The sequence below is a fragment of the Beta vulgaris genome, chromosome 6 (assembly GCF_026745355.1).
Source record: "Beta vulgaris subsp. vulgaris cultivar EL10 chromosome 6, EL10.2, whole genome shotgun sequence".
NCBI lineage: Eukaryota > Viridiplantae > Streptophyta > Magnoliopsida > Caryophyllales > Amaranthaceae > Beta > Beta vulgaris.
In genome coordinates, this window is record NC_079207.1 from 59,834,800 (window position 1) to 59,906,888 (window position 72,089).

The 72,089-nt window shown below is 37.5% G+C and overlaps 3 protein-coding genes across 6 annotated transcripts; 2 read left to right on the forward strand and 1 right to left on the reverse strand.

Moving 5' to 3' along the window:
- Positions 1 to 30,221: 30,221 nt before the first annotated feature.
- LOC125498520 (uncharacterized) lies at positions 30,222 to 32,606 on the forward strand. Its single transcript, XM_048646745.1, has 5 exons — positions 30,222 to 30,457; positions 30,982 to 31,174; positions 31,228 to 31,357; positions 31,444 to 32,243; positions 32,565 to 32,606. Exons 1-5 carry the CDS (start codon positions 30,222 to 30,224, stop codon positions 32,604 to 32,606), a joined length of 1,401 nt encoding a protein of 466 aa, XP_048502702.1.
- A 13,367-nt stretch (positions 32,607 to 45,973) lies between these two features.
- Positions 45,974 to 49,968, forward strand: LOC104884873 (uncharacterized). 3 transcript variants are annotated; one of them, XR_007275778.1, is made up of 3 exons: positions 45,974 to 46,502; positions 48,839 to 49,533; positions 49,646 to 49,968. XR_007275778.1 is itself a non-coding variant. In XM_048647588.1 (3 exons), the coding sequence occupies exons 1-3, from the start codon at positions 46,269 to 46,271 to the stop codon at positions 49,724 to 49,726; spliced, it is 495 nt and encodes a 164-aa protein (XP_048503545.1). In that variant the 5' UTR covers positions 45,974 to 46,268; the 3' UTR covers positions 49,727 to 49,968. The 3 variants fall into 3 exon arrangements, 1 of the variants encoding a protein (XP_048503545.1); XR_007275779.1 differs by having other exon boundaries at positions 48,949 to 49,533; XM_048647588.1 differs by having other exon boundaries at positions 48,839 to 49,018.
- Positions 49,969 to 69,225: 19,257 nt separating this feature from the next.
- LOC104897297 (uncharacterized) lies at positions 69,226 to 71,883 on the reverse strand. Of its 2 annotated transcripts, none has more exons than XM_010684158.4 (2): positions 71,336 to 71,883; positions 69,226 to 70,769 (listed from the first exon to the last, which is right to left on the reverse strand). In XM_010684158.4, the coding sequence occupies exons 1-2, from the start codon at positions 71,453 to 71,455 to the stop codon at positions 69,678 to 69,680; spliced, it is 1,212 nt and encodes a 403-aa protein (XP_010682460.1). In that variant the 5' UTR covers positions 71,456 to 71,883; the 3' UTR covers positions 69,226 to 69,677. The 2 variants fall into 2 exon arrangements, with proteins under 2 accessions (XP_010682460.1, XP_010682459.1); XM_010684157.4 differs by having other exon boundaries at positions 69,226 to 70,772.
- Between the last annotated feature and the right edge of the window lie 206 nt (positions 71,884 to 72,089).

The following is a 72,089-nucleotide window of genomic DNA, read 5'->3' on the forward strand; positions in this document are numbered from 1 at the left end:
CTGACTATTTTACCCCCCTTCCCTTTCTAAATTATAAAAGGAATGTCAATACCAAAATGGGGGTCAAACAAAGCCACCGGAAATTAATTTCAACAATCACTCAGAAATCACTTATATGAGGAAACATTACAAATCACTCATAGAAATTGAGAAAATCACGTTGTAAAAATAACACAAATCACTCAAATGATCACGAACATTTACAAAAAACTAAAAATTAACTTACAAACTAAAAGTAATATACTAGGACGTCAATACATACAAAAACATTCACAAAATTCACTTACAAATCATTATTCTCAATAACCATTCATAATTACATACTCCCAAAAATTACCTATAAACACAAATCTGAGAAAAACATAAGATTTTGACAGTGATATCACACATTTGTCCATCAGTGATTTGCGAACTTTCAAACAGGTACATAATTCTTTCAATCTTCAAAGTTATTTCACATTAGTCGACTGTTATGTAGTTGAAAAAATGGAGATAATAGAAATTAGTTGAAAATGGATTTTATATAATTAGACTTAAATTTGATTCATTTTCATATAAAATCTGAAAACAAGATGTGTATGAAATTTGATTCATTTATGACACTGATGAAAAAGTTACAAATTTAGTTCTTTTTTTAAAATTCCAATATAAATTTTTGCCCAAAACTTTTGCAAAATATCCATGTTTAGAAATAAATTTTGAAAAACAAAACAATATCAAACCTTTTTGCGAACAACTTTTGCAAAAATCCATTTTCAGAAAAAAAAAATTACATTAATTTGCGAAATAAGATTGTGTATGAAAATTTTAAAATATCATTTCACCTATAATTAAAACCCAAAGTGTTAAAATTTAGAAAAGGAAAAAAAATAAAAATGACCATTTTATGCGAAATCAGATTGTGTATGAAAAACTTAAAATTTCATTTCAAATATAATTGAAACTCAAAGTGTTAAAATTTAGAAAAGGAGAAAAATTAAAATGACCATTTCATGCAAAATCAGATTGTGTATGAAAATTTTAAAATTTCATTTCAAATATAATTGAAACTCCTTGTGAACATTTAGAATAATGAAAACTTTTAAATATCTATTTGTGAAATCAGAATTTAGAAGTTAGACAAGGAAAAAAAAATTGAAATTGTCTTATACTTTTCGGTTACAATTTTGGGTTCATAGAGAAACTACTGAAATCCATATCAAAAACTATTATAAATTACAAAAATGAATAAAACCAAAAAAAAGAACATGACGATATTTAGTAAAGAACATCATACTGATTATAAAAGAACATGCGCATATAAGACTTGAGAAACAAAAAACTATTCAAAATCACAAAAAATTAATAACAACATAAAAAGAACATGAAAGAATCTTATTCACAAAATGGAGGTGAACTTAAATACTAACTTGCAGTTTCAATTTGCTTACTACTTAGTATTAGGCCTAAAAATATCATTGCACACATTGCGTGCACAAAAGGCTAGTGTCTTATAACTGATGAATGTACAATTGCTCGTATTTTTTCTACTTTCCGTAGCATCTGAAGATTATAATTGTGGAATAATGTATTTTCAATTGATATGAGAGCTTTGCACAAGAGATTTTAGGGAGGAAAAATTGGAAAGAGGGATAGCAGAGGAATTGCCTTTGAATCAAAGATTAGATTTTTTATTTTTGGAAACTGAAAATTTTGGACGTTGTAGATCTAAGAAGATGTGTAGCATAAATTTCTTTTTCAGTTTCATAGTTTCTTCTCCCTGGGGGCTGCCGCATCGTGATCCATTCTTTCTTTTTTTAATAAAAGGCCGAAAATTTTTAAAAATCATGGGCCCTGGCAGGGGCCCCGCCTGCCCTGCCCCAGGGCCGGGCCTGGTTGACAAGGTGGTTTTCCCTTCTTTCTCCTAACTAGCTAGTTTTGGCCAAATATATAGAAAAATGTTTATTTGTGTCGCATCAATTGCGTCGTACAACAAAATAATTGACGCAAAAGGATTGGGGTCTATCATTTGCGTCAAATGCGGGATGAACGCGACGTAAATCATGGTTCATGTGCGTCAGACTTGAGGATCATCCGACGCAAATACTTAAAGCAAATAGGTTGGAGAATCAGGTGCGTCAGATGTTGTTATATGTTTGACGCACATGAAGAGGGCCCAAAGCTTTTTAAAACTCATGATCTGCGTCGGACTCAATCCCATAATTGACGAAAATGGTTCATTTTTCCCTTGGTATAAAAGTTCCCCAAAGGCTAAAACTCCTCCAAACCCTAAAAAATAAGGGCCCCTTCTACTGGTTCTTCTCTATACCAACCCTATTCCTCACCTCCTTTCCTCGACTACTTAATTCAATATCATGATCCAATAACAACAAATTCACTACTTAATTCATCAAACTTTCGAACTTGTCTTCGATTTTGCATGAAATCAGATTTTCGGTGCCCTTAAACCAGAAAAGAAGCAACACGCAATAGCTGCACTGGCGAGCAGAATAGCAGCGTTGGAGGGGCTCCACCGGCGGAGTAAGTCAACAAGACGAAGGGAGAGAGAAAGCTTGCTTATGAGAGTCGTTTTGGCCAAAAGAAGCTTCGTCGTTGGCGGTGGTGATACAGCGTCGTTGGTGTAATTTCATTTTTCGAGACATCTAGAAGTGCTCTTTAGTTTTAGAGACTTATTTTGTATATTATTTCAGATTATTTCAGTTTGTTGGACTTGCTTGAAGATGACAGATATCAAACAGGATCCTTTCCATGGGAACAAGACATCATGGCAGCCTAAAGTTAGAGCATCAACCAACAAATTTATAACACAAATAGAAAAAGAGGATTGTACTACCAAAACAATTCAAGAGTCCTCTTTTTCCATCCACTTACAATGATTATTCTTCTTCTAATATGTACTGCAGTTCTTCTTTCTTCTAATATGGATAGTTGCATAAAAAAGGAGCATAGTAGTTATCATTCGCAATTGCAAATTATTGAATTGAACTTTTTATTTACTGTCAATAAAAAATAGTGTATTCTTTCTTGCTAATATATTTATAATTTGAACTTTGAAGATAGACGAGATGCCAGTATATGCCTGTTGCTAAAGCTTATTGTATTTCAGCAAGATACAATGGTCGAGAGTGACAAAAGAATCTGCAAATTTGGCTTTTATTAGTCAAAATTATTTTATTAAATGAAAAATATGTGATCTGCGTCGTTGGGGGGATTATATCTGACGCAAATCCCCATCATATGCATCAGATATTGTTATGAGTCTGACGCAAATACCCTTCATTTGCATCATATGTTGTTCTGAGTCCGACGTTGATAGCTAACTTCCTAATATTTTTATACTAGTATGTGCGTCGCACAATGCTAAAAGTCCGACACAAATAGTTAAGAATTGCAGCATGTCCTCATCCGACGTAGATATTGTATAGCACATTTGCGTCGAGGCCTGTAGCGTCGGACCCATGTTCGACATAAATGATGGCCTAGCATCCGACGCAAATTGTGGATTTTCTCCTCTCTACTTATAGACACATAATCGTGTCTCCCCATTTGAGGGCCTAATGATGAAACATGTCGCGGTCTTAATTTGTCCAAGCCAAGGGAAGTGTCATCCCAAAATTGTTTTAAAGCGTATTTAATGATCTAAATTCTATTTTAAATTCCAATTAATTAATCGTGATAATTAATTGTATTTTTAGCCCAAAAATAATATTTTCAGCCCAATCCTTTGAAAAAGATAGAATTAATGATAATTTATTGTTTTAAATAAATATTTTCAAAGTTAAAATCAGATTTATACCATAAAATCAGATTTATACCGTAAAATCATATTTACGGATTTAATTAATAAAACAAAATCATTTAAAACTCGTTTAATAAAAATATTGTCAAACCGTGTCAGACACAAGGCGGTGCACCCGGGCACCGCGTGATTTGGGAATTGAAGGGTCATGGTACACTTGAGAGCGGGGGCTCTCTGTTGCAACTCCTATTTGGGAAAGGCTTGATAGATTTGTGTTCAATATGGAATGATCGAACCTCTTTCCTATCCATGGTGTGGAGAACCTCCTCAGATACAAATCAGATCACTCTCCTATTGTAACCCGGGCTAATCCTAGTACTAACAACCGGAGAAAAGGGCGTGGGTTTCATTTTGAAACCTGTTGGTTACTTGATGCCAGGTGTGAAGTAGAAGTTAAGGTGGCGTGGAGGGTTCTATTGGTGATGAGATCGCTCGACGATGCCTCTCTTTGGTTGGTCACAAGCTAGCAACATGGAGTTCTACACATTATAGCAAACTATGAGACCAAATTAGAAAAATGGAGAAGGCGCTTGCTTTGGCGCAACAACAGGAAGTCACGGAGGTTAGTTGTAGGGAGTGTGCTAACTTGAGAAACAACTTGATGACTTATGAAAAACATGAAGCCTACTGGTACTTGAGATCTAGAGTGGCGGAGGTCAATGATGGGGATAAAAATACTCAATATTTTCATCATAAAGCTTCCTAAAGAAAGAAGCAGAACTATGTCAAAGGCCTTCAAAATGATGACGGTGTTTGGTGTTCGGAAGAAGAGGAGATTAAAAGCATCTTTGCTAATTATTTTAGTAATATTTTTAAATCTTGTAACCCTTTTGATATTAATTTACAACATGTTTTGCAGTATATTTTTCCTGTTATTTTTGATGACTGTAATCGAGCTTTGTTAAGACCCTACAACAAAGATGATATTTATGCATCTCTTTCTCAGATGCATCCGTGTAAGGCTCCTGGACCTGACGGAATGCATGCGATTTTTTTCCAGCGGTTCTGGCATATTATTGGTGACGATGTTTCTGAGTTTGTCTGTAACATCCTTCATGGGTAACACTTCCCTGTTGAGCTGAATTGTACTAACATAGCTCTCATACCGAAGGTGAAGGAACCAAAAGTTGCTGCTAAATTCAGACGTATTGTTCTCTGTATTGTGTTATACAACTTGGTTTCCAAGGCCATTGTCCTGAGGTTAAAAGAGTATCTCCCGGCTATTTTTACTGAAAATCAGAGTGCTTTTGTGTCGGGTAGCCTGATTACAGATAATGCGCTTATTGCTATGGAAATTTTCATTCACTAAAGCACAAAAATCGAAGTAGAAGGGGCACTGTTAGAATGAAGTTGGATATAAGCAAAGCCTACAACAGAGTTGAGTGGGGTTTTTCGAGGAAGATGCTACTCACTATGGGGTTTGATGGTAGGTGGGTGAACTTGTTCATGTGTTGTGTTTCTTCGGTCTCTTATTCCTTCATCATAAATGGAGGTGTCTATGGTTCTGTTGTCCCTAATAGAGGTCTCCGATAAGGTGAGCCCCTTTCTCCTTATCTCTTTATTCTGGTTGCTAATTTTTTTTTTTTCTAAGATGATTCAGAGGAAAACTTAGGAGAAACCGAGCCATTGTGTTAAGGCTAGCCGTAGTGGGCCGAAAATTTCTCATGTTCTTTTTCCAGACGATAGTTTACTTTTTACAAGAGCCACCCGTCAATAATGCTCAGAACTAGTTGATATTCTCAGCAGATATGAATTGGCATCAGGACAAAAAATTAATTATGAAAAATCAGAGGTCCCTTTCAGTAAAGGGGTAAGTGTTGAGCAAAAAGATGTTCTTATGGGAAATCTGAAGATGCGGCAGGTTGATAAGCATGATAAATACCTTGGTATCCCTTATAGTACAGGAAGATCAAAGAAAATGATTTTTGATTCTCTCCTTGATAGAGTTTGGAAGAAACTCCAAGGTTGGAAGGAGACATTACTATGGAGAGCTGGAAAGGAGGTTTTATAGAAAGCAGTCATTCAAGCGATCCTTACCTATGTTATGGGAGTTTATAAATTCCTTGCTATGATCATCCAGAAAATTCAAGTTGCTATGGCGCAATTTTGGTGGGGGAGTTCAGATACAAAAAGGAAGATTCACTAGAAAAATTTGGAGGCGATGTGCACTCTGAAATGCCTTGGAGGCATGGGTTTCAAAGATCTCGCGGTCTTTAACGATGCCCTTCTCGGCCGTCAACCTTGGCACCTTACATGCTCCTCATTCTCTTTTTGGCCGTATTATGATGGCTAAATATACTTTCCATCTTGCGAGTTCATTGATGCCTTGGTTGGCTATTCTTGCAGTTACTCTTGGAGAAGCATATGGAGTGCAAAAGCCTTGGTGAAAGAGGGTTTGGTTAGGAGGGTGCGAAATGGTTTAGACATTAATATTTGGGAGGCTCCATGGGTTATTGATGAAAACAGTAAGTATATTAGCTCCCCTCGAAGAGATGATATTACTTTGGTGTATCAACTCATTTATCCACATAACATGGAGTGGCACTTTGATGTAGTTGATGAGGTTTGTAATGATCGTGATAAGAAGTGTATTCTCTATTCTCGCAATTTCTTTAAGCCCTTCATCTCCTAATCATATGTTGATGTGGGCCTTAACAAAAGATGGCCATTATTCTGTCAAAACTGCTTATATTCTCGGTAAAGGTAGCAACTTGGATAATTTCCACAATGCTTGGGTCGAATTATGGAGTCTTGAGGTTAGTCCCAAAGTCCGTCATTTTCTATGGAAATTATGCACTCATACATTGACTACTCGCGCGGTTTTGTTCTGTCACCATCTCATTGAAGTTGCGGATTGCCCTTGGGGCTGTGGTGAGAATGAAACTGCCCAACATGCCATATTTCACTGCCCACGATTTGATGAAGTTTTAATGGAGAGTGGCTGCTCAAGGATGCGTGACAACAGTGGTTGTGAAACAATGTGTGATTTAGTCGAGAAATGGAAGCAGCTTGACCCAAAGATGAGGGTAAAAGGTGCTTTTCTAATGTGGTGCATTTGGGGAGAGAGAAACAATAAAATCTTCAACGATACAACCACTCCAAACCATGTGTTGTCAAAATGAGCTGAGAGGTTGGCCGAAAAGTATGGCAAGTAGTCGAAGGGTATTTACCATCGACACGTGCTACTGCACCTAGCTCTCGTATTTGGAGCCCTCCACCGCCATCCAGTTTGAAGATCAATGTGGATACATCACTCTAGGTTGAAGGATGGGTTAGGACTTGGTCTTATGGCTCGTAACCACTTAGGTGGAGTTCGTTTTGCAATATCGCGTCGAGTTCGAGCTTATTGGACGCCAAAAATTGCGAGAGCCAAAGCTATTAAGATGGGTTTGCGTTTAGGGAGAAGGTTTGGACTGGAGAATGTGGTTGTTGAATCTGATTGCCAGACTATTATTAATATACTCCAAAAGAATTCTTTAATTTCCACCTCTTGGATTTAGATAATGTTTTGTCTAAAATGTTCTCCTCTAGCTTTCATTTTAATTCTTTAGTATGGTCTCATGTAAAAAGAGATGGTAACTTTGTTGCTCATCACTTAGCTATGCTAGTTCCTTTTGGTGTAGAATGAACAAATTTGGGAGAACCACTCTCCTCAAGAGGTGGCTCCCTATATTCTCATGGACAATTTGTCCCTTGATTAATCTAGCTTGAACTTTTCCCCTCAAAAAAAAAAAAAGTATATCACATACTTGAGATGTTATTTATTTTAGGGTGTTCAATTTTTTTTGTTCGTCTAATGAAGGAGGAAGATCTAACAATATCTATTCTATATAAGAATCTAGAAGACCGCATAAGTTTTTCACCCAAACGACTATTTATCAGTGGAAATTAAGCCGAATTAGAGCGAACACACAGATTGTATTGCTTCAGATGAAGTTTTTTTTATTGAGGCTATTTTTAATCAGATCTGCGATGTATCTAGTTCTAAGGTGTTATATACTTGCTTGGAATTTTTAATTTTTCAGAAATTGATTGTAAGTGCCATTCAACTATCCTTCATAAATAAAATCCTTCTTTTTTCCTGTAAAAATAAATAAATAAAGGCTTTACGTATGAAATTTAGCCACACATCTAATTTCAAATTTTTAATTCTGTGTATACCTAAAAAGACTATAATTTATATATGAAAAAAATCAGGCACATATTGCTTGCATGATTTGCTAACGTGGTAATATTACGGGTCATGTACCCATCTATTCAAAAACGGAAAACTTATTTACACCATTCGGTTTCTTGGATACGAGTTAGTGGATCGAGCAATGCCGGATGGGTTATATTTAAGCGCTACGTATAGTCGTGTCAAAAACAGGTTCTCAAACAGGTTATGGGTATACCCGCGGCGAACCAGGTCAGACCCGAACAGGTCAGGATTCTGACAGCCAGTGCACCAGGTCGTGATTGGTCAGGTTTTGTTCAACTGGGTCGATCACATTTGAATCCTGGGATTGTCGGGTGCAGGACAGGTCTGACCGCTACCTTTTCAAGTCGATCCATTCCCGAGTATGATCGCTCATTGACATTTTTTAACAAGGTTTACGCAGGCTGTATTTGGGCTTCATGTATGCTTGGGTAGAGTTAAGTGTACTCGGGTTGAATTACTAATGACCTTAGTTCGATCATTGTGAAGCATTGGGTCAATTCGCTATTGAGCGTCAATCCAACTTCGGCTAAGTCTTGGTCGGGTAATTTTTATTTTTTTATGGATTTTGTAAACGAATCATATTATTAAAAGTGATAAGATTGACATATATATACATATGTGTCTGTGTGCGCGATAAACATATGGATGATAACGAAAAACTAATAGAAAAGGTTATATATTGTTTATCGTGATGTTTAGTGTATTATCTTAGCCAACTCTTATTTCAACTAATTAACTGCGTAAAACCACTCTAATGAGTAAAAGAGTAGAACAATCCTTCAGGTTCTAATATTATATATTATAAGCAACGATGATAATAAAGTTGCCGATCAATTCCAAAATTTATTCAACTGATTTATTATTATAAGCATTATGATTGATATATAAGTCTGTAAATAGCTATGATGATAATGAGAATAATGAAAACAATAAACATAAAGCGGTGATGTTAATAATAATAATAATAATAATAATAATAATAATAATAATAATAATAATAATAATAATAATAATAATAATAATAATAATAATAATAATAATAATAATAATAATAATAATAATAATAATAATAATAATAATAATAATAATAATAATAATAATAATAATAATAATAATAATAATAACAACAACAACAACAATAACAGTAATAGTAATAAAGCTAGCAATAGCGATAGTAATAGAAATAAGAACAGGATTATAAACAATAAACATATGAATACTAATAGCTATATAGTAGCAACAATGTTGATAATAGCAATAGCAATAACAATAACAAACATAACGCGGTATATATGCATTATGTTCTAACTATATATGATAAAGTATAAACACACAATTTTATCAATGTGTTTAATCATTTTAGTATAAAATTATTCGTGTTGAATTAAAGTAACCGAAAAACCAATATAATACTCTATTGATTATAACTTAGTATAACGACTCTTGATATGTTATAATACCATAACAAATAACAATCACATGTTTATAACTATGATTTATATGAGGCCTAAATGTTTATAACGAGGGTTCATATGTTCTACCATAATAATAAACATAACAACCATTTATAAAAACGAGTAAAGTTACTAAACTAAGACTTAGATTATTGGCTAATGACTTATTGCATTTATGTGTTACTCCAACAGAGTATATAATTGAACAATATACGTAAAGTCACTAATGATCAATTATGACACGATTAAGTCAAATCAATTTGTGTGAACATTCGGTTACACGTTTATCTTACTAAAATCCCAACCTTTTTTGATTCTTTCTAAAATCCTAACTTCTCTAAAATCAAAATCAGAAGTTAATTATTGTTAACAACCTTAATCTACCATAAGCCGATAAGTTAAAAAGTACTTACTATATAATAACCCGTTAACAACCATATAGTAATTTAGAACTTAGTCAGTTGCTCACTTAGATCGATTAACTTAGTAATTCACTAACTTGTTAATTGTTACTAAGTATAAAAATACTAATTAATTCATAATTGATAAAGTGATAACATATTAGTGATATTACTATGTTAACACAATAACAAGTATCACAATAAGACATAAGTCAAATTGTAAATGTAATCCTAAATCATAATATCGAGCCATCAGCAATAATCTACTAACTGTTACTATGTTACGTCTTACATGTTAGCATTAAATTGATCTCAAATCACCGCATGTAACATGTTCACATATTTTAATTTATAAATTTAGAATAATAATTTTTTGAAAATCAATAATGCTAATTTAATTTCGAAAGTTTCTAATTTCTATTAATTTTTAGTAATAATATTAATTTTTAAAGTTACTAAACTAATAATATTAGAACTAGATATTAGAACACTAAAATCATAATAATATCAAAATACAATGCTAGTTTATTAGTAGTTTAGGCTATGTATACTTTTTGAGGGAAAGACCACTAATTTTAGAAAGATGAAAATCCAACCATTGATTAAGTTAGCAATCTATGTGATTGACCACTCTCAATTCTGGTCAAAAAAAGAATATCAAAGATTATGAATTAAGACCATTGATCTAAGAAAGATCAAAATCCAACCATTGAATTAAATCCCTCTCTAACCCTAAAGACTCGCGCTTTTCTCCCAACCTCATTTCTCACTAATGGCCTCCTTCATCATCATCCTCAATCCTATTCCATCTCTCTTGTCTTCTCCACTTTCTACACCACCACCACCGTTAGTCCTCTCAGTTCTCCACCACCAGTCCTCTCACCGCCAGTCTCGTTCTCTCGCTGATCCCTCCTTGCCGACTGCCTCCATCGGAATTCAGCCACCACCATGTAGGCCCGACGTTTCTTCAATGATGCCATAATTGAATCAAAAGATGACCTTCAACAATAAAGCAATAATTTAAACAAACAGTTTCCAAAATGTTGTCAGATTTCATGAAAAACTTAAGTAGTTCATCAAATGTCTGAAAAATTATATTCAAACTCCAATTAAAGTATGTGTAAGCTATAAAATTGAAATTTATAAACGCATTGTAGTGAAATTTGTCATTCCCTAACATTGAATTTTATGGACGATTCAACTTTCTTCAAATTCTTTTCTCTGACTCTTCTTATATGCTTTTCAAAGTCAGAATTGAGAATGTGAAATTGTGTAAGGAAAAATTGGATGTGATGAATGTAGAAAGTGGTGATGACTCTTCTTTCCTGGTGTTTCATTAGCTGTTATTCAACGGTGATTCATCATCATTCTTTCTGCCTCCATGCTTATCTAGTTGGTTTTTTTGAGTAGTTGATCTAGTCTGGGTGATCAGATGAATTTCATTTTGCTAGTAGTGCGTCCTTAGCCGTCGTAATATTTGCCTCTTCCAGCTGAATGTAACTGGTTCTTTTCAATTGGTGGCTATGGAATGAATGGAAAACAAAATTATATAAAAAAAATTCAAGTGATATTTGCTGGTTTATTTAAGTAAGATTTATGGTTAATTCAAGTAATTATTTTGGTTTGATTTTAGGTTTAGTATTTGCTTGTTAATAATACAAGAGTGAAAAAAAATCACTTGCCTCTCTTTTATACTATATCAATTATATAATACTTAGTTTTTTTTATAAATGTATAAAATAGGAAAATTTCCCTAGAATAAGTCAACCTTTGGCTGGTCTTCTCTAATTAAGGATAACTTTTCAAAACTCCTAATTAAGTTTAATTTGTAACCTCATTAACTTTACTTAGGTTGCATTAAGTTTTAACCTGCAACAGTAGGTAATTGTAGGTTTTATGCTGATGTGGCATTGATCGTTGGGATTTTTTAATTAAGGCTTAAATTTTTTTTTTTTCGTTTTCTCTTCTTATCCCATATAAACCCCTATCTCTCCTCTTTCCTCTGCGAAAATTTACCCCATCTCTTTCATTTCCTCTTTCATTCATTCATCCTCCATTAAAATTCACCCCTCCCTCTTTTTTTTTAAAAAGATTAACATTGCAGCAAGATGTCAGCAAGTAAAGATAGTGCCTTTGGCTCTGGTTCCTCGTGAAGCTCAAGGAGGGGGCATCGTGAAGTTAAATGTAATTGTGGAAATGATATTGTGATTAGAACGGTGAAGAACGGCCCAAACTCAAGTTCCAAATTTTATGGGTGCCCTCTATGGCCTGTAAGTTCAATTGCATTAGGTTGTTAGATTTTTTTTAGGTTTTATGTAAAAGTTTAAGGATTTTTCTCAGCATTGGTATGTCTTGCTATTTGTTTGGTTTTTAGGATACAAAATGTGACATGTTCAAGTTGATTGATGATAATAATACAATTGAGGAACTTCAATTCAATTGTTTGAGAAGACACCACCATAGCAGAGATGGAGGTGGTTATGAAGTTTAAGATGATAAGATCAAGAAACTCAAAGAAAGAAAGGGAGTTTGGAAGAAAAATTGCGATTGAGGGATGAACAAGCCAATCTAGAGTTGACATTATGAAAGCTAAGACAGATAAATTTGCAGCTAGCCCTAATTGTTGTTTGTGTTTTGTTCATTAGTATGTACTGCTTAAGTAGACAATATATTGGGAAAAATTCCCTATGATGATGATGTATTGTATGAAATGATGATGTTATTTATTCATGTTTGGATTGATATGAGAAAATATGAATTTTGGCTTCATTTCAATTGTTGCTAAAAATACAGTACATCAACAACTCAATTTTGTGCTCAAAAGGCCTAGGGCAATCAGCCAAATACATAAGGAACCTTGCCAAGTAAATGTTTTCACGAAAAGGAACAACACCAAAACACCATCCACTCCAACAAAACTACTGTAATTACTGTTTAGTTTCACACAAAAAGACATTAATCTACTGAGTTGGATTCAGAACAGAAGAAGCTTGACTTGATTGTGGATATTGAGTTACTCTTTCACCAATGATCTGCATTTTACAGAGGGAATAACAATGAGAATTCAAACAGAAAAAAATGGATCAAAAGATGTGACATTATAAACTTACATGAGGTATGGGATTTCCATCACCACTAAATAAAACACCCACACAAACAGGAATCTGCACACAAAAAAAATTGTTATTAGTGAGTTTATTGTCTTCTAATGACTGATATTTAACCTAAAAGGCTAAAACACATGTTCATACCTGATTTCTTGCCCTCCCATACCTCTCCCTTTTCCTCTTCCAGTTCCTATTGCACCTCTGCCAGCCCCTACACCACCTAAGACACCCTTGCTAGCCACTTCACCACCTAGGACTAGGAATGGCAACGGGTCGGACTTGGACCGGATTATGCATAATCCGACTCCGACCCTACAGAAAGTCGGATTTTAAATCTAAGTCCGACTCCGAGATCCGACTTTGAAAATCCGAATCCGACCCGACCTAAAATCCGAACATCCGACTCCGAGATCCGACCCGACTTAAAATCCGGACATCCGACTTAAAATCTGAACATCCGACTCAGAACCTGATCCGACTTTTTTTTCTTCCAGTTTTTGAATCATTTTTTCAGTGAGAAAATCCTATATAATACAACTGGCTGAAAGTCGAAGTCAGATTATACATAAATAATACATTACATAAATGACAAAAAAGGATTGATTGACTCAAAGTCGGAGTCGGATTCGGATGTCGGATTATTTTATGAGATCCGACTCCGACCCTCCTCCGACTCGGAGTCGGATTTTTTAAACGGAGTCGGAGTCGGATTTCTTTTTTGTCGGAGTCAACTCGGATTTTTTCCTTCGGATCGGAGCGGACTAGGGTCGGATTCGGATTGGATTGCCATCCTTACCTAGGACACTCCTACTAACCCCTGCCAACCACTTCACCACCAGGAGCACCCTTACCTCTTTCTCTCCCAGATCCACTTGAACTTCCCCTACCAGTTGTTTCACTTCTAGATCCCCTTCCCCCTAAAATCATCCTTCCTCCCCTGCCTAGCTGTGTTGGTTGAGCTGAAACTGAGTGATGTATGGGTGTTGGTTGAGCATCATTGTTGGGTGTAGCAGTGCTGGTTGTGGTCTCTTTGCTGGGTCTGCCCCTTGCCTTCTTAGGTGCAGGTTCAGATGGTTGTATTACACCTTTTTGTGGACAACCTCTTTTATTGTGGCCTTTGGTTTTGCACAAAGTGCATGTCATTTCCATGCCATGTCTGGATAGTGTCCCTGACCTCTTTAAATCCTCAAAGGGGTCTCTTATTCTACTTTTTCTAGGCCTACCAGGCCCCACTTTGATGGGACGGGGATCTATCTTCATTTCCATTCTTGGCCAATGCCCCTCTCCTTCAATTGGAGGTATTGACCCAGCATATGATTTCAAATACACTTCAGTTTTGTAGCACTCATCTACATAAGCCTTTGCTTCATGGTTAAGGAAGAATATGCATGCCAAAGCATGGCAACAAGCAATTCCCATCATATACCACTTCTTGCATGTACACGTCTTTGCATCTAAGTCCACAATCAGTTGGTCCAAATAGTATCTTACATTAAAAATGTATTGTTGATGGGAGAACATTATCTACTTCATTGATAAACTCAATCTTCTCAGGGAATAGTTGATTCAACTGAACTTCAATCAACATTCTCGCATATTGCAATTTTTCTCGCTTAATTGTAGCCTGATCAAGCTTGATTGGCTTACCAAGAGATTTTGCAATTTTAAAAATACATTGTTCACCCCAATATTTAAAGTCCAGCTTCAATTGGATCCAAATTGGCAGTGTTCTAAGCTCATCTCTCTGAATATCAACTTCAGGATTCCAGGCTTTCAACATCACTGGTTTATGATCAAAGAAAGGAATACCTCCATTTAACACCTTGTCTCTCTTCTCTATTGAACGAAATCGAACCACAAATATTCCAGGTTTCACCATCGCAACCTTATCTACTCCCATATCTCTCCAAATTCTCCTTATATAACCTTCCATTACATGATCAGGTGGATTCGCACCAACAACATAACAGTATAATGCTGAATTCCAGTAATCTATCTCAGATTGTATGTCTTCAATTCCAATTTTAATCAATTCAGCATTCTGATTACCTACTGTTTCATCAAAGAGAATCGGAATAGGATCATTACCTCCAAATTGAATCCTGCTCCTCTGTTCTCCAGACATACTTTCTTTGGACTTATGGATTGATTCTATCCAATCTGAAAAATTCACTCTCAATTCAGATTGATTCTGTAATTCTCTCAACGAAGTTCGAGGTGAAAGTATTTCCTCTTGAATAATCTCTGTTTCATTGTCAATCTCCAATGGTGTGATTCCCATTATTGCATCCAATGTCTTCGTTTTCCTATTTGGAGTGTCAAGACTAGGACCAGATTTCCTCATACCACCAGCATTACCTCCATTCCTTCCCGCACCTCTAGTTGATCTTGCCATAGCCACCACCATACAATGTACGTGGAGAGAAAATCTAGAGAGAGAAACTACTGCGTATAAAGATTTATTCTCCTTTTAATATTATTATTATTTCTTTCTTTTCCGCTTTGAAATTCTGGGGTGTTACAACCAACAGTCTGAGTGAATCCTCATATACCTTCTACCCGAGCAGGCCCCCAGCAATCTGAGTGAATATAATCCATCGTAGCCTCAGTTATGTGCACCCCCTTTCCAAACTCAGTCCTGTGTTGCTTACCCAACACACAGTGCTCACAAAACTCAAGGTTCTTCACCTTGTGACCATCAAGAAGATTCATCTTGGATAATATTTGCATCCCATGCTCACCCATATGCCCAAGTCGTATGTGCCACAACTTAGTCATCTCTTCAAGACTCGTAGATGCAACATTAGCAGAACCAGTTAGAATAGTACCTTGTAACACATACAAAGTACTCAATTTTGTTCCCTTAAGCACCAACCTCGAACCTTTCCACACACATAGTTCCCCATCAGAGCCAGAAAAAGTAAACCCTCCATCTAAGACACCCAAAGAAATCAGATTTTTCTTTAACTGTGGAACATGTCTAACATTTACCAATGTACGAACCTCACCCCCATAGTTCTTATCTTGATGGAATCCCTCCCTACAACCTTACAAGCAACATTATTACCCGTAGTAACAGTACCACCATCACAAGACTCATAAGAAGTAAATCATTCATGATGAGGACACATATGGTAAGAACACCCCGAATCTAAAATCCAACGATTAGACGGACTAGACACATCAATAGTAGCTAGTGCTAAGTCCTCCTCGGAGTCATATTTCGTATCCTGTTGTGCAATGTTAGCATTAAAAGCTTTAGGATTCTTTGGACATTGATTCTTCCAATGGCTAGGTTCTTTACAGAAGTGACAGACATTTCTAGGATTTGTCCCTTTACCCTTAGAATTTTTCTTCTTCTTAGGACCCTTCCCCTTAGCGCCCATGAATCACCACCACTCTTAGTCGTTGCCTTCTTATGGCGCAACTCACTAGTAAAAGGTGCTGAACTTTACCTCCTCTAGGGTCATAGTCTCTCTCCCAACAACAAATGACTCACAAAGTTCTCATATGAATGTGGAAGTGAAACAAGCAAAATCATCGTAACATCTTCATCCTGAATCATAACATCTATATTACGCAAATCAAGTAATATATTATTAAGTTTATCTAGATGGTCCCTTAGAGTCGTACCTCCTTGCATACTCAAGGCAAACAGCCGTCGCTTCAAAAGCAACTTGTTGGTTAGTGACTTCGTCATGTAGAGACTCTCCAACTTTGCCTATAGACCAGCCTTAGTGGTTTCATCTGCAACCTCCGTGATCACATCGTCTGCCAGGCACAACAAAATCGTTGAGTGAGCCTTGTCCTCCGTCGCCTCCAATTCGGCCTCACTAGGCCGCCTGCCACTACACTCTTCTTACTATTAACAAGAGGTTTCCAGATGCCTTGTTGCTTCAGCAAAGCACGCATCTTTTTCTGCCATAGCCCGAAAATGTTTCTCCCCGTAAACTTGTCAATCTTTGAGCTCATTATATTCATCTTCCCAAAACCCTAACACTATTTTAATCTCAAGCTCTGGATGCTAAGTTTGTTGCAATGGAAGCGATTAAGCAAGCAATAAACACAAGAAAACAAATAAGAACACACAAGATTTAACGAGGTTCACTATCAATGCGATAGCTACGTCCTCAAGGCAGGGAAAAATATTGTTACACTATGAACGAGACGATTTCAATTACAATAGGAAAGATTCAATTGAATGAAATTGAATCTCAAAGAATCTCGCTAATCTTCTCTATTGTGTTTTGACTGATCTTTTTCTCTCTGATATTTGTGGTAAAAATCCCTAAATATGAAATAACATATTTATATGAAGTCTAGAATACAAGTCTTAAGTCGTCAAATAAATCGAGCGAAGTAAATTGCCCTCACACTTCACGAAAAATAGAGTCGAGCTCGCGACCCGCGACATCCTCGCGATCTCCCTTGCGCCTTGCGACGAGGAGTCTGCCACGAAGCAGATGTCCCCCCTTGCGATACAGGCCGCGACTCGTGACTTTCGGGCACCGCCCCCCGCGATTGCGGTCGCGACTCGTGACTATCATTCTGCCTTCCTTCGCAATTCACTCTCACAACTATCAGGGTGAGGATCTATTTAACAATTTTGGCCATTGGCTATGGGTGTGAGATCTGGAGCTTGCTAACTCAACCACCTGTTGAGACGGAATTTTGAGCGGAAAGTAAAACCAAAATGCTTGTGTTGAAGTCAAGTTCAAAAGGCTGAATTACGAACGGATCAACAACGTGAAGTTTCAGGTAGAGTTGCCCAACGTTAGAAGAGTGGAACAAGGAACAATTAAGTGTATTGTAAGTAAGGGCGATTATGAGAGGTGTCATGTAAAGCTAAGGACTAGATAAGCAGACGTTACATATTATACGAATGTATAAAAGTCAATAAAAGGCGAAAACATGTACATCAATCTTGAGAGAAATCATAAGCAATACATAAGGCTTCAACATTCTTACTCTTACACTCTTGATTTGGATAGAGATCTAGTACAAATTCTTGATTGTTTGTCTTTAATAGATGGTTAAAAAATTTGGCGCATAGCGTGAGGATTCTAGCCAAATTCTCTTTCAAAGAGTAGAAGTGGTAAATCCATTGAGAGCTTTGATAATGTCAGGTGACCATTCTTTTTCAATGCAAGACATTGATCGTCATATCACCTAGTGTCACAGAATTTTTTCTGATGTACCTCTTTTCCGCACTAAGAGGTTCCTGTGATGGCACCTAGACCCCGTCTAGACCAGTCCTTGACACTCACGTACTTTGTACATGAGAATTACGTAAATAAGAACACACACAATATTACACGAGACTACAAGAGAGAAAGAGATCTTTTATTTCTTAGAGCAATTTCAATACAAGGCTAAGTGTTACCAGAATTTTCTACCAAATGATTACAACAAGTCCTCTATTTATAATTGGATACAGCCCAGCCACATAAGCAGCTAACCAACCACTAACATAGATAACTACCCAAGTCGAGAGTAACCGTCCATGACATTGACGTAACTGCTCTTAAGCTCAGCGTAACCGCTTATGGCCTTAGACGCAACCGCTCATCGTCAGGCGAAACTACTCGCCATGTTAGCGTAACCGCTTCTGTGGAGTTGGAGTGTACCCTTACACACTCCTGATAACCGCTCCCCTTTTTAAGGAGACATGGGGCAACGTGGGTGGTTACTATAACCACCCACTACTCATGGTAACTTCCCTTAACCGCCCCTTAAAATAAGGAGTAACCGCCCCTTAAAATAAGGAGTAACCACCCTTATTTCAAGGAACTAATCACTAGCACTAGGCATACATTGGTAACTGCCGCCAAGTCACTCAACATCCTAGTTTTATAACCGCTGGGCGGTTACCCACACATGGTAACCGCCTCTAATCATCCTTTGTAGTCTTGGTAACTGTTGCCAAGTCACCAAGCGATGCTCTTTAATAACTGACGGGCGGTTACCATCGCATGATAACCACTCTCCACGATCCCACGCTAGGCGTAGCCTTGGTAACCGTCACCAAGCTACTTAGTCTACCACTGCTAGGCGATTACCAACCCATGGTAACCGTCTCCCATAATCCCAAAATGTGGATATTTGTGTGAGTGTCATGCTAAGGATCCCATGACGCTAGTTTAACGGATAAAACCATCGACGCTGTGCGTCGTGCCACCATACGAGACTTAATGGAACCATCCTCGAGTTCACTCGCACGTTTTACTACGTGCACCCATCTCAAATCTTGTTCCATCTCTTAGGGCACTCAACCTGGACACGCAAGGGTCAAGTATAACCCCCTAGTCGGTTACGACACTCGAGAGCTATATACCTTAACCGCCATGGCCTTGTCCGACGTCTAGCATTGCGCCTAGACGTAGTCAACTCTTAAACAAGTACCGACAAGAGTGACGGTTACACCTAGGCAATAAAGCTCATGAACGACAAAATAACATTATTACAACTCGAGAGCGACGCTTACGTTCACAAGTGTTGTTAGCAGTCTTAATCGCTATAAGAGGGTGTTAGGCGCGAAGGGATTTCTCTAGTATTGCCTTGGAGTTGGGGCACGGTAATATCGTTAATGAGACTCCATTCCCAAGGAGGTCAATGCCATATAGCATGTCGTGGACTCATCAAGTCAAATGTTTTCTTCACAACTCTCGCCGATGACTTTCCACACGTTAAGGGGGACGCCTATCTTCAAAAGTGTGAATTAGAGGTACATTCCACATGTATCTTCAACAGTCGGGACGAGTTTGCCAATGTGGATAAGGCCAAGTCAACCAGCCACAACGGCTCCAACATCACTCCATCAGACTCATGACTATTTAGGAGGCGTCTTCAGTCAGCCATCTATAATATCACCAAACCCATCATTAGGATTCCATTCAACTCTCAACATATGTCTACTGTGGGAATGAAAATGTTTTTTGCGCTCTCGTTTTTCCCGCGGTGTAACCTATTTTTGCACCGTTGACATGGCAGGAAGCTTGAAAGAAGAAGCAATTAAATCAATCTCACAATAAGAAGAAAGGTCCATCTAGATCAACAAAAGGTAGAAAGGTGAAACCAGTTGCGAAACTTCATGGAATTCAAGCTTTAATGAGGAATACCCCTGGATTTGAAGAACCTTGTTTGCCAAGAAGTTCAATCCAGGAATTACAACAGGAAAGGAAGGATAAGCATCAAATCTTTTGTATGGTTAATAATTATGAAGAAAACTCAAAGCAGACTTGAAGTGATTAATCATGGTAACCCTTAATCACGTAGTTTGTTGATTGATTTTGAGAAAGTTCAAACTGAAACAGTTGATGTTAATGTTGTGAATAAAATTGAAAGTAAATCCAATCTAGTCAAGATTGATATGGAGGATGTGAAAGATGAGATTACATATTGGGAAAATGTTGTAGTGTGTTATGTAATTGGGGCAAATCCTCCATTTCCAGTCATGGAAGGATTTATAAAACGAATTTGGGTGAAATTGGGGATAAAAAAGATTGTTGCGATAGGTAAAGGATTGTTCATGTTAAGGATGACAATAATGAAACATCGTGATGTGGGATAGCTGGTGGTTTTCAGTATTTTTTATAAGAAACCGGTTGTTGTTAAAGCATGGCATTTTGAAATGGATTTGCAGAAGGAAGACATTAAAACCATGCCAATTTGGATTAAGTTGCCTAAACTGGATTTAAAATATGGGGGGGGGGGGGGGGAGGGAGTGTCTTTTTAAATTAGTATCTTGGATTGGTAATCCTATGAAGCTTAATCAAGCAGGTAGGACAAAAGATCGATATTATGCTAGAATTATGGTGGAACTTAACCAAGATCAAGAGTTACCATAGAGTATTTGTTTTGAGAATGAGAGGGGGTGTTCAATGAAGCAAGAAGTGGAGTATGAGTGGAAACCTATTACGTATTAAGATTATAATGGACTTGTCAAATTCCAGATGTTTGAGCACTGGCTCGGATGAGATTGCAGATTTTAAATCTTCAAAAGCAGATTGACACCTTTCTGTCCATTCCCACACCTTTTTTCTTTAACAAATCGGTCAGCGACGATACTTTCGGTGAATAACCTTTTATGAATTTTCCGATAGTAGTTGGCTAAACCTAAAAAGGATCGCAATTATTTAGATTGTTCCCTGTCCATAATGGCCCTAACCTTAGCCTCATCCATCCGCACGCTGCCCTTACTAATTTTATCTCCAAGGAACATAATCTCAAGTTGAGCAAATTCGCATTTCTCTTTCTTTACATATAGGTCCTACTCCCTTAATTTCTCAAAGACTAGCCTAAGATGTCTAACATGATCATCCAACATTTTTGAGTACACAACAATATCATCCAAATAAACAACACAAAAACAATCGAGATACTCGTAAAGAACATCATTCATTAAATTACAGAAGGTAGCCCAAACGACATTACAAGAAATTAAAAAGAACCATTTCTAGTTACACAAGTGGTTTTTGATTCATCACCTTCAGCAATCCTAACTTGCCAACAACCATAATGCAGATCAAGTTTGGTGAAGTAAGCAGCCTTTGACAATCTGTCAAATAAATCATCCGTCCGCGGGATCGGGTATTTGTTCTTCACTATAACCTTATTCAAAGCCATATAATCCACACACATGCGTAGGGACCCATCTGCCTTTTTCTGGAATAAAACAAGTGCCCCATAAGGAGCTTTGGATGGTTAAATAAAACAAGAATCCAACAGCCCATCCAATTGCTTTCGAAGTTTTGCCAAGTCGGATGGACCCATTCGGTAGGGCGCCTTTGCAGGTGGCCTAACACCAGGCTCCAACTCAATTGCATGGTCAACAACCCTTCTTGGTGGAAGCCTCTTAGGGAGATCTTCAGGCATGATCTCCTTGTACTCCTCCAACATTGCCGTAATTTCTTCGGGCACTTCCACCACCACATGCTTCTTCATCTCCACCATTGTAGCCAAACATGTAGGCTCACCCTTTCTCATACCCTTTTTAACCTGCATAGCAGACAACACCCCATCAGAAGTTAAGGGGATGGAAGAGGACTTACCGGTGATGAAACAGGGACTCGCTTCATCGTTAATCAGGATGTCACCCAAGTACGACGCTACGAAAGCCTTTGCCATCCTGAAGAAAATATTGCCAAGAACCAATTCATAATCATCCATGACTACTGCTAACAAGTCAATTCTTCCATTCCAAGATCCCACAGAAATGTGAAGACCGACAGGTTAGAATCGGCCGAATTCACGGCCTTCATGGTATGCGTCGTGGGTCAAGCCTGTAAACCCATTTCTTATATTGTCTCCATTTTGATGAACTTATGTGTCGCGCCAGTATCCACCATAGCCATAATTTCTAGACCATTAACTCGAACTTTACAGTACATTAAACCATCAATAGGGCAATTCTCGGAGTTCATGGCATTCAACAGTTTCATAGTACCGACACGAGGAGGAGTTTGCTCCCTTCGTAACCCAACAATGCAGAAAGTTGTTGTATCTTCGGACAGTTTCTTATTACGTGTTGCCCTTTACAAATGAAGCAGCCATCACTGAAACGAGTCTTCTTACTCAAAGACCCTTCATCCTTCTTGTCAAAGTGTCCATGGTTCGATTTCTCAAATGATTTCTCATAAGTCTGCATACCCTTCTTCTTATCAAACTTTCTCTTCTTTCCCCGGTCTCGATCATCCTTACGATTGTTATTCTTTTCAGAACTTTCCCCACTGTACATCCAATCAACAAGGGCTTTAGCGGAGACAATCGCTTCCTCGAAACTAGTAACTTTTTGTCTACACAACTCTGTTTGAGCCCACGGTACAAAATTATGGAGTTTATATTCTTCGGACATCCCCGTAATGTCCAGGAGTAGGGACATAATTTCCTTCACATAATCTCTAATGTTTCTCGTGTGCCTTAATTCCTTCAATTTTCCGTGGCAACCCAAGAACTGTTGCGGGGCAAAAATTGTTTGCGTAAATCAGACTTCATTTCTTTCCAAGACTTCATAGCCGTGGCACCATCGGTACCACCAGATTAGCGGGATCACCACCATAACTTGGCATCACCGCTAAGGTTCAATGCGGCAACATCCAATTTTCGACCATCCCCTTGCTTCGTAACTTTGAAGTAATGTTCAAGATCCTTAATGAAATTTTCAAGAGCCTTAGAATCACGAATCCCATCAAAAGCCTTCGGTTCTGGAATTTTAGTCCGATCAAAGTTCCTCTCATTATTTTCGGATGTCCCGACAGCCTTCTTTAAAACGGTTTTCTCCTCCTTCAGACCCATTATTTCCTCCTTTAATTCATCAACGATAGGGAGTACATCACCACCAGTAGGAGTGAGTCTCGCAACTTTCTCAACGACCCCTGAAGCATTCTATTCATTTCCGACAACTGATCGGACAGAAGTTGAATTGAATCCCTTATCGTGTTAACGGGAAGTTCATCAGTGCCCCCAATACCCAAATATGATTCGGTACGATCAAGACAAGCCTTTGAATTTCGTCCAGACATCGTTTCGATTCTCCGAGATTATGTTCTCCGACTATTCTCTTGTTGAAACTGATGAATACGTCGGAAAAACGCTAGTCTGGTGGGACTAGGTTGTGCCGTCCATAATTTTGAGGAAAATTGCCGGAAAATGGACAGAATACCCCGTATGATCAGGATGAAAAATTTCATCGCACCTTCAAGTGTATAAATGACATTGTAGATAACTTTATCGTAAAACCGTCTTTTCTCCTTTCTATTTCTTCGAATTTCACGCAAGTATGGGGCAGTAGGCTTCAAAACTTTCTTGAACTTCGATTTTTTGCGGGGCATGGATAATCACGAGCCTAGCTCTGATACCAAATTATCACAGAGTAATTCTCGTTTTTGCCTTGAGAGCGTTAGATCACGATTTAACCAACCTAACAATATATCCGTATAATAAATCGTAACGATAGTATTCACACAAATTATATATTTAAACACAATAATTGTATTTTATAGGATGGTTGTACAATTCGTCGAACCCCTTGGACAGCCCCTAAGGGTGTATATTTATAGGCAATGATGACAGAGACGAGCCCCTCTGTCTGAGCAAACTGCCCTCGTAACTGCCAGCCATGTGGCAGCAGCATGCAATAACAAAGCCCTAAGCAGCGTGCCTAAATACGCGGCCCTTATGCCCAGTCAACAGTACTTGAAAGTAATAACCATCGCGTCGCTTCGGTCCTGATACATTGCCCTTGACACGGGCGCGTGGCATACACGCGTCCTTTATCTCCCACGCACTTCACTATTTAATGAGTTTTGAGCGCGTGCAGCCCACACACACGTGCACAACAAATGTCCAAGCTTCCAACAACCCTATGCCATGTGCCCATCACTCTAGCGCCAAGGCCTCATGCTCCTAGCGCACATGAGCCACGCCTTAGACCTTGCAACTCAATCAACCCCCATCATAGGCCATCGTCTTAGGATATTTCCAGGACCACACTCAACGTGCCCAGGCTTGACTTAGCCTACGCTATGCCTTCACGACGTTGCATCGTCGTCCACACTCCACCTTGACTTAACCAAGGTAGATCTAGGTGTGCCCTCAACCAAGGACACACCATGCCCACTCACGGGTACATAGGGGTCTTACAAACCACCCCCACTTGACGAGCTTGACGCTCTCGTCAAGTACTCCTCAACCTTGTCCTCGAACTGCCAGAGCGTGGTGTCTCTTTCCCATGAAACCTCGGACTCGGGACAATCTTTCTATCTGACAAAGTACTCAATCCTTCGATTCTTCTTACTTTGTCCCAACACCCGAAGATCCAGAATCATTTCAACTTCCTTAGTGAACTGCTTCCGGATTGTCGGTAGGTTCCTTTTTAGATGTTGGATGCAGGCCCTCCACATCTTCATGGTATGGTTTCAGATAACTTACATGAAACGTCGGATGGACTTTCAATCTCTCCGACAGCTTCAGCTTGTATGCCACTACACTAACTCAACTACATGTTATAGGTTTAGCCAGCTTGTATGCCACTACACCAAATCTTTCAATTCCTCAGGCACACGCTTGGTAAATTCTGACTCAACTGCCGAAATAGCCGCAAACACCTCTTGCGTTTTACGACTTAGAGCATCCGGCACCATGTTATGTTTACCAAGCTTTGCCAAGTGAAATGGTATTCGTCAGGAAATTCCATCCAACGGGATTGTTTTGGTGACAAGTTGTTCTGAGATTGGAAGATTGTATTGGCAACATTATCGGTGAGCACTATAAACTTTGTACCCAGCAAGTAATGCCACCAAATCCTTAGGCAATGCAAAACCGCAAGCATCTCTTTCTCATGTGTTGAGTATATCTCCTCCGCATTTTTGAGATTTCGAACCTCGAATGCTATAGGATTTCCTTCTTGGACTACAACCCCACCAATAGCACTGCCGAAGGCATCAGTGTGTACTTCAAATGGCTTGTCAAATTCCGGATGTTTGAGCACTGGCTCGGATGAGATTGCAGATTTTAAATCCTTAAAAGCAGATTGACACCTTTCTGTCCATTCCCACACCTTACTTTTCTTTAACAAATCGGTCGGCGATGATACTTTCGGCGAATAACCTTTTATGAATTTCCGATAATAGTTTGCTAAACCTAGAAAGGATCGCAATTATTTAGATTGTTCCCTGTCCATAATGGCCCTAACCTTAGCCTCATCCAGCCGCACGCTGCCCTTACTAATTTTATCTCCAAGGAACATTATCTCAAGTTGAACAAATTCGCATTTCTCTTTCTTTACATATAGCTCATACTCCCTTAATTTCTCAAAGACTAGCCTAAGATGTCTAACATGATCATCCAACATTTTTGAGTACACAACAATATCATCCAAATAAACAACACAAAAACAATCGAGATACTCGTAAAGAACATCATTCATTAAATTACAGAAGGTAGCCCAAACGACATTACAAGAAATTCAAAAGAACCATTTCTAGTTACACAAGTAGTTTTTGATTCATCACCTTCAGCAATCCTAACTTGCCAACAACCAGAACGCAGATCAAGTTTGGTGAAGTAAGCAGCCTTCGACAATCAGTCAAATAAATCATCCGTCCGCGGGATCGGGTACTTGTTCTTCACTGTAACCTTATTCAAAGCCATGTAGTCCACACACATGCGTCGGGACCCATCTGCCTTTTTCTCGAATAAAACAGTTGCCCCATAAGGAGCTTTGGATGGTTGAATAAAACCAGAATCCAAGAGCCCATCCAATTGCTTTCGAAGTTTTGCCAAGTCGGATGGACCCATTCGGTAGGGCGCCTTTGCAGGTGGCCTAACGCCTGACTCCAGACTCAATTGCATGGTCGACAACCCTTCTTGGTGGAAGCCTCTTAGGGAGATCTTCAGGCATGATATCCTTGTACTCCTCGAATATTGTCGTAATTTCTTCGGGCACTTCCACCACCACATGCTTCTTCATCTCCAGCATTGCAGCCAAACATGTAGGCTCACCCTTTCTCATACCCTTTTTAACCTGCATAGCGGACAACACCCCATCAGAAGTTAAGGGGATGGAAGAGGACTTACCGGTGACGAAACAAGGACTCGCTTCATCATTAATCAGGATGTCGCCCAGGTATGACGCTACGAAAGCCTTTGCCATCCTGAAGAAAATCTTGCAGAGAACCAAGTCATAATAATCCATGACTACTGCTAACAAGTCAATTCTTCCATTCCAAGATCCCACAGAAATGTGAAGACCGACAGAGTTAGAATTGGCCGAATTCACGGCCTTCATGGTATGCGTCGTGGGTCTAGCCTGTAAACCCATTTCTTTTATCGTCTCCATTTTTATGAACTTATGTGTCGCGCCACTATCCACCATAGCTATAATTTCTAGGCCATTAACTCGAACTTTACAGTACATTAAACCATCAATAGGGGAATTCTTGGAGTTCATGGCATTCAACAGTTTCATAGTACCGACACGAGGAGGAGTTTGCTCCCTTCGTAACCCAAGAATGCAGAAAGTTGTTGTCGCTTCGGACAGTTTCTTGTTACGTGTTGCCCTTTACAAATGAAGCAACCATCACTGAAACGAGTCTTCTTACTCAAAGACCCTTCATCCTTCTTTTCAAAGTGTCCATGGTTCGATTTCTCAAATGATTTCTCATAAGTCTGCATACCCTTCTTCGTATCAAACTTTCTCTTCTTTCCCCGATCTCGATCATCCTTACGATTGTTATTCTTTTCAGAACTTTCCCCACTGTACATCCAATCAACAAGGGCTTTAGCGGAGACAATCGCTTCCTCGAAACTAGTAACTTTCTGTCTACATAACTCTGTTTGAGCCCACGGTTTCAACCACGGTACAAAATTATGGAGTTTATATTCTTCGGACATCCCCGTAATATCCAGGAGTAGGGACATAAATTCCTTCACATAATCTCTAATGTTTCTCGTGTGCCTTAATTCCTTTAATTTTCCGTGGCAACCCAAGAACTGTTGCGGGGCAAAAATTGTTTGCGTAAATCAGACTTCATTTATTCCCAAGACTTCATAGCCGTGGCACCATCGGTACCACCAGATTAGCGGGATCTCCACCATAACTTGGCATCACCGCTTAGGTTCAATGCGGCAACATCCAGTTTTCGACCATCCCCTTGCTTCGTAACTTTGAAGTAATGTTCAAGTTCCTTAATGAAATTTTCAAGAGCCTTAGAATCGCGAATCCCATCAAAAGCCTTGGAATCTGGAATTTCAGTCCGATCAAAGTTCCTCTTATTATTTTCGGAAGTCCCGACAGCCTTCTTTAAAACGGTTTTCTCCTCCTTCAGACCCGTTATTTCCTCATTTATTTCATCAACGATAGGGAGTACATCACCACCAGTAGGAGTGAGTCTCGCAACTTTCTCAACAACCCCTAAATCATTCTATTCATTTCTTACAACTGATCGGACAGAAGTTGAATCGAATCCCTTGTCGTGTTAACGGGAAGTTCATCAGTGCCCCCAATACCCAAATATGATTCGATACGATCAAGACAAGCCTTTGAATTTTGTCCAGACATAGTTTCGGTTCTCCGAGATTATGTTGTCCGACTATTCTCTTGTTGAAACTGATGAATACGTCGGAAAAACCCTAGTCTAGTGGGACTAGGTTGTGCCGTCCATAATTTTGAGGAATTTCGCCGGAAAATGGACAGAATACCCCGTATGATCAGGACGAAAAAATTTCAACGCACCTTCAAGTGTATAAATGGCATTGTAGATAACTTTATCGTAAAACCGTCTTTTCTCCTTTCTATTTGTTCGAATATCATGCAAGTATGGGGCAGTAGGCTTCAAAACTTTCTTGAACTTCGATATTTTGCGGGGCATGGATAATCACGAGCCTTGCTCTGATACCAAATTGTCACAGAGTAATTCTCGTTTTTGCCGTGAGAGCGTTAGATCACGATTTAACCAACCTGATAATATATCCGTATAATAAATCGTAACGATAGTATTCACACAAAGCATATATTTAAACACAACACTTTTATTTTATAGGATGGTTGTACAATTCGTCTAACCCTTTGGACAGCCCCCAAGGGTCTATATTTATAGGCAATGATGATAGAGACGAGCCCCTCTGTCTCAGCAAACTGCCCTCGTAATTGCCAGCCACGTGGCAGCAACATGCAATAACTAAGCCCCAAGCAGCGTGCCTAAATACGCGGCCCTTATGCCTAGTCAACAGTAACCGCAAGTAATAACCGACGCGTTGGTTAGCTCCTGATACATTGCCCTTGAAACAGGCGCATGGCATGCACGCGTCTTTTATTTCCCACGCACAACACATGACCAAGCTTCCAGCAACCCCTATGCCATGCGCCCAACACTCTAAGGCAAGGCCTCATGCTCCCAGCGCACATGAGCCACGCCTTAGACCTTGCAACTCAGTCAGCCCCCATCATAGCCCATCCTCTTAGGATATTTCCAGGACCACACTCAACGTGGCCTAGCTTGACTTAGCCTACGCTATGCCTTCACAATGTTCCATCGTCGTCCACACTCCACCTTGACTCAACCAAGGTAGATCTAGGTGTGCCCTCAACCAAGGACACACCATGCCCGCCCACGGGCACATTGGGGTCTTACACCTAGCTATTATGATGAACAAAATAAGATATTCCCCGTATAATAGCTAGTCCATTCCCTAAGTGGAATGTCTTATACTAAACTGATTGGATCCATGTTATTTTAACTATCCACTAGAGTAAAGCCTTTAGAAAAGTACTACGTAGCTAGTGGTGCTAGAAACATATCTGACCACTGGGTCAACCTGGTTCTGACTGACTTGAACCTGGTTCAACCTATGAGGGTCAATCTTCAAACCTGATCGAAACCTGACCTGGGATTACCCAAACCTGACCGGCACCTGGCAAGATTATATGTTGAACTGACCAGACATACCTGCATTCAAACTGGAACCCGACCGTACTCAACCAGATATTACTATATCATTCTCTTATAACTACTTATAAGTTGGTATGGTTTATTATTATATTTTTCAATAACATGATATTTATAGGAAAAAATCCCTAGAATAAGTCAATCTTTGGCCGATCTTCTTTAATTAAGGCTAACTTTTCGAAACTCCTAATTAAGTTTAATTTACAACCTCATTAACTTTACTTAGGTTATTTTACTATTAACCTGTTTGACTGGTAAAAGAAAACATTAGGTTGACATATTGACTTTTTTAATGAGAAAAGAAATGAAAAAAGAAGAGGGAAATTACAATTCTCTCTCCTCATTTTCAGAAAAACTCTCTCATTTCTCTCTCTTCAACTTCTCCTCATCATCTTCTTCCCTCTACTACTATGTTCCAGTTAAATAAGGAAGAATTGAAGAAGACCAACATTCATCTTCCTTTCTTTTTCTCATCAGCAGGAAGGTTCTTCGACATTAGTGGATGCATGTACGCGTTTTTTCACCTCTTTTTTTTCATAATTTCAAAGAGACAAAGTGAAGTTGGCAAAATTGTTGTAGCTTAATTGTTGTAGCGGGAAGTTCAAAATTGTTGATTTAGAGTGCAAAGTTCAAATTTTTCATAGTTTCTTTTAGGGTTTGTGAAAGGTGAGAAAATTACGAGAGGGATGCTAGTTTTGTGTAAATTGTGTTCGCGGTTGTGATCGATATGTGTGGGTGAGTCTTATTTTTTTGTAGTTTTTGAAATTTTATTGTGAATCGCATCTGAAACTGAAATACAATTTTTAAGGGAACAATGACAAATATTCCATTTGAAAATGTGACATTGAGGTATTGGCATGGTGGGAAGTTCCAGGTTGGTAAAAATGGGGAATTGTTGTATTTAGGGGGTCAAGGCAGGACCTTTCAGGTAAAACCAAATGAAATGTGTTTTTGGGGAGTTCAAGAATCAGCTTGTAAGTCTCGTAATTGCAGTGAAGTTGATAAGGTGTACTATAAGTTTGAAGGTAAGACATTGATGGAAGGATTGAGGTGTGTTGACAATGATGCAGGGTGTTTGAAATGGGTCAATTGGCTATGAAAAATAGGAGCCTTGATGTTTATGTGAAACATGTAGGGATGCCTAGTTCTACAAAGCTAAAAGTGACATAAAATAGCCCACCACCCAATAGGACCTAGAAGAGGCCCACAAACTGAAGTACCAACTAGGTCAACCCAAGACTGAATTGTTGTATTGACCCAATAGAACCACCTGCTATTAAAAAAAACCATCTCCTCAAAAAGCTAGACTGCCACAAAGTCAAAGCAACCCTTGTTTGTGGACACCTCAGCCACATATTCAACCTTAAAAAAACACAAACCAGTTCTATAGAAACTGATATACACAAACAAGCAGCTCCAACAAACCCTAGTCACAAAGCTAAAGGAAAAAAAAAGACCAATTCCTCCTCTGCACAAAAACAACCAATTGAAGATGATTTTTTAAACAATTATGAATGGATTGATCCCAGATCAGATAGGCCTATTAGGTACAGTGACCTGATAAGTTAGTCTAGTGAGGATGAGGATGACCCTCTGTATGATGCTAAAAACAACCCAATTGGGGATAACATTGGTGCAAGTGATGATGTACTGACCGAGGAAGAGTTAGATGTTGAGTATATCGAGGTTGAAGACTTAGCTGCTGACCAGGGTTTGGTTGGGGAATCTGATAATAATGATGAGGAGTTTGCATTAGCTAGAGAAAGGGTGAAAACTTGCACAAATAACTTGTTGCACATTGCCCAAAATAATTGCAAAAGGAAGCTGCTGAGGGGAAATTAAATACACAACAACCACCAGTGAGAGATCCACCTAGAGTAGATGTAGGCACAGGGTATGAAAGTGAGTACTATGATAGTCAGGATGATTGTGAGACACCCCAAGACAGTGGTGATGAGAATGAGGGTGGCAGGCGGTCAAGAAGAGGGATGCTAGTTAGTCCAGATGCTGTTTTACTAAGTTTAAGTGGAATGTAGGTCAGAGGTTTACAAGAGATGATTTCAAGAATGTTGTGGCTAAGTATGTCATCATGCAAGGAAGAAATGTCATTATCACAATAAGCAACAAAGCTAGGAGGCAGGAGGTTGGAGTGACTTGTGACAAGAGTTGTCCATTCTACTTGTATGCATCTTGGCATTCACATAAAGCCACTTTCATTGTCAGGATAGTAGTTGTGGTGCACCACTGCCATGGAAACATGGAAAAGAAAAGGCAATTAAAGATAACTTGGGTTGCCAAGGAAATGTTAGAGGTATTCAAGGCAAGGCAACATTGGCCTGCCAAGGACATCATTGAAACTGTAGAAAGGGCATACAAGGTATTGGTTACAAAAACATTTGCATATAAAGTTAAGTATGCACCACACAAGATGTTGCATGGATCTATGCAAGACCATTACCTGAAGGTAGGAAGGTACATGGCAGCCTTGAAGTCTTCAAACCCTGGTACAGTTGTGGACTTGGTAACTGATGGATCCAAACAAGCTAACCCTCCAGTATTTCAAAAGTTGTTTTGCTGTTCTGAAGGACTTCAAAAAGGGTGGACGGAAGGTTGCAGGAAGGTGATATGTGTAGATGCTGCCTTCTTAAAGACCTTCTTGGGTGGTCAGATTATTACAAGTGTAGGGAGGGATGCTAATGAGCAAATGTTCCCAATTGCATGGGCAGCAGTTGAAGGGGAAAACAACTTGTCATGGGAGTGGTTTTTCCTCCACCTACAAACTTGTTTGCAACTGGGAGATGGCATTGGAATTGCTATCATTTCAGTTGAGCACCAGGTATTAATTTCATCTTAGAACTATCATTTCTTACTAATGTTGTTTAATAAACACTTGTTTGCATCTATTAACCTACTGTTACATAATATTAAGTTATGTTTATATATGTTTCTTCTATATTCATGTTTGCATCTATACACATATACACCTACATAATTATGTTACTTCAACATACACACACACACATATATATGCATATATACACCTACTGCTAACCAAGGTTTGGTTGGGGAACTAGGTCACGTTAACAAACACACACATGTTTATGAATATATAGATCAACTTAATTATTTATGTAACACACATATTTGCATATTTCAGGCTATCCTAAATGCAGTCGCATCTGTTTTCCCTAAGGCATAGCACAGACATTGTGCTTGTCATGTGTTTGCCCACTGGCATAAAAACTTTAGGGGAGATGAGATGAAACTCATGTTTTGGAAGATACCCAAAGCATATAGTCTAGCTGACTATAATGATGCTATGGCTGAGCTTGAGGAAGTAAATGTTGATGCTGCCCATACTTTCAAGGCCTATAATCCAAAGGTTTTTTGTCGAGCCTTCATGAACACATCTATTAAAAGTGATGCCATCACTAATAACATGGCCGAAACGTTTAATGGATATATAATCAATGCTAGGACTAAGCATTTGATTTACATGATGGAGGACATAAGAGTTGCACTCATGCAAAGATTGGTCATCAAGAGAAAGGAAATGGAGAAGCAGAATTCTGGATTATGCCCTAAAATTCAGTGTATATCAGTTACATGCTCATCATGTAATGGTCTGGGACATACTAAGGAGGAGTGTAGGAAGCCTGAGGTCAAGAAGAACCAAGTGTGGCGTGCAAAGGGGCAATTAAATGGTGTTGATAGATCTGTAAGAACTGGAATAGTGAAAGAGGTGAATCAGGTGGTAACTTAGGCGGCAAATGAATTCACAAATGTGGTCAAAAGCACAAAAGCCCAAACAGCTGTTACTAGCCAGATTCCTTTGCAGAATGGGTTTGAATCCTAGCAGAGGAAGAGGACACTATGGTGGAAGGCAGGGAGGAACAAGGAATGCAATGTGAAGAGGCGGAAGGTGGAAGTCCTTCCAATAGGGATGGATAGTATAATAAGCTGGAATGTGAAGTTCTTGAGCTCAAGGAAAGTAGGACTTGTTAGCCTCCTTGAAACAAAGGTAAAGACAAGTAACATGGGAAGTCTTTACTTAAACCTATTTCATGGATGGTGTTTCACATCCAATTCAGCTCTGCATAAGGGAGGAAGAATTGTGATTGCTTGGAAGCCTGGTAGTTTTACCTTAGACATAATAGTTATGACTACTCAGTTGGTACACTGTAGAATTCTGAATAGACAGGGGTCAAAGGAATTTTATTGTACTTTTGTGTATGCTTTTAATGATGGCAATGGAAGAAGAGAAGCTTGGAAGGACTTGGAGGACCTGGCTAAGGACATTACTGGCCCTTGGTTATTAACAGGTGACTTTAACTGTGTAATGAATGTTAATGAGAGGATTGGATCTGTGGTGAGGCACCAGGAGATTGCAGATCTTTGTAGTTGTATGAATGTGTGTGGTATGCAGGATATGGTTAGCACTGGTTGCTTATTCACTTGGAATAATAAGCAACAGGGAGAAAGTAGAGTCTATAGTAAACTAGATAGGGTTATGATCAATCAGGAATGGATAAACCAATTTCAGCACTCAGCAGCTCAATTCTTACCTGAAGGCTTATTTGATCATTGTCCAGTTGAAATAAATGTTTATCCTCAGTTGCAGATGGGAAGAAGGCCTTTTAAATATTTCCATATGTGGAGTTTTTCTGGGAAATTTGATGAAATTGTTACAGAAGCTTGGAGTAGTCATCAGGTGGGGACTCCTATGTATCAGGTGGTGAAGAAGCTCAAGAAGGTTAAGGAGGCTCTCAAACAGTTAAATAAGGCTGGCTTTGATGAGATCCAAAGTAAGGAGCTGGTTGCTCTTACTGAATACAAAACATTACAAGACCAGTTACATCAGAAGCCTGGTGATGTTGAGTTAGCTGATAAAGAAAGAATTGCTGGCCATGAGTACAGTAGAGTGCATAAACAATACATGGCTTTTTTGGCTCAAAAAGCTAAATTAGCTTGGTGCATAGGTGGAGATGAGAACAGTGCAATCTTTCATCAGTCAATTAAAGCTAGAAGGATGCAAAATACAGTTTATGCTATACATGATGAGCAAGGGGTCTGGCAAGATGATGTGAAGGGTGTAAATGAGAGTTTTCTAAGGTTCTACCAAAATCTTCTAGGTAGAGCTATGGCTGATAGAATTCTGGTGAAGAAAGAAGTAATAGAGATGGGACCAAGGTTAATAGCAGACCATATTGCTATCCTTGAAGCTGAGTATACAAGGGAAGAGGTGAAAACAGCTATATTCTCAATAGAGGGGAATAAAGCGCCAGGCCCTGATGGGTTTGGAGCTCATTTTTTCAAGGATGCATGGCACATAGTTGGTGCTGAGGTAACACATGCTATACCGAATTACCTCCAAACAGGTAAATTGTTAACAGAGGTGAATACAACTATATTAACCTTGATTCCAAAAGTAAGCTGTCCAAGTAGTGTGGCTGAATTTCGACCTATAGCTTGCTGTAATGTGTTGTATAAATGCATCACTAAGGTGCTGTGCAACAGATTGAAAGTTGTATTACCTGACATTATTGCAGAGAACCAAGGTGCATTTGTTCAGCAAAGATATATCATACATAATATTATGATATGTCAAGACCTTGTGAGATTCTATGGAAGAAAGAGTATTAAGCCTAGTTGTCTAATGAAATTAGACATGAAAAAGGCCTATGATACTATAGATTGGGATTTTTTACAAGAGATGATGATTGAGTTGGGCTTTCCTAGGATGTTTATACAGCTGGTAATGAACTGTGTTAGAACACCTAGGTTTTCTCTGATGATTAATGGAAGTGTTCATGGTTTCTTTGCATCTAAAAGGGGGCTAAGGCAGGGAGATCCTATTTCTCCTCTATTGTTTGTCATCTGCATGGAGTATTTATCAAGGATTATGATGATGCTCAGTGAATCAAGAGCATTTCAGTTTCATCCTAGATGCAAAACACTTAAACTGACTCATCTAGCATTTGCTGATGATATCATTTTGTGTTGTGGTGGTGAGTTTCAGTCTATATATAAGATGCTGCAGGCTTTTAAATTGTTCTCTCAATCTTCTGGGTTGTGTGTGAATGAGCATAAATCTGACTTCTACACAGCAAATGTTGATGAAATAGTAATTCAAAGAATTAAAGAAGTTTCAGGGTTCAATCATAGTAGGTTACCCTTCAAGTATTTGGGGGTTCCTATTTGTGCTAGAAGGGTGAATGTAGCTGAATGTGAAGTGCTGCTAGCCAAGATGTGTGCAAGGATTAAAATGTGGAGTAGCAGAAACATCTCTTATGCTGGGAGAGTACAGTTGATAAACTCAGTGCTTCTTAGTCTTCATATCTACTGGACACAAGTCTTTATGTTGCCTCAGACTGTGTTAAGGGATATTGAGAAGATTTGTCGAGCATTTTTATGGTCTGGAAATTACTTTAGCACTGTCCCAGGTAGCATTCAATGGGAGAAGGTGTGTAGACCTAAGATGTCAGGGGGGCTTGGATTCAGGAGGATCAAGGACTGGAACAAGGCAGCACTTGCAAAATATGTCTGGGCAATAACAACTAAGCAAGATAGCTTGTGGGTCAAGTGGGTGCATGCGGTGTATATCAAAGAGGACAGTTGGTGGGGTTATATCCACCAAAGAACTGCTCTTGGTATTGGAAGCAAATCTGTAATGTTAAAGAGACCATGAAGCTTCACTATAATGAAGATGTGAGATGAAGAACATGACACAGTTCAAGATTAAAGGAGGTGTATAAACAAAATTACAGAAGAAGAGGAGAGAGTGCACTGGGATAAGATGTTTGGAATAGGCTAGCAGTGCCTAAACACAGAATGATCAGCTGGCTTGCAATTCAGGGCAGACTCAAAACAGCTGATAGATTATGTATGATGGGGGTTATAACTGATGATCAATGTAAACTATGCTGTGAACACAAAGAGAGTCATCAACACCTATTTTTCCAATGTTCCTATGTAAAGAGAATCATGAAGTCTGTGTTTGAATGGCTGGGTTTTAAAAGTAGGCAGGATCAATTGATGAGACTAATGATGATAATGAACAGCAGCAGTGGAAAGTCCAGAGTAGTGAAGCAATACATGCTGCAGTTATCACAGTAGTGTCTACTATATTTGGTGGGCAAGAAAATGAAGTTCAATGGAACATGATTGTCTGGAGACCTGAAAAGGTATATAGAACCATCAGAGAGTGTATAGTTAGGCGTATTACAAGTGTATTGCCTAGAAAGATTTCTAGCAAAGATATAGATTGGTGGGAAAATGTAAAGAGGAAACTGTAATATGTATAGCTTTTAGCAAAAGTTTGTAGCTTTCCTTTTGTGGAGGAGTCCAACCTAGTTGGTTTGCTCCCTAAGGTTTAGTTGTTGGTGTAAAAAGTTTTTTGGTGATTAATACTACTTACTCTTACTTAGCAAAAATATTAAAAGGACAATGGCGGAAACATCGTCTTCTGTGAATGTCACTACTACAAGAAATGTGTTTAAATAACTAAGTGATAAACCAACATAAGAAAATAGTATAAATAAATTGAATTAATTAGAGTAATAACAAAAAGAGAAAACTAACTCTTCAACTAACTAAAAGTCTAGGCCTAACAGATCTAGCTTTTTAGTGCTCACAACTCAACCCGAGCCCAAAACCAAAGAAGGTTCCCATCAACATAACCTGCAAAATATACAACAAACATCCACAATCAGTGGGGAGTAACTAGCAGTTCTCCCAGACCAAAAGAAATCAAAGCATGATTCAGACATAGATTAATAAGAAAGGAAATAATAAAGTCAAGTCAATTACAATATGCATCCACTTCCATGTAACTCACAAATAACGCAAATGAATAATAAATAGCAAGTGAGTTGGATAAATATAAATAAATCATCTCAAGAGTACTTTTATAAAAAAAAAAAAAGTATAGGTAAAACAAGTTATTGAGTCAGAAACCGAACGCCAGTGAATCGCAATTCACTTCCTAAGGTTTGTCAGATCGCAATCTCCAGGTCAGTCTATGGGCTTACGTTCCCCACTATCTGTGTCTAAGAATGGCCAAACTCCCGATGCAGGGTAGAACACGCAGAACTCCCTGACCTCTCGGACGATAACAATTAACCCAGGTGTATCCTTAGTTCGCAAACCAGGTGGTTGGCATGTTCTTCACCGGGGACTACATCTATCCTACCGGATATTCTTATCTCAAAATAAAATCATAATATCATGAAAGTATCATTCATCTAAAAAATATTCGTCAAAAGGGATGCCACCGGCCTTATACCATAATTCATCAAAAGATATTCTTCAAAATTTCTTCAAAGTAGTAACTTACAAACTTAGAACAAATGTTCCAACAATAAATACTTTGAACATCATAACAATTCAAACAGAAAGGCATCATAACAAATAAGATCACCAATTAACTCCAAGACTTTTTAAATAAATAAAACGTACACAACTAATCATTTTTACATAAATCAAACATAAACATAATGATACCCAATAATACTTATAGCAACTTACTAAACACCAGAATCCAAGAACATGAAAGATCACAAATTATTTTTGATTAACAAGCTCTTAAATAATTAAAAACAATATCCTCAAGTTCACAACAAAAACTCAATAATAATTATTAAACTAATAAATATGATTAGTAAGATAACACAAAAATTATCATACCACCCTAATGGCTCTACTGACATGGTACAATTTTTATTTTAATTTTTGGAATCTAAAAGTATTTTAAATGTTAATTTACAGATTACTCAATAAAGCCAATATAATAATTAAAAAAAAAATAAACCCCCAAAAATTACCAAAAACTTTCATAACATGCATAAACTCATGAAAATTCATAATATACAAAGAAATGAATTTTTCGGCCTCCAGAAATAATTTTTACGATTTATATACCGAAAGAAACGAAAATTCAAAAATAGATAAATCAATTAAATAAACTGGTAAACAGTAGGAAAAAATTATTCTATGGCATGAAATACATACAGCACATATAACATGACCCAAGAAAAATAATTCCAGAAATTTTAATATTCGTTCAATAATTATTATGCAAATAAGCAAAAAACGCACAAAAAAACAATTAAATCAAATAAATACTAAAAATCAGTCGAAAATTATTTTTCTATATACAATATTCATACAGCATGCATCAAGTATACGCATGTCAAATTTCATCAATAATTTCATTCAAAAAGTATTTTAAATAGTTCCTAGCGTAATTATCTAATACCGAACAATACCCTAATCACTATTGTTGTAAGATAACTACTAGTTACCTGGAACGTCGGGAGGAGAGGTGAGTCTAAAGAGATAGTTAAGAGTTACGCATATAATCCAATTCCTCTTCTAATCCCAAAGCACAACGAATGATAAATTGTAGCAACAAGTCACTAGGCGTTTTCTTCTTGAACATTGAAAAATCTCATTTCATGCTGTTCTGGTCCAACCATGATTTCTGGCGATTTAAAGATCGTATTCACAATCGCTCCGGTCTAAGTGAAGATGACGATGTTATAAACGTGCTGTCCAAATTTGAGGACAATCCAACGGTTAGATCTCCGGTTACGGTTATTTTCGTGAAGGTGTGACAGGAAAAATCGGGTTGAACCTTTCTCTTATTTTTCACTTCTCTTCCTCTTCTCTCTTTTCTTTGAAAATGACGAGGCTTAATGAAGAATGATGTTGAATTTCTCTGATTAAAAATCAGAATTTATTGGCAAGGAGAAATTAAGGGTTTAGGAGAATGTTAATGAGGGATTAAATGAGCTATTAGAAGAGATCCAAAGTTTAGCTTAATAAGCACCAAAACTCTTCATCCTCCACTCCGTAATTGCTTATTTTTGGCCAGCATGACTCGCCACATGTGATGCAATATTTCATCACCCAAGTCGGTCCAACAACGTTACAAAAAAGCTACACGACAAAAATGCATCCTAAACGCGCAAATAAATAACGAAACTAATATAACTTTCAAAATAAATAACTAACAACTTAAAATAAATATATATAAATATATCACAGCATATAAATATATATTCACATGTTTACAACACGTTCCAAAATAATTTAAATAATAAATTATTTATTTTTACAAAAAAAAATCATTTTAATGTAAACAAACACAAAAAAAAAGGGTGAAAATTACGGGGTGTTACAACACATGACTGAGTTTGGAAAGGGGGTGCACATAACTGAGGTTACGATGGATTATATTCACTCAGATTCCTGGGGGCCTGCTCGGGTAGAAGGTATAAGAGGATTCACTTATTTTGTGACTTTTATTGATGATTTCTCGAGGTACTGTTGGTTGTATTGTTTAAAGCATGAGGGAGAGGCTTTTAATACTTTTGTGCAATGGAAAGTCTTAGTGGAAAATCAGACAGGCAAGAAGATTAAGAGGTTACGTACGGATAATGGTCTTGAGTTGGTTAATGATGAATTCAATGAGCTTTGCAGTGACGTAGGGCTAGTGAGACATCGCACTGTCAGGAAAACACCATAGCAGAATAGTGTTATAGAGCGCTTGAATCAGACTTTGCTAGAGAGAGTTCGATGCATGCTCTCTAATACAGGGTTGACTAGGAAGTACTGGAGTTAAGTTGTGAAAATGGCATGCTACCGGATAAATCATGGTCCTCATACAGGTATTGACTACAAGGTACCATATGAGGTATGGTATGAGAAAAGTGTTGAGTATTCAGGTTTACGTGTCTTTGGTTGTATGGTCTATATCATGTGAATGAGGGTAAACTCGAACGAAGGGCTAAGAAGGGTTATTTTTTGGGGTATGGAAATGATGTGAAGGGTTACAGGATTTGGTCCCGATCAGAAGGACGTGTTATAATTAGTAGAGATGTTACTTTTAATGAAAACACTATTTTTGTTTCTGCTAACAAACCTGCAGGTGACACTGATGATAGCACAGATGAAGGATCTGAACAAGTAGTTGCTTCAGAACCTACTCCACAACCACAGGTTCGAATTTAGGGGAAGAATGATGTTCTAGTGAATTATCCCATTGTGGAGACTAGTCAGAGGGATGGAGATGTTGTTGATGAAACAACTGATATTGAGTCTAATCATGAGGAAACTGTTGTGGAAGGTCAGAAACAACCTAGGAAGAAGACGTAGAGACTAATTGAACAGTAGGGATGGGCATGGGTCCAAGACCCGACCCGGACCCTATTGGACCCGACCTTAATTTAAGGGTCTGGGTCCAACTTTTTCAGACCCTTAGGGTCCGGGTCCAGGTCCGGATCTGGGTCCAAGTAATTTTATGAGGGTCCGGGTCCGGGTCCTGATGTTGTAGACCCAGACCCGACCCTAGACCCTAGACATATGTAATATATAAATTTTAACCTTTTTTTTTAAAAAAAAAGTTGATTTTTTTTAAACCCTAAAGGCCTAAACTAACAGTTTAACTTTAAAACCAAAAGACCAAAAGAGTGAGAGTGAGACGCAGTCACGCCTCCACTCATCCACTGCACGCTGCCGATTTCCTTCGAATTCGCTGCCGGTTTCCTTCGACTTCGCCGCCGATTTCCTTCGACTTCGCGCTAGTTTCCTTCGACTTTGCCGCTGATTCACGCTGCTCAGACAGCTCCAGATATTTCTCTTTAATTTTTTCAGTTTTCTTTTTATTTCTCTCTGATTCTTCGATCCTTCTCTTTGTTTTTTCGGACATCTTTTGTATGAAACTGATTTATTTGTTAAATTTCAAATTGATTTGTTTGTCGAACTGATTTGTTTCATTGTTTGTTTCGTTTGAAATGTGGTATTTGTTTGTTTCAAACTGATTTGAAATGTGGTATTTGTTTGTTTCAAACTGATTTGTTTCATTGTTTGTTTCATTTTTCAGTTTATGTGTATGAATTTCAGTCTTGATATTTCGTTTGAGTTGAATTTGTAGAAAATTAGGGTAAAAAAATTGAAAATTAGGGTTAAAAAACTGAAAATTTGGCAAAATAAAGAAAATTTAGGCTTGGACCCTCTAGACCCTTCAGACCCTACAGACCCTAAGGGTCAGGGTCCAATTTTTTCAGACCCTTAGGATCCGGGTTCGGGTCTGGGTCTGTAAAAAATTTAGGGTCCGGGTCTAGGGTCCTGCCAGACCCGACCCTTGCCCATCCCTATTGAACAGATAGAGAGTCGGAACGTTCCTGGCTGAAACTGTTGTGTAGAAGAGATGATTGCTTATGCATTACATGTAGCCAATGATATTGTGTCACCTGAGTCAATGTCCTACACGGAAGTAGTTTCTAGTAACCATTCATCTAAGTGGTTAGTTGCTATGAGTGAGGAGATGGAGTCTCTTCACAAGAACCATACATGGGAACTCGTAAGGATACCACAGGGTCATAAGGTGATTGGTTGAAAGTGGGTTTTCGAGAGGAAGGAGGGAACTTCAGAGGGTGAAAGTGCATATACAAAGCCAAGCTAGTTGTAAAAGGGTTCACTCAGAGGGAAGGGGTCGACTACAATGAGATTCTCTCACCAGTGGTTCTTCATACTTCTATTAGAGTGTTATTAGCAATGGTAGCACATTTTGATCTAGAACATAAGCAGTTAGATGTGAAAACAGCTTTCCTACATATGGGGCGTTGGATGAGGATATTCTGATGAGTCAGCCAGAGGGGTTCGTTGCTCCAGGGAAAGAGAAGTTTGCTTGCAGGCTGAAGAAGTCCTTATATGGACTTAAACAGTCACCTAGACAGTAGTATACGAGGTTTGGTAGTTTCATGGATTTGACAACAGTCTGTATGATTGTTGTGTTTATCATAGCAAGGTGGAAGACGGTTCTTATAGTTATCTATTATTATATGTTGATGACATGCTTATTGCAACGAAGAAGAAGTCAGACGTGTTGAAGTTGAAGAAGCTTCTGAGTTCTGAGTTTGACATGAAAGATTTGGGAGCAGCGGGAAGATTCTTGGCATGGAGATCTATAGGGATCATGGACGGAAGAAACTTTTCCTTTCTCAGAAAAGTTATATCATTAAGGTACTTGACAAGTTTGGTATGAGTACTGCGAAATCTATTGATACTCCTGCTGCTGCAAATGCTCATCATTCTGTTGTTCTTTCTCCTCAATCTGATGAGGAGAAGGAGTACATGTATAAGGTTACATATGCTAGTGTCGTTGGTAGTCTGATGTATGCTATGGTTTGCACTAGGCCAGATATAGCACATGATGTTAGTGGTGTTAGCAGGTTTATGACTCAGGGAAGGAACACTAGCAGGCAATGAAGCGAATTTTTCGCTACTTGAAGGGGACGGTAGATGTCGGTCTCATTTATGGAAATGATGTTGAGTATTTGGTGATCGGATATTCTGATTCGGACTATGCTGGTGATATAGACACTAGAAGATCGATGACTATGTATGTCTACACTCTAGGAGGTTCTGTGGTTAGTTGGAAGGCTACTTTGCACTCTTAAATGACTTTGTCTACTACGGAGACTGAGTACATGGCTTTAACTGCTGTAGCAAAGGAGGGTATATGGTTACGTGGTTTGGTCAGTGATTTGGGTCTACACCATGATCGTGCGACTGTCTATTGTGATAGCTTGAGTGTTATATGTCTCGCCAAGGATCAGGTGCATCACGATAGAACTAAACACATTGATGTGAGGTATCACTTTTTGAGGAGTGAGAAGAGGATAGTGGTGAAGAAAGTTGGGACTCCAGACAACCCAGCTGATATGTTCACCAAGCCATTTATTGAACTAAACACATATGACCTTGTGAGAGGTTTTGCCTCAAGGTGGAGGCAATTCCGACCACAGGACAAAGTTGGCAAGCCCTACATCGGGTTAAACATGCAAGTGCAGGAGGGGAAATAGTATCTCGTGTATTGTTGAAGAGGTGCGTGTTTTGTTGATTGTTGAAGAGGTGGAGTTGTGTGATAGATGCAAATCAAGGTGGAGATTTGTGAGAGTGACTTGCAAAGGAAGGGAGAATTATGGTCGCGAGTCGCGACAACCATCGCAAGGCGCGACGCCCGAAAGTCGTGAGTCGCGACCTGTGTCGCGAGGGGCGAGATGTGCTTCGTGGCAGACTCCTCGTCGCGAGCTCGACTCTATTTTTCTGGAAGCGCGAGGGCGATTTACTTTGCTCGGTTTATTCGACGACTTAAGACTTGTATTCTAGACTTCATATAAATATTTTATTTCATTTTAGGGCTTTTTACCACAATATTAGAGAGAGAGATTAGTTAAAACACAATAGAGAAGATTAGAGAGAGTCTTTGAGATTCAATTACATCCAATTGAATCTTGCCTATTGTAATTGAAATCGTCTCGTTTATAGTGAAATAATCTTTTCCCCTTCCTTGAGAAAGTAGCTATTGCATTTATAGTGAACCTCGTTAAATCTTGTGTGTTCTTATTTGTTTTCTTATGTTTATCGCTTGCTTAATCGCTTCCGTTGCAACAATAGTGAATATGGTTCTCCTTCGTCATCTTTTAGCAGGCTTAGTCAAACTTGGCTCTAATCAAGCCCTGGTTCATTACCCACTTATATATTTCAAATCCAAGAGTGGTTCATGTCTGGAGCAGGTAGAGTATATTGAGGCTCTAACGAAGAAGAAATTGTCTCCCTAAGAGGAAAAGAAATCCCACTCAAGGAGGATGAATGACAAGTCTGAATTTTTTCACCATAAGACATTTTTAAGCAAGAGAAGGAGTAGTTCGGCAAGGAAAGGTTTTAGTCAGACCGGAGGCTTGTCATAATCGCTCGATCGAGTTGAACGCCAAAAGCTAGAATCAACTCAAGGGATGGAAAGAGAAAAGAAAAGAACTAAAAACAAGTGAAAGTGGTGAAGGAGTAACAAAGAGCCCTTTTATAGAAAAAATATCGGTGTTTACTCGACACCACCCAATGTTTGTAATCGACGGTTTGAATTCCAATGCAACTTCCATTAAGTTGTGTGTATTAGAGATATAAAAAAAGAGGTGGCCCCTACATACAAAACCATTCAACCTCCAAGGAACAATCATTAATTTGGTCCAAGTCATTGTATTCCATGTGGGTGCAGAACTACTCCAAAGAAGTCATTTATTCCTTCGGTTAGGCCCTCCAAAAGTGTGTTGGCCTCACAACATTCCAATAGTTGAGGCCCAATCGTTGAGTTCACTCAAGATGTTCGAAAATCGAATTATAACTTGTTATCCTAAGTAGAATAATGGACCTATCGAGTAAACTATTGGGAGTTCAAATATAGACCTCAGCCCGTTATGAGTTAATCTCATGACCATTGCACAGCCGCCAACCCCAAAAGGATACGAGTGAAAGTAGGCTTTAAATGGTACCGGCCCTTATCTATCTCCCACGATATATACTCCATTTGGCATCAAAATAGAGGTAAATTCATCTAACTAAACAAATACATGTATGTGATAAAACTCGCCACGCTTTTGCTTTTTATTGCTCGGCCATATGATTTAAGCATCAAGTGGGTTCTCCTGAAATCTCGCCGGATTAATCTTTTTGTTTCACAACAACCCATGCAGAAATTTAACCCAACATTAATCATACTCACATTCAATTAACCAAGGCCTACTTGCTATTTCCACTAACATTACTTTTTAGCAAAAATAGAATCTAACAAACTTCTACATTGTTTACCTATAAATTATAAAACACAAACAAAGAGTAGGTAAATAGTTGAAATAAGTCAAAAAGTGTCAAGTTTTATTATTTCCAGTCAATGAAAATAAGCCACTTGGCGTAGACAAGTTAATGCATCACATTACTCCCCTCCACATGGCATTAAAGTAGGTTAACATTACACCGTCCAATTGGCCAAATTGTTCGAATATTGATAAGCTATGCTTGGATGAGACTTCTTCTATGTTTTGAGGTAAATTCCTTGCAAAGTTTTACCCGTGGACCGAGCACATGTTCGATCAACGTTACTCATATCACAGTCAACGTCACAACTCTCAACTATGTAATGTCGACGTTTTTCTTCAAGATAAATTTGGAGACCCATTCAAATTTAAAACCATGTCTACGCTGCAAACATTTGAGGCTAATCTAACTGAAACTGACAGGACCATCAATTATTTTCTCCACCAAACCAAATGAACAACGACGATCACAAACTTTGGGAAGAGCACTAAATCACGTACGTCTAGCGAATAAGTCTATATCATTTTACATTTTGACATGTTGACTATACACCAGTATTATTGGTGTCCCATGTGATCATTCTAAGAAATTAAGGCTTCACTCAACAGGAAGTTTCATAACTTTTGGAACATCGAAGCCAACCAACATAACGACATGAACAATGGAATAATTATATACTTGGAAAAATGGAATATATCTTTATAATAAAGTGTATACAATCATCGAGTTAAACTATTGGTTAAATTGCTTCTTTGACATGGTACCGTACTACTATAGAATAGACAAAGATAACACCTCTAAATTATCTTATTTTATCAATTGTTATATAAAGTCTAAATTTAACATTTTAATAAAAGAACTGTTATCTTAGCTAGTATTGATAATATTTCACTTAACACTTATCTTAATGTGTGTTATCTTTGCTATGAAATTAGTTTATAGTGTTTTATTCTATTCTTTTATGGGAAATCTCAAAACAGAAATCCCGCCCATTTTCCTTTTTGACGGTTTAGATGAAAACCTCAATACCTTCAATTTCTTTCTCGTGTCTTCTAAACCCATAAATTCCTAAAACCTCATTTCACTCTCTCTCCTCCCCGTGAAGAAACCCCAAAGAGGAAACCTAAAAACCCCAAATCCCTAATCTCTCTCTCTCGTCCCCTGCTTTCTGCCTAGCCGGAATCCGGTTGTTTCCTCGCCGGTGATGCGTGTAGTCTTGGTGTTGTTCTTGTCGAAGTTGTTGTTGTCGCTGCCGAAACTTTCCTCCCCCGCTTGCGTCCCCCTAACTCTCCTCTCGTTGCTGCTGCCGTTGTGCGCTGCCGTGGCTTTGGTTTTTACCGCTGCTATTAATGCGCCCTTGCTGGTGGTGGTGCCACCATTGTGTGATGTTGTCGTTGTAGTGTTTGGTGCTGCTGCCATTCTTTTTCTCCCCTTATCGGTACTTTCCCTTGTGTTGAGAGTTGTTCTTGGTTGTTGTTAATGTTATTCTCTTGTTTTTATTGCTGCCCTTGTTAAGGAGTTGTGGTTGTTGGGGCTATTGTTGCTGTGTTATATTGTTGTTGTTACTGTTGGTTGTTGTTGTTGGATGTTGGTTTTGGTTGTTGCTATTGGATGTTGATGTTGGTTGTTGATGTTAGTTGTTGTTACTATTGTGGTTGCTCCTCTTAGTTGTTGTGGTTGTTCTTTATTGTCGTTAGTTTTGTGTCTAGTTGTAGTTGCTATTGCAAGAGTTGTTTTGGTACGTGGCTGCCATTATAGTTTTCAAATTGATTTCCTTTATAAGTTAGTAAATAAACTTAATGAGTCTACCTTGAATAGGATATAAGTTAACTAATGATAATATTTTGGGTAGACATCCAAGAATTGGATTTTAAGATGTTTAATTAGTTTTTAGTTTAGTTAGTTAAGTTGCAAAAGAATTCAATTTCATGGTTATAAATATGTGGTCTGAAAGTTTATCGAATTTGGAATAAGTAACTTGGATATATGCTAAGATTATAATTGTGAAGTATATAATTTACATCCTTGCTTTGACTATGATAAATAATTTGGTCACTGATTTGAATATATTTATTTAGGGAATGTCAATTGAGTTAATTTAGAAAACGTACATTTACGAAGTATGATATTATTCTAAACTCGCACGCTAAATCTAGTACATTGAGTTATGTGAGTTTTATATGTCAACCTATAACTAGAATTTAGCTAATGGTTTGGATGGAAGAGTATGAATTGTGCATAACTAGCGTTCGTTAGTTTACTCTAAGGCTCTGTTTGGTAGGGCGTAAAACGTTTTCCCGGAAAACTGTTTTCCTCTATTTTCAGTTTTACATTGTTTGGTTGGCAAAAGAGTGTAAAACCATTTTCCTTGGGGTAAAATTACTCTCCCAATGATGGAAAACCATTTTACTTTCAAAATGAAGGGAAAACTATTTTCCTTCTCTCTCTTGTACACTCCTCTCACTACCTCCTTACTTTCCCTTTCATTTTCCTTTCATTTCATCATTTTTTTTACATCGAACCAAACAACGGAAAACTAATTTTGGAATTGTGTTTTCCATTGTAAATTGTTTTCCATGAAAATTATTTTACACTGAAACTATTTTACGCCCTACCAAACGGAGCCTAACTGAGAAGTCAATTGATAACGTTGTTGGTATTGATCATATTTAAATGTTTATGAGTTTTAGTAATTTACAAATTTATGATTTGATTGCGTTGAACCTAAATGCATAAATATATTGAAGCTAAATTACGTATGGAGGTACTAGGTTTGAATCATTGGGTTGGATATAAGTTGTTAATTACTTTAATGAAGTTTTATATATATGGTTTAAGTGATCTTTGTGAGTGTTCGAAGCGTGTTCAATATCTAAGTACATTAATGTAGGAATGAAGTTATGTTCTTGGTTTTGTTTCTGCAATATATGAAAGTTGTTTCTACGTTGTTGTTGTTGGAAGTTCACTGAACTGTGGAAAGGTGACATACCTAATATATAATAAGAATTCTAATTGTAGGTTATTATTTGTCAAAGTACGTACTATATTAATAAGTGGATTGATGTGGTAAGTTTGTGATAGTGTTCTACTTATAACTCAAATGATGTTCTAGAGTTGGTTGGGTAGAATTCAATAAAGAATACTTATTAGATGGTTTACAGTGAGACAAAGATTACGTAATCTCACTAGAGTTATCAATGATGCTATGTGGAAGAATAGTTTGAGTATATTAATAGATTGCACCATCCATCAACCAAGTATGGACATATTTGAGGCATTTGATAAGGTGGGGTACTTGTGTAGTTGACAGTAGAACTTGAATCACAAAACATCTATAGCACATATATCAGAATGAATAAGCTATTGATAGAAGAGAGGAAGAAAGTAGGCATCGTCTACATATTTCTAAAAGTTGGATTCATCCTAACATGTTGTAGTAATCATATGCTTTTTTTCTAGTAATCTTTGGTTAAAAGTTAATAGATGTTGGCCATAGGTTGATAAACTATACACTTTTAAGAATTTATATGCACTCTGAATCTTTGGCCATTGAACTCATCTCAGTTCATCAAGCTGATTGATTTGATCACTTAACATCATAATATAGAATTCTGAATTTTCATTGATAAGGTAAATTTTTGTTCTTTAAGTGATTCTTCTTTATCAAATATGAGGATCTATCAACTAATCCTCACTTTCCATTATGTTAAATTTGTAATACATTATTGTTGAAAATTCTTCTGAGTATTTGAGATGCTTGCCTCTCACTTCCAGCTCTATCTCCTAGTAAACATGGAATTGTGGGGGGATCTTTTGATTGATGTGTATGCATCTCCGGTTCCCTTCCTCCTTCGGTTCTCACCTTCTTCAATTCATTCTAGCAGACTTCGTGGAACATTAAAATTCGCCATTGTAACCGATAACCATATTCGCCATTTTTACCGGCAATTTGAGGTAATTGTTAATTTTCAGGCCCTTGTGTATTCCTAATACATAAAGAAACTGATTTTCGTGCCTTTATTGTTCAAATTTTGTTAATTTAATTAATTTTTTGGTTTCTTGAATTGGTAATATACTATATTGATTTTCTGAAATTCCTGAAATTGGGTGTTTAATGAGTTAGCATAGCACTTGTGGTTGCCGCCATAGACACTACTTGTAGTTAGTAGCTATTTAGTATATTGAGAGTTGCACTACTGTTGTTTTTCGATACCTATTTTCAGGTGCAAATGGGTTGATAATAATACTGGAGTTCAACATGATGATCTAGGTTTCTCCTTAGTTAATCTTGAAAAAGCTCGGCCACAAGGATGATCCATACATCTTAGCCAGCAAAGCAAAGCAAGTGTTTTATGTAACTGATCCACCTGATAAGAGAAAATCGATAGTTCTAAAATCGAGGTCTCGCTATAACATTGATGACTATGATAATGGTGATGAGTTGGAGGAAAGTCTATCTAGCTAGGAAGGTATAATCTTACTATTTGAGTTAGATATTGTAGATATTTGACAACTTGTGGCAGATACATACAATGCGTAATTGTTTTATGAATACTTATTACGTAATTACCTTTATTGCAGTACTATCATGGCATTGGTCGAACCTATTCTCAGGAGAAAATTGATGATGAACTCAAGTGGATTACATATGTCGGAGATTAACAAGAAGCACAAATTATGAATGAATTTTAACTTCCCGCCTAATTTTTTTTACCTTAATCCATCTTTGGACGTACATTATATTTTTGTTATTTGGATATTAATATCATGTGGATGTGGCTAGTCTAGATTTGATTGTTTATGATTTAGATTAATATTGATATGTATATATAGTAGGTTTTGGAAGTTTAGAATTGTGAATATTGGTTGAATTCTTTTGTGAAATAAAAACTTTTGGGATTCAATTTGTTGGTTGTAAGATCCTATGGGTTGAGTATTATACAACATGTACTGTACGGAATTGTTGAGCTGTTGTAATTAACGCCTGCTCACAGGTGAGAATCTGATAATTAAAAAAACAAATATCATAGATAACAGCTATAGGTAATATATGTTATATATATTATAGGAAAACATAATAGTTATTTAAGATAAGTGTTAATTTTTTCTTCATTCAACTTTTCATATAAATAGTAAACATAACACTTATTGATAAAATGTGTTATCTAGCGGTATAACGTGTATTATAAATGATTGTTGTGTTTCATCTGGCAAACATAACACTTTTATCAGGTGTTGTGTTTACTTTACATTATATTGACTTGGATAACACCTCAAAATTGTTATGTAAAGCCTTATTTAACAGTTATCTTTGCCCTTTGAACAAGCATGACAATACTTTAAGCCCAATAGGCTCTCACATGAAATGGTGTGATACAATATACAACTATTTTTGAGATTCTAACCATCAGCTTAAAATTTTGGTTGAATTGGTTCTTTGACAACGCATTTTGAAGAATGTATGCATAGTAAAATAGGAATATATTTTGGTAGTAATTTGTTTGATTAAATATGGAGTAAAAAGTTACTAAAATTATATGTATGTATTTGACTACCTTATTGTAAAGGGTTTTTATTTTGAAATTTGTTTTGAAAAAGAGGTCACCAAAAAGTATTTTAAAAACATACTCATAAACCTTATTGCATATTGTTAAACCATAGGGACAATTTAGGGACTTATCCAATGTAGGTTTTCCTATCATGACTCCATAATTAGCCAATGAACCAAAGATTGAGTTCGAGGTTGGAGGTATGAATTTGATCATGAATCAAATACATCCATTTTTGGCCTTTAATTAATACAATCTACCCTCGAGTTTTATGCAATTAGACAACCAGTCAATATGTTCATGAAATCTAAAAATTTCTAGCTAGGTGGGTTCATTAAACACATAAAAGACTAGTTTTGTGATATTTTTTTATTGGATCAAATTGCTAGGAAGCTAATCCAATTGTCCAGATAATCTTAATTTAGCATTATAACATTATTTAGGTTTTACAATTAGCAAAAATAAACATGTGAAGTGAAAAACGTGATAAACATGTTAGCTTGCATATGAATACGATAAAATATAGAAATATAGAAAAGGAAAGATTAGAGAAGAAAATACAAGAGAGCATGAAGTATTTGAGAATATACATTATGAAAAGTAGATAGTTAGTGTAATAAGTGGAATTGGACCTTGGGAGTTATACCTTTGTCACCTGAGTCTTAAATAACAGTCTGTATGAGGAGCAATCTTGAAGCTTGAATGGTGATTTAATGAAAGTGTTTGATAGTGTGTTTGTAATTAAGGAGAGAATTTTTGATATTTATGTCGTAGTATGAGAGCATAAGAAAGTGAACGAAAAGTTCTTAAGAAAGTATGTTGTGGAAAAGTGTCGTGAAAAAGTGTGAAAGTTGTATAGAAAATGAAGATGTTTATAGGGGAAAGGGAATCCGGAAATTACGTTGAGATAAGATATGGCGATGTGATGCACAGGACCGGTGTGCAGTCTGCGTTTAATGATTGTCTCGATGTTGCACCCGCACATCTTCGTGCCCAGGACGTGTCTGACTGCGCGTTGCGCAACCACATATTCGGCTGAATTTTGTTTGTTAACAGAAATTAAAAGATTTATTTTATCTTTGATTAAATAAGATCTTTTGAATTTGGAAATCAGTTATATTAATGAATAAAAATCTGAATTTTACAATATATTTTAGAATAATTATCAAGAATAATTAATATTAATTAAAAATGCAATTAATTATCAGGAATTTTCGAAAATAAGCTTTAAAAATGCAATTAATTGTAATGATAATTAATTGGGCTTTAAAACTGGACTTGAAATTAATAAATTGACTATATGTTCTTAAAACCATTTTGAGCTTAGCTTTTCAAATTGCCCTTCGTTGGGACTGTACCAATTAAGAAGATGATATGTTTCATCATTTGGTACTAAATGAGGAGACACGATTATGTATTTACAAATATTATATTGAAATTTTATTCTTAAAAAAATAATTTTTTAAAAAATATCGCTCTGCAACTCTATAGAGACAAAGATACTTTATTCACCAGAATCAACTCACTAGTAGAAAAAGGACGATTTGCATCGGACCTGGGACCCCTATTCGCGTCGGACATAGGTCCGACAGCACAGGTCTCGATGCAAATTACAGATAGAGGATCTGTGTCGATCGGATGGGATGTTGTCCGACGCACATGTCTTATACAACCTTGTTTTTTCAATCAAAAAAAGGAAGATTTGCGTCGGATATAGTACCACATCCGACACAAATTGATTTTTTTTCAAAAAAAAAAACATCATTTGCGTCAGATGAGGCCCAATACACGACGCAAATTTGCGATTTTTTAACCAAAAAAAATGAATTTCGTTGAATTGAACACAACAAACAGATACAGATACTAAACTAAAACAAAATAGATACAACAAGATGGATACTCACACCAACATCATCAATTCTAAATTTTTATACTTAAAAGGCGAAAAAAAAAATATAAAAAATGATAAGCTAAAAAATATGTTGATAAGATACAGAAACAACTGAAAATTCGACAAAATATGTACAAAATGAAGAATAAACAACAACAAAAAAATTGAGAAAAGAAGTGTGCAGATCTGAAAAAATGTAGAAATACAACACGAATCGATGCAACAATTCGTTAATCCAAAAAAAAATGCTCTAAAAATCCTAAAAAACAAACCTCTCAAAATACAACAACTAAAAGTCCTAAAAACCTGAGATCTGAAAACTTTTCGTCGATGACATGAGACTTGAAAACATCGTGGCTTCTCGATGGTTGTAACACACAATAGAACAGTGAACAGCAACAATCGACGAACCAGTGTCGACGAACCTCTGCCGACGAACCAGCACCGACGAACCAGAGCGATTAACCAGCGCCGACGAACCAGCGCGATGAACCATTGCGATGAGGAGAGACAAGAGGATTTACCCACGAACCATTGCGATGAGGAGAGACAAGAGGATTTGCCCACGAACCAGCGCGACGAAGAGAGAGAAAGAGAGTGTCGATGAACCAGCGCGACGAGGAGAGAGAAAGGCAAGATGCGGCGAGGCAGCAGTTAGAGAGGAGATTGAGGAATTTAGGAGGGAGAGAGGAGATTGAGGGGAGCGGCATTAAGTTGTTCGCTGTTCAGAGTCGAAGAAGGAAAGAGAGAGAGAGGGTGAGAGGGTGAGAGAGAGACAGAGAGATGGGGTGGGAGGGTGAGAGACGCTTTGTATAGTTTTAGGGTTTGGGGGGTTTGAGCTAAAATTTAAAAGGCGCTAGGTTTGGGCTTTTGGGTTGATGTGCGCTGGATGGGCCAAGGGGTCCGACGCACATGAGGCTTTTGCAACGCACATTACTAAAGTGCGACGCAGATAGGCCTTAAAAATTTGTCACCTGAATGCAGGGATGTGCGTCGGATAGGCCTCAATGTTTGACGCACATGAGCTATATGCGTCGCACATCAATAGGGTACGACGTATATAGCTCGTATTTGGTGCTTATGCAGTGATGTTTTACGGCGCATGATGCATAGCATGCGACACAAATTATGTTTTTGCGTCGTTCTGCCTTTCATGCGACGCAAATCATCCTTTTTCTACTCGTGACTATACAAAAATTTCATAAATAATAGATACTCAAAACATTGAATGGCAATAAATGCGTTGAGAAAAGTTAAAGTCGTTCATAAATGCACGAAAGATTATAAACTTTCAAATTTAGTAATAGTTCATACTTAGGGGGCGTTTGGTAAGGGGTTTACAAGAAAGGGAAAGGGAATAAATTGATTCTATTCCCTTAAAAGTTGTTTGGTTGAGTGGTTTTACCTTTCCCTTTCTCCCCTCCATTACCCCAAATCCCTCTAACCTGATTACCCACTCCCCCCTAAGGTTTCACATTCCCTTTCTTTGACTCATCAATTGACCACCTCCTTGACCATCCAACCACCACCACCAAACCATCACAACCTAACCCAATCATTACCACCACTAGACTCCTCCACCTGCTCAACCAACCACCATCCAACAGCCACCAGAATCGGTTCCTTGACCACCCACCCGCCGGCAACCCTAACCCGACCACCTATCACACTCCCACAACCACCACTCCATCCACAAAACCCAACCCGTAACTTCTTTGAAACCATAACCAACCACCGGTAACCACAACCAACCGCCGGCAACCCAACACCGCACCACCTAAACCGGCAACCCAACACCGCCTAGGAAGACTACCCAACCACCCCTGAAAGCATGACCCACCAAAACCACCTCGGCCACCCCCACGAAATCCATATAAACCACCAAAAAATCCCACCCCATCAAGTAGATTCAAGGGAGAGAGAGAAAAATCCACCTAATCTACCACCAGAAAAGTCAATCTAGCCCTACAAACACCACCACACCACTAGATTGCAAGAGAGAGGAGAGAGAAAAAGAAAAATCACTTGACGGGAAAGGGGGCAGCTGCGGAGAAGGAAGAGGGAAAGGAGGGTGACGGCGGAGGAAGGGGGCGGCGGCGGCGGGAGATGGGGTGGCGGCAGAAAAGGAGATGGGGGTGGTGGCAAGGTGGTTTTAGTTGAAAGTTAAAGTGTGGTGGTGAATATTAGATTTCCCTTAGATATTTTATACCAAACAACTTAGTAAATGTAAGGGTATAGCTTTCCATTCTCCTTGTTTCTCTTTCTCAAACCCTTTCTCTTTCCCCTTGGTGAACCAAACGCTCCCTTAGTGTAATACCCTCATGATTACCATAAAAGGGGTTTAACATGCTACTTATTCTAACAAGATACATCTTTTTTTTAGGGAGCTTATTTCCTTAGTTATCCATTGTTAAGCTTGCTTGGCTCGGAGTATCCAGGGATAGGTGACCTCGTAGGAAGTTTCTCAAGGTATGCATGAGTGAGGACAAAACACTAGAAGAACTTGTATTGGTTATTGCGGACAGTTGTTGGCTTTATATGCGCATTGGTGACGATATACTCGATTTGTATGGGTGGGGTGTTACAAGTGGTACCAAAGCAACCATGCAACCGCATCCTAATCGTGTGAATAATTAATTCAAGGTTAGTCACATAGTGGGGAAGGATTATGGGGATACATCACCAGCTTCGGTCGAATATGTGATTAGTTTCTAGGCTTGGGCAACCCACACGTCGTTGTGGCCGAATATGTGGAGTCGTCAGGCGCAACGAGGGCGTTGTTGTCCTCAAGTGGGGGTTTATTTACCACTCATGATTGCTTTAAAGGGATTTAACATGCTACTTATTCTACCAAGATGCTTTTTTTAATTTTATGGAGTTTATTTCCGTAGCTACTCCACAATTAAGTGTGTTTGGCTGGGAGTAATACACGGATGGCTGACCTCCTGGGAAGTTTCTCAGGGTATGCATGAGTGAGGAAAAAATGCGCCGGAAGAACGTATGTTGATTATTGACGACAGTTGTTGTCCTTAGATGCGCATTGGTGATGATATACTCGACTCTGTATGGGTCGGGTGTTGCACTTAGATTTCATAAGATGCACATATATAAAATGAATGATGAAAAAAACTTACGGAAGTCCCAAAAAATATTGGCCTACTTAGTCATAATCAATAAATCACTCCTGATCTAATAAGGTTTTCGCGATAATAAGCTGGAACTTAACCTGACTCGCAAAACTCTCTAATCCATAACCTAACGAAGCTCTTCTAAGATAAAGGAGAGAAGAACATCTTGATCCATTAAGGCTCTATTTATGTTCTAAACACTTTTAAATAAAGATAAAATCTAATAAGTTTAGATTAGTTTCAATACGTTCTTACGCGTCATAAAGTATGCTTCAATAAGACCAAAAAGCTAATTAAGATATATCCTAATTAGTTTAAATAAAATATGATAAGTTAAGTTAAGTTCAAATCAATGAAAATTAATGTACCTAAGTGCCAAGTAATTGCATTTGCTTCCATGACTATGGTCATGAGACAAAGATATATATTTACTACTAGATCAGATAATATTCTCTACATTTTTATTTCATGGGATGTTCCTAGTTGATATTTTTTGTAAACTTAACATAAAAAAAGTAAAAAAAGAACATGGAAATACTTTTTTTTGTTTAGGAGAAAGATAATATTAAATCAACAATTCTATCACACTAGCAGAATAATTGCTTATTGTTGCGGTGATATTGCTGCGGTTTTACCCATACGCAGCAATATATCATGTAAAAAGAAAAGAAAAAATATAAAATTACCATATTGCTGCGGTTTCGGCCAAAAACCACAGCAATACAGTTTTAACAGAAATTTAAAAAAAAACATTGACTATTTGTCCAAATACATTGCTATGGTTTCTGACAACAATTGCAGCAATATATTAAAATAATATAAAAAAATATTACTTGAACCTATTGCTGCGGTTCCTAGAAAAACCGCAGCAATAGGTTTTTAAAATTAATATTAAAATAATGGGGTGTCGTACTAGGGTTTCCCTCCCCTCTCTCTCCTCCTCCCACTCTCTCAGTTTCACGCCACCCTCTCATCAGTTTCTCTCCTCCTTTCACTCTCTCGATTTCACGCCTCCCTTATCAGTTTCTCTCCTCCTTTCATCCTCCTCTCACTCTCTCAGTTTCACGCCTCCCTCATCAGTTTCACGCCTCCCTCATCAGTTTCTCTCCATCTCTCACTCTCTCAGTTTCACGCCTCCCTCATTAGTCTCATTAGTTTCTCTCATTCTCTCTTCCTCTAATTATCTCATCCTATCAAATCGTTTGATGCTTTAACCAGGCTGCCCGGCGACCGTTCGACAATATTCACTGCCCAGCGACCCGTATGATGCTTTAACCAGGCTGACCGGCGACCGTTCGACAATATTCACTGCCCGGCGACCCTTCGACAGCAGGCTGTGGTGGAGAACAAAGCAACCCAGCAACGCTTCGTCTTCTTTTTTCGTTTTTTTTTCGTTTTCTTTCATTTTCGTATATTTGTTTGTTGCTTTTTTTTTCCTTGCAGAATTTTTCGTTTTAGATAGTTTTTTTGTTCTTTTAGATCTGTTTATGTTTTTATTATTTTTTTAGATTTGTTTATGTTTTCTTTTTTGTTTTGTTGCTCATTTTAAAAATGTTTGATCAAGCGGTGCAACTATCATAGAGATAAAAATAGACAGGTTATTGTTGTTTGAACAGATTTATTTGTCAAATCTTTATATATATTGTTTAAACCAACATTCTTTAGTGGTCTTATTTTCTGATTATTAAAGAATTTATATACAATGCATGTAGTGTTCAGAGCAAAATATCAAACTTTGTTGCTTGTAGAATTGAAGTATAGTTTTTTTCTTCATTAGTTTCATTTTCGTTTTTTTTGTTCAGTTTTCTTATTGTTGTTTTTTACTTTGTTCAGTTTTCTTATTGTTGTTTTTTTCTTTGTTAGTTTCATTTTATTTTCTAGTGGAAGTTCTGATTTTTTGCTATATTTCTGAATTTTTTTTTATCTTTTTAATTTTATGGCAAAATGCAAAAAAAAAAAAAAAAAAATATGCTTACACATGTACCTATTGTTGTGGTTTTACCAAGAAACTGCAGCAATATGCCTATTTTAGCATATTGTTGCGGTATTCCCTAGAAACAACAGCAATATACTTTATGAATACCCCTGCTAAGTTGGTCTTTGATAGCTTGAAGAAATTCGGTTTTTGAAGTCATGACCTCGTTTTGTGCCTTTTGCGAAATCTGAAATGGTTTAAAAATCGGATTTCGGAGGATCTTATCTACAGGGGTTGAGACCGAGTTTGTATCAGTTTTAAGGTTATGTTTCTCAATTCTGGAAAGTTGCTTTCCTAACGTGTTAAGGGTAATATTGGTGAAGTTGTTTTGTGGGACAATATTTTTGAGGTTTGTGGTATCTTCATCTTGAGGTATCTTTAGAGGTGAGGCCTCAACCTTGTGCTCTCCTATGGAGTATATATATATATATATATATATATATAATATATATATATATATATATATATATATATATATAGCTGTGTTTTGTCTAGGATTTTATCAGGAAATTTACTGGTGAATTGGAGAGATCTATCAATAGGGGTAATAGTTCCACAAGACACCAAGAGACCAAGGAATCTAATTTTTGTTTGAAATAAAGAAATCTTTTTTGCCGAAACGACGAGACCATTTTTTTTTTTTAGATAGAAAAAGGTCTTTAGATTTTTGAAATGTTGGTCAATCGTGCTTGAGTAAACTAGCACATCATCAATGTAAACTAAATTCCAAAATTCTGAATAGGGGTTAAAAATATCGTTCATTATCCTTTGATATTCAGAAGGAGCATTTTAAGATAACGAATCCATCTAAGGGCGTCGTCAAGAGGTTTATAATTTATAATTAATCTGGGTGTGCCACGTTTAATTTCTGAAGCTTTGTTAACGTAAAACGCTGCACAACTCCAAGGGGAGCGGGATTTTGAAATTAAGCCTTTACTTTCGAGAAATATAATCTCTTCATGACAATGACGTTCTAAATCGGCATTAATCTGGGTTGGCCGGGCCTTGGTAGGGATATTCTTCTCATCATAATCTGGTTCATAAGGTAAGTCGACCATGTGTTGCTTTCTATCCCAGAAGGCATTTGGAAGATCAGAGCAGGCTTCTCGTTCAAGGAGACTTTGGAAGTCAGCTATTTGGGTTTTTAGAGCACTACTTTGTAACTGGTCTTCGATCTTTTGTAAATGGATTTTTTGTTTTAGATCGTGCACATCACTTTGCTTTCGGTTGATAAGAGAATTTATCTCACTATTGTAAATAGAACTTGCTTTTATAATGTTGAGATTCCTAGTTTTTGGTTTTTCTAGGAAAAGGAATTCTAGTTTCTTATTTTTGGTTTTGAAGGATATCCTATCATAGCTAACATTGTAAGGGGTTATTATATTTATGAAAGATGTTCCCAAAATTACAGAATGGTGTATATTGGTAACAAGGACAAACTGGCTTTTTAGTGAAAGACCTTGATTTAAAAAGTTGGCTTCAGTTTTTCCTTCTATTTGCATCTTGGTGTTATTGGCAGAGCTAAGTCTTTCAGAAGTTTTTTGATGAAAACGTCTCGGGACAAGACTAGATTTAATACAATTTAAATCTGCCTCGGTATCGAATAAAGCTATGGTATTAATTATAAAATCACTAGAAAATTCAAGTGTAACTTGTATCTAATACTTTCTAGAACTGGTCTCTTTTAAAATAAAGAGGAAATCCTCTGGGACTTTTGGGCTATTTTCATCACCTGGGTCGGTGTCAGGATCACTCTCGTTAGGGGTGTCTATAGCAATATGAGAGGTTAGTAGTTGAATTATGACAGAGTCATGCTGTTGTTTTGTTTTAAGATCTCTTATGTCAGCTTTAATGGTTTTAACTTCGGCCTGAAGATCCTGTATGGTTCTTTCTGGCTTCTTTCTAGAACTCCTCTTTTCTAAAATAGAGGTGAGGTTGTATGGTTTAGTGCTGGGGGAGGGGGGGTTGAGATCTTTTTCTTTAGGTTTTTCTTCAAGGGATTCACGAAGGCGCTCAAGATATTGTTTTTGTAAATCTGGGTTGCTAATATCCTGGATAACATCTAGGATAAGGCTTTATTCTTTGGTTAGAACGTTTAGGGTATATGGTTCATCTTCTTCCGAAGATGAGGATTCAATTTCATCAATCTGAGGTCCATGACTCTCAGCAGAATTATAAGATTCAGTCTCTTCATCAGAAGATTCTATTAGAAGAGCTGAAATTCTTCCTAGAGTCTCATTATCCAGGTCAAGATTTTGGATCTTGTTAGACACTCTACAATATCTGGTCGTATGACCCTTTTTACCACATTTGAAACAAGTTATATTTTTAAAGTCAGGTTTCGGGGTGGTTTGTTGGTGTTTCTTATGGGTTTTCCATTTTCGTTGCTCAAAAGTTTTTTATGGAAGACTTTCTCAGTCTTTTTATAAAACCTTCGGGTTTTATAGGGTTTTTGGTAAGTGGCAGGTCTACTACAACTTCCTTTGCAAGTTTTTGCTTGGGGGAAAAGTATTCTTATACCATTGAAATTAATCACTAAGTTTTTTGCATCTAAGATTAGACAAAAGATCTGCGTTTTTATCTCTTAGATGGGAGGAATCTCCAATGAAATGTAGAGATAAGGTAAAGATTAGGGTCGAGACAGAATCTTGGGTTGGTTCTCCATTCTGGTTGAGAATGGGAACCCCATCTTCTGTTGTTTGGATAGCATTTAAATATCTAGTTGTTGTTGTTTGGTGAGATAGAAATCCCACTATCCTTTTAACTGGCCAGAGAAGCCTGCAATTAAAAGTTCTGCAACTGTTTTATCTGACGTACCAGATTGGGATTTATAAGCATTTGAAGCCATGGTCATCTGTTGTAAAAGGTTTAAAATTTAGTGTTCACTCATGCCATCTATGTTCCATTCATAAATGGAAGATGCATTATATTTTGGTTGAACAATTGTGTTAGGCTGGCTTCCAACCTGGAATTCACTATATCTTATAGGAATAACATCAAGAGGACCAGAATTTTGCCAAGAGAGCTTAGCTATTTCGAGTGTCTTGTCATGGTTGGAGGTAGTCTCGGTATCGGTGTCTTCACCTAAGTTTAGGACACTAATAGTGTTATTCTAGACTGTTTCTTCCTCAACAACTCGTGAGGTAGAAGGTTCAACCCTGCTAATTTGGTCTTTGATAGCTTGAAGAAATTCGGTTTTTAAAGTCATGACCTCGTTTTCTGCCTTTTGCGAAATCTGAAATGGTTTAAAAATCGGATTACGGAGGATCTTATCTATAGGGGTTGAGACCGAGCTTGTATCAGTTTTAAGGTTATGTTTTTCAATTCTGGAAAGTTGCTTTCCTAAAGTGTTAAGGGTAATGTTGGTGAAATTGTTTTGTAGGACAATATTTTTGAGGTTTGTGGTATCTTCTTCTTGAGATATCTTTAGAGGTGAGGCCTCTACCTTGTGCTCTCCTATGGAGAAGGTAATTTGTCGCAAAGGAGGATGGTCAGCTTGAATAGTGCCATCTGGAGTCTCCCAGACGGATGTCCTTTTGTTGGTGTTGACAGGTTCTATGGATTTAAAAGGGTAAACAATGTTGTGGTCAAAACTATAAAGTTCAAACCAGTCAAAAAATAAAATATGAGCTTTGTGTTGAACTAAAAAGTTGTAATAACTTTCTTGAATCTGTGCACGTATATCTAGAAAATGCTCAAAAAACCACATTCTCCTTGAGAGGTTATGTGTGGCATAAAAGTCTTCATGAACTAATTTTTTATTGACCTCAAAGTTCTTTTCAAGGACGTTTAGCTCATTAGCAATGTTTTCAGTTATAACTGAGGCCGATGGCGAGTCTGGAGGAGACTGTCTTTCAGCATAAACTGGGTGTGGAACTTGGGTTCTATATTCAACATTTTGGATGGAAGGTGAAGGTATATCTGAGGTAGAATACCTTGGCCTTTCTGGATAATTGTTTCTAGGTTAACTAATTTGTCGTTTGTAATGGATGTTGTTTATAGAAGGAAGATGAGATGACCGTCCAAGGCTTTCAACCGAGGAATGGTCTGAATATCTGGAGCTAATGCTCATGTTAAAACTAAGTTTTATACTACCATCAGAGTACTGTACAACTTGTTGTAAGTCGGTGTTAGGTTCTGGAAGAGCTGGGGATCGCACTTCATGTTCAGCTACTCCCTCGAGGAACCAATCATCAGGAAGACTGACGTCATTCCATTGTATTGGTGTAGGGATTCTTATGTTAGATCTAGAAAGGTCGGTTTGGAGGAGGAAAGTTTCTCCTTTCTTACTATGTTGTATGTTTTTAGTATTAAAAGCAGACATCATGGCTTTGTAATGGACTTTATAAATCAAAGCTACTGGTATAGAACCATCGAACATTTTGTAATTATGAGTTTTAATTTGTAAAAGCAAGGAGGATATGATATTTTTATCACTTAAAGAGACACTGAATGATTTTTGTCTTCTATGACTGCTTTGCTGGAGTTTTCCTGGCTTTGCTTAGAGCTTTGGAAAGCTTGGAGTATTTGGGGGTGTTTTAGGATAGAAGAAGGGTGCTTAGAGTATTGTTTTTGTAAATCTGGGTTGCTAATATCCTGGATAACATCTAGGATAAGGCTTTGTTCTTTGGTTAGAACGTTTAGGGTATATGGTTCATCTTCTTCCGAAAATCATATATATATATATGATATGTTTTGGGCTTCATTTGCTTTCTATTTATTAATCACCATATGACATATTCATTTCCATATTCTTTTCAATTCTTACATTTTTATTAAATAGCAATCTCAAACTTCTAGATTTACATTATTGAATCACACTCGTGAATGAGTATCTCAGAATTTTAGGTTAAAATATTTACTTAAATAACCAATTAGTCATAAAAATTAAACCAATATTGCGATATTCTGTCATGATTTGTTCTATACTCCCTCCGTCCCAGAATACTCTTTACACTTTCCTTTTTTTATATATCCCTTAATAGGATCACCTTGTCGAACGTCGCGAGATGGAGTTACAAAACCAGAAACTTTTCCGTTGATTTATTTTGAAAGCAAAAGACACACTCAGAAGACAATCCATTATACTAGGTGGTTTTTATTTCGCCTACGCGGTGTGAGCGCATATTATATTTGACTACCCTATTGTAAAGGTTTAATACCTGACATAGCTTACGTGTCAGGCCCATGATGCGGCATCCCAATAAAAAGCGTACATGTGACATGCGTTTTGAAAAAGATAAGAAAAACACTTTGTGTCTCACGCAGAGACCCGCGTTTGACGCAGGACTCTGAATGAGTCAGGAATCCACGTTTCAGGTGCAGATTAGTGCACCTGACACAGGTGGACCGACCTGCGCTTGACGCATAGCCGTGCGCTAGGCGCAAGGCCTTGCACCAAGAGCAGGTTCGTGCGCTAGGTGCACCAGCCTTGCTCCTGGCGAGCCTTTACCAGGTTTATTTGAACCATGTTTTAAAAGATTCCATTTATCTTTTGACTACGGATATCTGATTTTACGAGATAAAATCTGATTTTAAACTTATAAAAAATATCTTTTGAAAATATTTATTTATTAAATAAATCAATTAATTATCAATTAATTGGGTTTTTCAAAGAATTGGGCTCAAAGACAATTAATTATCATGAATAATTACTTGGGCTTTAGAATATTATTTCGAAACACAATTTTGGAGTGGTTCTCTAGATTGCTCTTCCGTTGGTCGCGCCGACTAATACCGCGGTATGTTTCATCATTGGAACCTTAAATGAGGAGACATGATTATGTGTCTACAACCACGAACCCAATTCTCACCAAACCCCATTTTGTACATTACCTTCATCGAAAAAAGGCACTCGATCTTATCATATGCCTTCTTCATATCAAACTTTAGAGCCACCGACCCATCCTTCCCTTCACCTCTCCTCTTCATGGCATGCAAAATCTCGAAAGCTATCAGAGTAGTAATCAACCTTTTAGACACAAAAACACTCTCATTTATAGAGATAATATTACTTAAGAGGAGCTTTTCAATTTTTTTGTCATAACCTTCAAGATAATCTCTATTGTATAAGGGAAGGGGGAGGGAGATGGTGTCCCCATTTAAAAATACTAAACTATCCTTAATGATCTAATGGAATAAAAAAAATTATAAAAGAAAACCATTTAAGAATCCTTTTCCATTTCAACTTTGCATTTTAAGTAGATATAAGATAAAATAGAACATATCCTAGGACCTAAAGTCTCCCTAGCCAGTCTCCCCCTTTACTACATGTCTCTGTTCTCCGTCCCCAAAGGAGTCATAGCAAAGATAGTTGCAATGCAAAGACAATTTTTCTGGAGTGGTGAAACAGGGAAGAAGTCGTTTCCATTGGTTGCTTGGAGCACAATTGAGTTGCCAAAAAATTTGGGGGGCCTTGGTGTCGGGAATTTGCTTCACCGAAACATTGCTATTCTCTTCAAATGGTGGTGGAGGTACCTTAGTGAACCAAATGTTTTATGGCATAAGGTTATTCAAGCCAAATATGGGTACTCGCCTCACACCACAACATCTGATTTCCTAATTCCAAAGAATGGTGGGCTTTGGAAAGGCATATGTGCATCTATTATCCAGCACCCCATTGCAAAAAACCTTGCAAAATCAAATGTAAGGAAGTGGGTTGGGAATGGCTCATCAACTCTTTTTTGGATCGACATTTGGGTGGGCCACATAGCCCTAAAAGATCTCTTCCCCCGCCTCTTCCGGATCTGCAATAACCAACTGGATTCGGTTTCCTCTTTGGGCTTTTGGGACGGAGCATCTTGGCAGTGGAGCCTGGGCTGGAAGCGTGAGCTAAGGCCCAGGGATGTTGAAGAGCTGGGCCAACTTAACTCCATACTTGCCCCAGTCACGCTTGACAGCAAGTGTGGTGATAAACTCATTTGGGCCTCTGACAAAAATGGGCTATTTTCAGTTAAGGCCTTCACGAGAGTGCTGGACAAATCCTCTCCTTTGATTCCCTCCTCAAGTTTCAAGAGCCTTTGGAAAGGTTTGGTGCCGCATCGAATTGAGATTTTCATCTGGTTCGTGCTCTTGGGTAGATTAAACACTCGCGGGAAATTGGCAAAACTCTCTATCATCCCTCTTGCCGAGGCGGAGTGTGTTTTCTGCAAAAATCACATTGAAACTGAGGAGCACTTGTTTATCCACTGTTTTTTTGCGTGGAATATATGGAGCTGGTGGCTCAATATCTGGGGACTACTTTGGGTGATGCCCTCATCTATGCAAGACCTTTTCCTTCAGTGGAATTACAGTACCTCTAACCATTTCTTCAAAAAGGTTTGGAAGGCTTCTTTTTATATCATCACATGGTCCATATGGAAGGAGCGTAATGCTAGAGTCTTCACTAGTTCGTCATGCCCGCCCAAGCAAATGCAAGACTTGGTACTTCTCAGACTCTATTGGTGGATAAAAGGATGGCAAGGACCTTTCCACTACTCATATCATGATGTGATTCAGAATCCGCGTTGCCTAAATATCCGATCAAACGCAAAACAGGGAGCAAAAGCACTCAAGGCCGTGGGAAGATTATCATGGTGTCCACCATCTCAACACTCCGTGAAATGGAACATAGATGCATCCTTTGACCCAGTTAACAATCTCAGTGCCATTGGAGGTGTTTTGCGAAATGAATATGGAAACTTCATGTGCATTTTTTCTTGCCCTATCCCACCCATGAAGATCAACTCAGCTGAAGTCTACGCGATTTTTCGAGCCGTCAAAATTTCTCTCTCCTCCCCTGAAGTTAGCTCTCGTCATATAATATTCGAGTCGGATTCCGCTAACGCGGTTAAATGGTGCAATGACAAGGATGGAGGGCCGTGGAATCTTAATTTCATGCTCAACTCTATAAGATCGGCGCTTCACTCACATCTACATGCTCAGGTGGTCCATAAAGGACGGAGTTCAAACGCAGTAGCAGATGCTTTAGCAAAGCGGGGGCTTAGAAGGGAAAATGATTTCTTGGCTTGGCTGTAATGCTGTTCATTTCATGATAAACCATAGCTTTGTACTTCATGAGATTTGTGGATTCGTTGTACGCCCCATAAAGGAGTTCTACTTCATTAACAGTAGCCTCCTCCAATAATAAATAAAACAAAACCCTACTTATCAAAAAAAAAAAAAGATACTATTTTCAAATTAATACACGCATTACGTGCATACAAAACTAGTTTAAAAAACACATCACATCAACTTATAATTGAAATTCCGCAATACGCTTTGGAGTTTACATTTCCAAATTCTGTAATACGCTTTGGAGTTACACATTTCAGAATTATTTGATGATGATCCTAAATGGCGCTGTGATTCAAATATATTCAATACAAGATTAAAAGAAGGATGAGGAGCTAGCTCATGTGGTAGAGCACTCCCCTCTGATCCTTGAGGTCAGGGGTTCGGTCCTTACCCCCAACATTATGTTGGGGTATTTCCTTAGCATGCTTTGCATGCTTTACCAGCCAATGTGCTGGTAGTTCCTACAAGACTAGTAGCCTTGGTAGGGTTAGCCCTTGGGCTGACTTAATTTCCCAATCAAAAAAAAAAAAAAAAAAAAAATTAAAAGGATTCTCAAAATTTGAAAAGTAATAAGATAAAATAGAACATATCCTAGGACCTAGAGTCATGCGGCATGGCTCACTAGGCACTAATCACTATCATGATCCATTTTTCATTTTTGGTCATGAATGACCCATTTTCAAGTTTGTCACTGGCATGATACAACGTGTCATTGACCGAAACAACATGACGGGAACTGGGAAGTCATGAATCCAATAGCGTCATTCAACCTATTTATACCAAAAAAATAAAAGATTAATAGAAACACAAAAACGAAAATTATAGATATTTTCAAGCAGAATAGTATAATTAAATCAGATAATGCTACTTTATTCTGCAACTCATCCAAGAGTGTGTATCAACCAAGTAACACGTAGCTACCGATAGAAAATATATAAAATAATGCTTCCATAAAAAATTACTCCATCTGTTAAGGAGAATCTGTCCACTATCAATATATAAAATGTTTCCCAAATAACATTCTTTTTTCCATAAAATAGAATAGCAGGAAACTTAAAAGCTGAACATTGCTGATGATTAATTTATTTAATACAGTACAACTGGAACTGGGTTAGCAGACATGCCACCATGTAGCACATGACACTAATAGAGACAGTTTATTCAACATGGGAGGTTAGCCAAACGCACCTCATTCCAGGCCCACGGGGAATTTTGCCTTATTAGTTACATGAACCCACCAAACCTTGAAAAACACCGCCTAAATTTGTTCTTTTTAAGTTTTCATCTCCAAAAGGCAAGCAAAAAGTACACTAATACTCCCTCCGTTTCTTTATGAATATCCACTCATCGAAACGTTATGCATATTAAACATGGTTGCTAAATACAACTCTTATTTATTATATACAACTTATCTATATTCCGAAAATGCCTTTATTTATTTATATTTCATTTCTCTCTCTTCCTCTCCTCTTTCATCTCCCTATTAAATATAAATGGGTAAGGAAACAAATAATTGATTGGACAATAGAGAGTTAGTGAGGGACTCACTTCAAATCCAATACAAAGAAAGGAAATAACTGAGATAGTATAGATTATAGAAGCCCACATAAATGGTTGAATATTGGTTACAGACTCTATCAAGCAAGACTTAGCCTAGCGGTAAGGATTTGACCTCATGACTTCAAGGTTATGGAATAAAATCTCACTAGGGGCTCTTTGGGGGTGAGGTTTCCCTTACCATCCCCCCTCCCTCCAAAATATCTAATAGGTGTCAATTCAGTAGGATCATTCATCTTACGAACTTTAAAAAAAAAATTGGTTACAGACTATGATTAACTTTATTATATCTATGATATCTTTGAGGAAGGAAATGAAATATCTTGCTATTTTTATGAACTAACTAAAATACTACCTTTGATTTTTATTAATTTGTCTTTTTTAGGATTGTCCCTTATTAATTTACTCGCTTCGAAGTATTATTTTTGGCTAAAGTTTTTCTATTTGTCCTTATAGACCTACACACATCAACTTTAATATAAATTTTAAAAAAATTGGTTACAGACTATGATTAACTTTATTATACTTATGATATTTTTGAGGAAGGAAATAAAATATCTTGCTATTTTATGAACTAACTAAAATACTACCTCTAATTTTTATTAATTTGTCTTTTTTTTTGGATTGTCCCTTATTAATTTACTCGCTTATTTTTTTGGTAGTATTATCTTTGGATTAAAGTTTTTCTATTTGTCCTTATAAGACCTACACACATCAACTTTAATACTTACTTCGTTTTAGAAATAGTTGCCCATTTCTAACTTTTACACATGCCGATAAATGATTTCAACCATTAATATATTTGGTTATCAATAAGTAAAAATCATAAAAATTTATATTAACAAAATTTACATCGAGACAAATCTAACAAGAACCCACATGACTATATTTTTCCTAAAATATAAATCACTTAAGACAATTTAAAATTAAGATGTAAATAGTGCACAAAACAGAAATAGTGCAACTATTTCTGAACGGATGAAGTATAAATTTATACTTTATTTTTCCTTTTATGTCCCACACACTATTTCTCCTTAAGTTTTGTACCCAATGAAATGTGTAAATTATTAAAAACTGAAAGAGGGGAGTAGTATAGAAGACGTTAATTAGTGAATCCGGGAGTCTTTCAATGATACAATCAGTTTCCTCTAGATATAGATGATACAATCTACTCCAAAAAGTTAATTATCATTTCATATCCAAAAAATTCTGTTCAAGACCCCAAAATTTTTGAGTAGTTCGAACTGAATTACCTAGTCGGATAAGATTTTGAAACATAACAGCAGGAACATAATTCCCAACGTGTTAAGATCCTCTAGAGTTCCAAAATAACTCTACACGGTAGAGTTCGTTAAATATCAGTCATTGATTAAGAAATCAAAGGCTTGTATTTTCTTTCCCAAAAATCCCCCCTATTTTCCCCCCGAATATCCTACCCATATCTTTTCCTTTCCCACTAATCATGAGCCCTTGATTTTATAATATATGGTCAGGATTCAACTCTACTTTGTAGAGTTTTCATAAAACTCTAGAGGATTGGCTTAACAGATTCTATAATTGAAAAATTGATAGCCCCTCAAGAAAAAGAAAAAAAACTGAAAAAATTGATAGCATTAAATCCTGCAGTTAACCCTTTTTATGGGTTAGAAAAGGAACCTCTTGTTTAGCACCTTTTGGTATCTAGTTAAATCAATTCTCTTCAACATCAGTACTTAAGAACGACTCAGACGTAACAGAGAAGACTTCAGTGGTATATGAATCCAAAAGCAATTATTCCGTCCAGCTTCATATTCTATTATACAGCTGTCTGATAACATTCATCTACCAGAGCTTTATAATAACAGCAGTCCAACCTATTAAACCAAACAATCAAAGAAATGAACTTCCCAGCAAACTAACAGATGGATTGTTCTTGCCTTTATCTTCTTTTTTATATCTTTTTCATTGGAGAAGAGCGCGTTGAAATCATCAAACCGAAACACAAACAAAAATAACAACCAAGAACGAAAAACATAAAATAAAATCAATGAATTAAATGAGAAGGCCAGGATAATCCATAGAACAATGTATAGCAAAGACAGAGGTGAAAGAATATACGAACATATTAGTCTAACAACAACACAAAACTGTCTATCGCAGGAAACAGTCTCGGATTTTCTCTATCTAAAGAGTATATGAGATTAGTCATGCCATACCAAGCTAGCCAGCTCTTCGAGGCATGATCCAACAAGAAGGAAGAAGGAAGCTCCTCTATGGGGGAATTGGATATGTACCAATTTTCTAACAAAACCGAGCCCCAGGGATTAGATATGTACATAAATTCCCAATTAACTCCCATATTGACCAATGTGATTCAACAAACATCACAGAAAAAATGTTTTGGTCAGATGTATCTCAGAGCACCACTCTAAAACGGTCAAACAAGCCGCACGAGTAAACCAAAACCTGCTCGAGAATCTCACTCACTTTCTCTCACGCAATTCCCAGGCAAAAGGAATTTATACTTATCAGCATTCTCCAAGAGATAGGATGGCAGATGAACTGCAGAGTAAGAATGAGGAACAGGCCCCATCTTCCCAATAATTGCCTTAAATGTGTATTCCTCAGGTAACATATCAAACAAGTCAGCCCCTTTGCAGATTACTCTTTGAATTCTTTTGGGATTCAAAAAGTGAGAAAATCTTACTCTGTCACTATGGCTGTAAGCTTTCATCTTGAAGATAAACTCACTGATTCGGCGGAAGCAAAAGCTGCAATGCCACCCAGCATCAGCCAATTGTGCATCAGTTTGCCGAAAATGGGCATACCTTGTCTTCCCTGTTTGATATTTGTGGATTGAAGCTCTCCAGCTGTTATTATCCACAAGAAATTCAAAGGAGTACAAGTAGTTCTTGAGTTGCAAATGAAGGACATCAGGTGTGTCATCACACCACCTCAAGAGATTGATGGTGTGCCTACTTGGTATCTCATCAACATCAGACATTATCAATAAATCATCATCTGAAATACCCGCGATTCTAAGGAGCTGATCTAATGCAACACGCTGATATGCTTCCTCAACAAATGGATTCTCACCCTTAATGAATCGACCCCCTATCGTTCCATACGTCAAACGAGGCTCAACAAATTTGAACTGTTCTCTATTGGCAGCAAACACTAGAGGCTTTGGCAACCCCGTGAATGTGGAGTTGGACTCCAGAAGGACAAACTGTGTTATGTACGGGTACAACTCTTGCCATCTTATATTAAGTATGTCAACCTCATTGCTGAAGAGAACTGCATCATAAACACGTCTTGGATACTCACGAACTCCCCAACCGTGAAGCTTACAGAGATGTTCCATAGTCACATTTTCGTTGTAGTAGTGGGGAATAACATTGAATGGTTTAGGTGGTTTCTCCCACAATGGTCGCAGAAAGTAGGTGATTTTCTGCCCATGTAAGTAGATACCAATGGTGCATGCCGGAATGATCAAGAACAGAAATAAGCAGGCCTTCAAATCGAGCCCCCGAATGATACAACATAGTCTAGATATTCTTGATTTGCTCGACTGCTAGAAGAAAAACAAACCGCAATCCATAAGTAACTGAGTAACCAACAATACATAACAAACTTTTAAAACATTAAAAGTGCAAGATTAAACCTAAGAAAACACCAATTTCTTAGTGTTTATGACATTCAACCCTAACTGTCTAATCAATCAACAACTACGTTCAGTCTTCTGAATCAGCATATGGGTTCTTCAAAAAATTGAAAAAAAAATTTGAAAACTACTCAAAAATCAATCATTCAAAGGAAAACCCAACAAAAAATAGATCCAAATAGAAGTCTATACTTAGAGTCAGAGGCACATAGATTCATTAATTTCAGTCAATTAGCATTGCCAACAGAAAACTTAAATTCATAGATTTGTAGAAAAAATTCAGAAATTTCACAAACAAACAGAAAAAAGAAAATCTAACAAAATCATCAACAACAAACAATGAGATTATATTAATCTAATGAATCCAACAAAATTTAAGATTTTTATGGCATAATGTCAATAATGTGCAAAACAATAAGAACCCATATCACAAAAGAAGCCCCAAAATCTGAGATTCAAGAAAGAGAAAGTACCTGACAACAACAATCTTTGCACAAATTATCCGTTTTCTTAGAGCAATAATGCCCTCCTTGTTCAGCCATCAACAACATTTTCTCTGCTAAATCTTGCGCAGTATTCAATTTCGTCGACATCACAAAAAAGTTGTAGATTTTTCGAATTAATCACAAACCGCAAAAAAATTATCAAATTTCAAAAGGAACCCAGAAATCTCTCAATCTCTCTTACAACAATTCACCAAATTTTCACACTATTTCTACAGGATTGAGAGTTTAATCAGCCAAAAAAGACGAAACCCAGAAATATAAAATTACTCAGATGGGCGAAATTGGGGGCGATTCGATTTCCCAGAAGTGACAAGAAGAAAAATCTGAGAGTTTTTGAAGTGGGAAAAAAATCAGCTTATATTGAAGGAAATAATAAGTAATTAGGAAAGAAAGAGAGTATAAATTATAACTTATAAGTCGAAGAGAAAAAGGTAGACAACGCTTTGGCTATTTTGTGATAATGGGGCGCAGTTGTAAAGACCTTTTATCAGGCTTTTAGGGAGATAGCCGTTTTGTTTAGTTTTTGTCTTCCTTTTATATACACGTCTTAGCCCTTAATATCTTATGTTTTGATTAATTCTCACTTTGCGTATATATTTTTGTTGTGACGATATTGACCCTGATATAAGGATGTCTAATTGTCTATTCATTCTTCAGGCTTTTTTAATCTAACCCAATTTGTTTGAGTTAAGTATCCAGGAGGGTACTGAACTTTGATAGA

Excerpts from the sequence above, each read along its gene's own strand:
- LOC104897297 (XM_010684157.4), bottom strand. The coding sequence starts at position 71,455 with ATGTCGACGAAATTGAATACTGCGCAAGATTTAGCAGAGAAAATGTTG. Across the intron at positions 70,773-71,335 it reads GCAAAGATTGTTGTTGTCAG|CAGTCGAGCAAATCAAGAAT; the intron begins GTACTTTCTCTT and ends TTTTTCTTCTAG.
- LOC125498520 (XM_048646745.1), top strand. The coding sequence starts at position 30,222 with ATGACAAATATTCCATTTGAAAATGTGACATTGAGGTATTGGCATGGT. Across the intron at positions 30,458-30,981 it reads ACATTGATGGAAGGATTGAG|TGAGGATGAGGATGACCCTC; the intron begins GTGTGTTGACAA and ends AAGTTAGTCTAG. Across the intron at positions 31,175-31,227 it reads TTGCATTAGCTAGAGAAAGG|GAAGCTGCTGAGGGGAAATT; the intron begins GTGAAAACTTGC and ends TAATTGCAAAAG.
- LOC104884873 (XM_048647588.1), top strand. The coding sequence starts at position 46,269 with ATGCGTGTAGTCTTGGTGTTGTTCTTGTCGAAGTTGTTGTTGTCGCTG. Across the intron at positions 46,503-48,838 it reads TTCTTTTTCTCCCCTTATCG|CTCTATCTCCTAGTAAACAT; the intron begins GTACTTTCCCTT and ends TCTCACTTCCAG. Across the intron at positions 49,019-49,645 it reads ATTTTTACCGGCAATTTGAG|TACTATCATGGCATTGGTCG; the intron begins GTAATTGTTAAT and ends CCTTTATTGCAG.